Below are 72089 nucleotides of genomic sequence, written 5' to 3'. Positions count from 1 at the left end.
TTTGGTCGCGGATCGTAATGCGCATGCGCAATGGAAACAAAACCGCGCAGTGAAGGAGGAAGGCCGATTTGCGCATGCGCAATGCATTCCTGCGCGTGACGTCATGACGTCTGAGCATCCCGACCACGCCCACTTAAAAGGGAAATGCCCGAAAATTGAAAACAAGACACTTAAAGTGGTAAACACAAATTTTCTTGCCTCAGAACACAGAAAAACGCCTGAACTTAAACCAACAGTTAAAAACAACTTGCACAACACCCTGAAAAAAGCAGTCTGCACCACCCAAAGTGAAGAGAACAAAAAGAATTCCGAAACAACAAAAGATGATTTGTTTTTCGAAGATTACCTCTCAGACATGGCTGAGTCAGTCGGATATGCTTATCACAGCATCAGCGACACGGTCGCAAAGTTCAACACGAATCAACTCGTGGTAGAAGAATCCAACCAGGATGATTTGGTTTTTGAAGAATACTACTCAGACACAGCTGAGTCAGTCGGATATGCTTATCACAGCATCAGCGACACGGTCGCAAAGTTCAACACGAATCAACTCGTGGTAGAAGAAGCCAACGAAGATGAAATGGGTTTCAAAGAATACTACTCAGACATGGAGGAGTTATTTGGACATGCTGATCACAGCATCAGCGACACCGTTGCAAAGCTCAACACGACTCTACTCATGGTAGATGAATCCAACACCATGATGCCATGGCAGCTCGTCGATACATTGGATGACAGCAATACCCTAGACGAAGACGACGCCACACAGAGAGCACAGGAAGACTCCACAGAGCGAGCGATGACAGGCTCCACAGTGCGAGTGATGAAAGACTCCAAAAGGGATGCAAGCAAACACTCCCTGGCGAACACCATGCATGAACAAGACCATGCAGGTAAACCCGCTGTATCTGAGCAACCGCAAGCAGACTATGAAAGTCTACCAAGCTCACAGGAACAAGAAGAAGACAACGTACATCTAACCACTGACACCATGCATGCACAAGACCATGAAGGTCAACCTGCCGTATCTGAGCAACCACAAGCAGACTATGAAAGTCTAACAAGCTCACATGAACAAGAAGAAGACAATGCACCTCTACCCACTGCATGCGAAGACAGTGACAAGGTGATCACACTCGACGTACAGGATCACAGCGAGACTGACAGTTCTCAGCTTGTCTGTACCGAAGCACAGAGCGAAAACAGTAACAAGGTGATCGCACTCGACGTACAGGATCACAGCGAGACTGACAGTTCTCAGCTTGTCTGTACAGAAGCACAGAGTCGGGCCACCCAACAGTCCAGAGAGACGATGCCGAAAGAAAACATGCAGATTTTGACTCCAGAAGAGGAGCACCTGGAGTCCAGAGAGACAACGCCAAAAGAAACCATGCAGATTTTGACTCCAGAAGAGGAGTACCTGGAGTCCAGTGAGACAACATCAACAGAAATCATGAAGATTTCAACTCCAGAAGAGGAGCACCAAGAGTCTAGAGAGACCACGTCAACTGAAATCATGCAGATTTGGACTCCAGAAGAGGAGCGCCAGAAGTCCACAGACACCACGTCAATTGTAATCATGGAGGTTTTGACTCCAGAAGAGGAGCGCCAAGAATCCAGAGACGCCGCGTCAAATGAAATCGAGAAGAATTTAACTACGGAAGAGGAGCACCAAGAAAGCAAAGATGAGGAATCCAATTCTCCACAAATGATTGATGTCACCTGCACCGATGCAACATCAGATCATTCGCACCACTCTCGAGACGAAATGCTCAATTACTCAAATTATCCACTCGGGACACGAATAGAGTATAACAAGAAAAACAAAAGTCAAAAGAAGCACAGCAGAAACGGGACAAACAACAGCAAGAACAAAAGCAACATGAAGCGCGACAAGACCAACAACAATAGCAAGAAGCACAGCAGAAACGAGAACGACAACAGAAAGAACAAAAGCAACATGAAGCGCGACAAGACAACAACAAAGTCAGGCACAAAGATAGCGACAACGACAGAGACAGAAACAACAAGAACGGCAACGAAAACAACAAAGTCAGGAACAAAGATAGCGACAACACCAAAGACAGAAATGACAAAAACAGCAACAAGAACGGCAACGAAAACAACAAAGTCAGGAACAACGACAGTGCCAACACCAAAGACAGAAACGACAAAAACAGCAACAAGTACGGCAACGAAAACAACAAAAACAGGAACGACAGAAACGACAGCAATGAAACAACGCCTTGTACACAATGGTACTACTCGGCACATGAAGGACAATGCCACAGCACACTGCAAAACGATGACAAGACTACAAACATGTCATGGGAGGACAACGAATCGCACAAACTCACGTCTGCTCCAGAACGAGCAAGCACACCAGCATCCAAGGCGGATGAGACAATAAACCAATACCACAAGCACAGAAAAAAGTCCATGCCAGTCAACATCAGTGAGCTGACCATGCAAACACCTCGGGATGATGCATTGGGTACTTAAAATAACAAGGAACACCAACAACATTCACAGCGGACTTGCAATATCAATATCACCACGTCATCAACAACAAAAAAAAAGAAAAAAAGCTCTGAACAAATTCATCAAGTTTGGACTCATAAATGTTTTTATTAAGATTGGACATATAAATACATTGGCTTTGTAAAATATGCAATAGCTCCATCACCTGTATAGATACGCATATCATAAGTAACTGTTTTCTATAATTTTCTTTAACCATGTACAGCAAATATGTAAAGAGAAAAAGGGGGATGTGGTGATCGTAGATTGACTAGATACAAAACAACTGAGCAAACACCAGAGGGAGAGCTATAAATACACCGGGACAGGATGTACAATTTTCTTTAACGATGTACAGAAAATATGTAAAGAGAAAAAGGGGGATGTGGTGATCACAAGTTAACTAGATGCAATACAACTGAGCAAACACTAGAGGGGGCACGGGAGAGCCATATAAATAGACGGGGACAGGAAGTGAGGACACACTTCACAGAGGGCAGAACTCATAGTAGGGACACAGACACACCACCTAGAGCACTTGAGGTAGCCATAGGTAACGCTCTGAAGAGAGAACGAATTCACAATAAAGCATCTTCTCCACATTTGAGACTACGAGCTTCATTAAGTCACGAGGAACAACACACGCAGCATGTCCAAAAAACTCTCCATTCCCCCCCCCACCACCACCGGCGGCTCCGACCGGTACAGTTCCCTGTAGAAGTCCCTAAAGACCCCATTGACCTCTGCCCCCTGCCACACCACATTCCCACCCCTATCCTTCACTCCACCAATCTCCCTAGCCGCGTCCCGCTTGCGAAGCTGATGCGTCAGCATCCTGCTCGCCTTCTCTCCACACTCATAGACCACTCCCTGCGCCTTCCTCCACTGTGTCTCCACCTTTCTGGTGGTCAATAAATCAAACTTGGCCTGCAGGCTACGCCGCTCCCCCAGCAATCACTCCTCCGGGGCCACCGCATACCTCCTATCTACACTCAACAGCTCCCCCACCAGTCTCTCCCTCTCCCTCCTCTCCCCCCTCTCCCTATGGGCTCGGATGGAGATCAGCTCCTCCCTAATCACTGCCTTCAGAGCCTCCCACACCATCCCCACCCGGACCTCCTCAGTTTCATTGACCTCGAGGTACCTCTCGATACATCCCTGGACCCTCCTGCACACCTCCTCATCAGCCAACATCCCCACGTCCAGACGCCAAAGCGGGCGTTGGTCCCGCACCTCCCCCATCTCCAGATCCACCCAATGCGGAGCATGGTCTGAAATCGCTATAGCCGAATATTCGGCATCCTCCACCCTCAGGACCAGCCCCCTACTCAGGACAAAGAAATCAATACGGGAGTAAACCCTGTGCACGTGGGAGAAAAAGAGTACTCCCGAGCCCTCGGCCTCCCAAACCTCCAGTCATCCACCCCTCCCATCTGGTCCATAAACCCCCTCAACACCTTGGCCGCCGCCGGCCTCCTGCCTGTCCTTGAACTAGACCGATCCAGTAGGGGATCCAGCACCGTATTGAAGTCCCCCCCCCATGATCAGGCCCCCCACCTCCAGGTCAGGAATGCGGCCCAACATACACCTCATGAAATGAGCATCATCCCAATTTGGAGCATACACATTCACCAACACCACCCTCTCCCCCTGCAGCTTACCGCTCACCATCACATATCTGCCGCCACTATCAGCCACCACCTCAAATGCCTCAAGCACCACCCTCTTCCCCACCAGGATCGCCACCCCCCGGTTCATTTCAAATTAACTGATACGTGTCCAGACTTGGTATGGCCGCCAACATTCTCTTCATAAACCCTACATCATCCCACGTTTAGGGCCACCAACCATCAACCTCTGGTCCTTCAACCCCTCAGGCAGTCCCACAATCTAAAGATTCTGCCGCCGCACCCTTCCAGGTCCTCTGCTTTGACTCTTAGCCCATTATTGCTCTCCTCCACCTTCCACAGCTCCTCTCACATTGATGCGAGCTGGTCACTGTGCCACAACAATGCCACCTCCACCCCCTTCAACATCTCCCGCACCTCCCGCACCGCCGCTGACTTCTTTCCCAGAGCCTCCTTTATCGGGGACAACAAATTGTCCACCGACTATTTGAGTGTACCCCGAATCTTATTCCCATGGCGCTCAAAGGTTTTAGCGAACTGCCACTAAAACTCCACTGCCATCACCGGGGCCAGTGCGTCCACCGTAATGGGTGTAGCCCCGCCCAGCGAACTTGCTCCCACCATCTGTCCTACCACAGGACCCCGCACCGAACGTAAGCTCTCAAGCGATTCACGCTCCTTCCTTTTCATCCTGTATTCTTCCTTTGGGTTTTCGACATCCTCTAATTATCACAACTTTACTGAAGACCGTTCAGGTAAATTTTCTCCCAAATCTGGGTGAAAAGAGCCATGTGATGATATGATCTGCATACTCGTCTGCCATTGGGCCAGAACGTCGGCTTACCATTGGCCCTGGTCGGTCATGTGCCTCTCGACCGATTGGCCGAGAGGCTGAGTTAACCACGCCTCTATTAACGAGGTATAAATGCTCAAACGCCTGACGATCGTCCCTTTTCACTGTAGACGATCGCAGAGCTCTGTTCTAGTTAATTAAAGCTAGACTTTGGTAAATCACTCGCCTCGCGTGCAATCGATGGTACATCAATTTAATTAACTACGACTTGAAGATGGAACTCCCTCTCCCCAATACCCCCAAATCCCTCAAACGCTGCCTGGGGTTTTTCGCATACTATGCCCAATGGGTTCCCAACTACGCGGACAAGGCCCGTCCCCTCATGCAAACCACGACCTTCCCGCTGTCGACGGAGGCCTGCCAGGCCTTTAGCCGCATCAAAGCGGACATTGCAAAGGCCACGATGCGTGCCATCGACGAGGCCCTCCCGTTCCAGGTCGAGAGCGACGCTTCAGAAGTAGCTCTGGCGGCCACCCTGAACCAAGCGGGCAGACCCGTGGCCTTCTTCTCCAGAACTCTCCAGGCTTCCGAACTCCGCCACCCATCTGTGGAAAAGGAAGCCCAGGCCATAGTCGAAGCGTTGCGACATTGGAGGCACTATTTGGCCGAGAGGAGGTTTACCCTCCTCACAGACCAACGGTCAGTAGCCTTCATGTTTGATAATGCACAAAGGGGCAAGATCAAAAATGACAAGATTTTACGGTGGCGGATCGAGTTGTCCACGTACAACTATGATATCTTGTATCGTCCTGGGAAGCACAATGAGCCTCCTGAAGCCCTGTCCCGCGGTACCTGCGCCAGCGCACAGATAGACCGCCTCCGCTCCCTCCACGCAGACCTCTGCCATCCAGGGTGACCCGCCTACACCACTTCAATAAGTCCCGCAACCTGCCCTACTCCATCGAGGAAGTCAGGTCAGTAACCCATGACTGCCACATCTGCGCCGAGTGCAAACCGCACTTCTACCGCCCCGAGCGCGCACACCTGATCAAAGCATCCCGCCCCTTCGAACGTCTTAGCATTGACTTCAAGGGGCCCCTTCCCTCTAACAACCGCAACATTTACTTCCTGGCGGTTATCGACGAACACTCCCGCTTCCCCTTCGCCATTCCCTGTCCCGACATGACCACATCGACCGTCATTAAGGCCCTACTCTCCATCTTCTCACTGTTCGGCTACCCCACGTACATTCACAGCGATCGGGGGGTCCTCATTTATGAGCGACGAGCTGCGTCAATTCCTGCTCGACAGGGGCATCGCCTCTAGCAGGATGACCAGCTATAACCCCCGGGGTAACGGACAGGTCGAGCGGGAGAATGGTACCATCTGGAAGACCATACTACTGGCCCTCCGGTCTAGAAATCTCCCTATTTCCCGATGGCAAGAGGTGCTCCCCGATGCACTGCACTCTATCCGCTCACTCCTCTGTACTGCAACTAATCAGACACCTCATGAGCATCTTCTTGTTTTCCCCAGGAAGTCGTCCTCCGGATCCCCTCTCCCGACGTGGCTGGTCACCCCCGGACCCATCTTGCTCCGGAAGCATGTGCGGGTGCACAAGTCCGACCCGTTGGTGGAGCATGTCCAGTTACTCCACGCTAACCCGCAGTATGCGTATGTGGAGTACCCCGACGGTCGGCAGGACACGGTCTCCCTCCGGGACCTGGCACCCGCCAGCGTGCGGCCCCCCCCCACCACAGACCCCCCCTCCCCTTTTTCACCCCAGCACCCCACTCAGCTTCCCCATCCCTCATCCATGGCGTCTCCGCGGCCAGCTCAGGTGACGGAGGCCATTCAAGGTCCATCGCTCCCGGACTCCAGGATGTCAGCAGGACCATCAGCCGATCCGACGACAACTCCTCCACTACGGCGCTCGGCCAGGACGTCAAGGACCAACAAAAGACTGATCGAATCCCTCTAGAGTTCTACAGCCCCATGGACTTTCTTTTGTAAATATTGTTATGCCTGGGCCAGTGGCAAGCCCCCAAATTCGATAAGGGTACGGAGAGAAATGTATTCTCCCGACGGCTACTCATATCATCAGTTCTCCCCCCCCCCCCCCCCCCGGGTCTCGTTCACACCCCCCCCCCGCCTTCCTTCTCCGTAAGGGGTGAATGTGTTTGATATGATCTGCACACTCGTCTGCCATTGGGCCAGAACGTCGGCTTACCATTGGCCCTGGTCGGTCATGTGCCTCTCGACCGATTGGCCGAGAGGCTGAGTTAACCACGCCTCTATTAACGAGGTATAAATGCTCAAACGCCTGACGATCGTCCCTTTCCACTGTAGACGATCGCAGAGCTGTGTTCTAGTTAATTAAAGCCAGACTTTGGTAAATCACTCGCCTCACGTGCAATCGATGGTACATCAAGCCATAAAACGAAAGCTCCAGTAGGAGCTGCCCAATGTATGACCTAACCCTACACGTCGCCACCGGAAGACCCCAATTTACTGACGTAAAGTGATAGCTCATGTTCAAAAATCAAATTCTACTTTACAATAAGCCCAAAATCAACCAACAAAATATTTGGCTGTAATGTGGTTCAGTTTGGCCATGGTAGCTGTGGAAGGGTTGGTTTATGGAACCGATCAAAATCCAATTTCCGGGAACATAAATTGATCGAAATGAGTGAGGTTTTCGGAAAACTATTGAAAACTCGAATTGTAAACTCAGAATGTGAGAATCACTCAACAGGCTGGTCAGCATCTGTGGGGAGAGAACGAGGGTCAATATTTCAGGTAACCTTCATCAAAAGGAAAATCCGGGGGGGGGGGGGGGACCAGGTCAAGGTCGCACCTACTTTGTGTATTCAGCTATTCATATTTTAACAACAAACAAAGGGAAGGTTTCTGTATTTCACACAGCTCCAGATTCTGGGAAACATAAATTTATAACCCTCTGGAGTAAATATAGCATTGGCGCTAATTCAACATGCCAGGTGTGTCATGAATACATATTTGAAAACTGTTGTGAGACATGTGTGTGGGGCTATTACTGATTGTGCAACAATTTCCGACTTAGAGCCAAGTGTTTTCCATGTAATTTCTCTTTAACTTTGATTTGAATATCTGCAGAGTAATCGTTTAAAGTGTTTACATCAGCAACCTTTCTGGTCACCAAGGAGCTCCGACCCCTTCCTGCTGAGAGCTGCATCGAAAGAGGAAAATGCAGCAAAAGATCAGAAACTCTTCTTTTGAGCGTGGCCAAGTTTATTTGTTTGTCACAGAAGTGTTTGATTTGAAATAGTTTTGTTTTAAGACATTAATTTGCTGCATTACTAAGTGAGACTAAAGTACACAAATTACCATCAATCGTATCTCAGAATTGTTTTGGTTCACCAGAATTGTGCACACTATTAAAAAACTCTCAAGGAGATAGAGGTCTGTGCGAGGGTAGAGGGCAACAAACCCTGGGATAAGGAGTCATTAAACATGTCCAGAATTAACGGCATCAACTGCTCCGTGAATCTCTTCTAGAATTCAATGGAAAAGCCATCCGGGCCAGGGGCTTTGTCAGTCTGCATCAAATCAATGTATTTTATAATTTCCTCTGGGTTCAGAGGGATTCCAACTCATCGCTCGTCTCCACCTTTATCACTGGGATGGAAAAGCTGTCTAAAAGGTCAGTCATGACCGAACACTCCGCCGGAGACTCCGATCTATAAAGATCCCGAGAGAACGATTCAAAAGCCGCATTAACCTGAGGAGGGGCGGAAACCAGGCTACCACTCGGGTTCCATAGCTGTATGATTTCCCAGGATGCCACCTGCCTCTTAAGCTGGTGAGCCAAACGGTGGCTGGCCTTCTCCCCATATTTCGCAAAACATGCCCACAATGCTGCAGCTGGCCCACTGCTCTATCTGTCCATAATAGCTCGAATTGTGTTGCCAGCTTTTACCTTCTAGCCAACAAATCCATGGTAGGGGCAAATGGGTACTGGTGACCCACATCAAGAATGAAGTCCACCAGCCTCTGCTGCTCCTCACTCACTGTCTTCATCAAATATGTTTTAAAGGAGATAATTTCCCCCCCTAAGGACCATCCTAAGAGCCACCCGCTGCATGGAAGGTGAGATTGACTCACTTTCATTAAATTTTATATACTCGCGATGGCGTTGGACATGTGTTCAGCAAGTTTCTTGTCCGCTTGTAATGTTGTGTCCAACCTCCATGGCCAAGGTTGGGAGGGACCTGACTCTAGCACCAAATCAACAAACTCTGGGGCATGGTCCGAAATCACAATCCCTGAGTACTCAGCCCCCACCACTGAAGGGAGGAAAATAATGTACCAGAAAATAATCAATCCACGAGTATACCTGATGAACATGTGAGGAAAACAAAAAATCTTTGACATCCGTGTGCAAAAAGCACCAAGGATCTATCCTCCCCCCCGCCCCCCCCCCCCCCCCAACAGTACCATGAAACACAACAAAGCTCTGGCCACCCCTGGTCACCCAAGTCAGAGATCTGGACTTGGACCAATCCAGACTTGGGACCAGAATATAGTTTAGGGCCCCACTCAAATTAACCTGATGGGAATCTAAATCGGGGAGGGAGCAAACAGATTATTAATAAAATTTGTATCGTCCCAGTTCGGGGCGGATGTATTAACCATATCCACCGGGGTGCCAACCAGAGAGCCACAGACAATAACATATCTGCCGTTGAAGTTGGCCAAAACCTTAGAGGTTGAAAACTGAATGCTTTTATTAATCAATATTGCCGTACCCCTCGCCCTAACAAAAGACTTATCCCACCCACACCTTCCACAGCCCTGTCTCGTCCCTGACCCGCAAATGAGTCTCTTAGAAAAACACCACATCGGAGTTTAAACTCTTCAGGTGAGCAAATACTCTCGACCTTTTCACTGGGCCATTCAGACACCTAATCTTCCAGGTGCCCAAATAATTGGGGGTCTCCCACCCCTCCTCACTCCGGAGTCAGCCGTTTCCACCAAGAGAGACTCCCTAAAAGATACGGAAAAGGTACAGCAACCAGGCCCAACCAAGAGGCTACTAAGCCAAATCAAAAGACTGAACAAAGAAAAATCTGCAGGCACCGTCATCAAACTACCCCAATCAGCACAGTAGCATAGTGGTTAGCACAATTGCTTCACAGCTCCAAGGTCCGAGGTTTAATTCCGAGCTTGGATCACTGTCTGTGCGGAGTCTGCACGTTCTCCCCATGTGTGTGTGGGTTTCCTCCGGGTGCCGGTCCGGTTTCCCCCCACGGTCCAAAGATGTGCAGGTTAGGTGGATTGGCCATGCTAACTTGCCTTTAGTGTCCAAAATTGCCCTTAGTGTTGGGGTTACTGGGTTATGGTGATAGGCTGGAGATGTGGGCCTGGGTAGGATGCTCTTTCCAAGAGCCGGTGCAGACTCGATGGGCCGAATGGCCTCCTTCGGTACTGTAAATTCTATGATTCTATGACGACTACCACACCCAAATACAGATACAATTAGAGACAAGGCAAACCCTAACAACTAAAATCAACTTCTAACAAACTTAAACAGAACAAGAGCTTCAAGCTCATTTTCTAAATAACTATTATAATGAGCTGCAGCCAATCCTTCAACACCACTTCCATTAGAAACTCTTCGGTTAGCTCGGTTAGGGAGGCTTTCAACTAGAGTTAAGGAAAATCATTGCAAAGAACAAAATACTAAAACACTTTTGTGAGGGCCACGAAGAATCTAGCACGAGTTTAGAGGATACAAAGAAATAACATTTATTTACAAATTAACATATATATATAATATATATATATATATATATTATATACACAACAGCAGCAACAACTTCTCTTGCTACCAAACTCCTCTCTTCCTGGTTCCAAACTGGCCAGCTCTATTTATGCAGGGAGTCTGCTAATGATTTCTCCCCCCCCCCTCATTGGGGAAGCTCATACTCCCACAGGATTGTGGGATTGTCATTAGTCCCCAGCCAATGGTAAGCAGGCAGGTTATAACATCCCCCAAAGTCCAAGGAATCCACCGAAGACCCTGGCGAAGGAGGGCGTTGGACTCGTTTTGCCGCAGGACGGACACCATTTGCACAAGGCGCTGGATCAGGCGGCTTGTAACGAGATGGAGACCGGCGCTTCCGTGATGAACGACGTAACGGTTGTACATCCAGGGGCCGTCGGCCCGAGCATTCCCCCTCTGAGTTGTCTTGTGTCTCCATCTCGGAGTCAGAGTCTGCTGCCTCCGTCATCTCAGTGTCTTTATCTCCACGCGGTTCTGTCATCACCTGCGCAGGCTTTGAGTGAGGCCCAAGAGGAAGATTGTGAGGAATACTTTCCATTGTCTCTGGTCTCTGCAGCTGTAGGAATGAGTTCCTGGGGTGGGCAATCTTTGGCAGGGATAGTCTTCTGGACCGAACATGGTCTACATGTTTGCGCTGGAGACGACCCTGGGCTTGCACCTGGTAAGAAATAGGGCCCGTTTGGTGAAAGATTACGCCAGGGACCCACTGGGCGCCACCAGCAAAATTCCGAACGAACACTGGGTCACCGGGCGTAAACTGCCGAATCGGCCGATGCCGAGAAAAACCATGTCCCTGCCGTTCTTGTGTGCGGTGTACTTCTGCGCCAATGTCCGGGAAAACTATGCTAAGGCGGGTGCGAAGTCTCCGGCCCATTAGGAGTTCTGTGGGAGCTACCCCAGTCACCGCATGGGGGGTGGTCTTATATGCAAACAAAAACCGAGCCAGTCTCGTGTCCATCGACCCGGAAGACTGCTTCTTTAGGCCTCGTTTGAATGTCTGCACTGCGCGCTCCGCCAACCCATTTGAAGCCTGGGTGGTAAGGGGCAGTGCGGATATGGTGCATGCCGTTCATCTTCATGAACCTTGCAAACTCCTCACTTGTGAACAGAGTGTCATTGTCCATGACCAGCACCTCGGGGAAGCCATGCGTACTGAAAGACAAACGCATCTTCTCGATTGTTGCGCAGGACGTGTTGCCTCCCATCTTATGCACCTCTAACCATTTAGACTGGGCGTCGATTAATAGTAGGAACATGGATCCTTGAAAAGGGCTGGCGAAATCCACCTGCAAGTGCGCCCAAGGCCGCCCTGGCCATTCCCAGTGATGTAGGGGCGTGGCCGGCGGAAGCTTCTGATGCTCCTGGCAAATGGAGCAGTTTTGGGCCACCTTCTCAAAGTCGGTGTCGAGGCCTGGCCACCAGACATAACTCCGGGCCAACATTTTCATTTTGGTCACACCTGGATGCCCTTTGTGCAAGTCTCTCAGTATCAGCTCCTGTGTTTTTTCCGGGACAATCACACGCGTCCCCCACAAAAGGATACCGTCTTCCACGCTAAATTCTGACAGCTTGGAGGAAAATGCCCGCAACTCGCCTGGGAGCTGTCTATGCAGCCCTCCATACAGGACTATGTGCCGAACCTTTGACAGGACTGGCTCCGTCTGGGTCCACTCACGGATCTGTGATGCCATGACAGGCAAGGTGTCCATAAAATTTAGGGTTGCAACCACCTCACCAGTCGTGGGGGTCGACATGGGGCCGGTCGATAAAGGCAATCGGCTCAGTGCGTCGGCATTCCCTATCTGGGTTCCTGGTTTGTGTTCCAAAGAATACTCGGAGGCAGCGAGCAACAAAGCCCAGCACTGGATCCATGCGGAAGCAATGGGCGGTATTGGTTTATCCTCTCTGAAAAGTCCCAGAAGAGGCTTATGATCAGTCACGATAGTGAAGTGGCGGCCATACACGTACTGGTGGAAGCGTTTCACCACAAAGACTACTGCCAGGCCCTCCTTCACGATCTGCGCGTACATTTTTTCCGCTGCAGTCAATGTGCGGGAGGCAAAAGCTATCGGCCGCTTGGCCCCGTTCTCCATCGTGTGGGACAGGACGGCCCCAAAACCATACGGGAATGCATCACATGTGACGAGCAAAGGCTTTCCAGGATCATAGTGGGTTAGTAACCCAGAAGACGACAATTGTTGTTTTACCCTCCTGAATGCGGTTTCTTGCTGCTGATCCCAAACCCAGGTGTGATTCTTCTTTAGCAGAAGGTGCAACGGGGCCAGCGTAGTTGCCAGATTTGGGAGGAACTTTCCGTAATAGTTTACGAGGCCGAGAAACGAACGAAGATGTGAAGTGTCAGTCGGGGAGGGGGCCTGTTGAATCGCGCGCACCTTCTCTGCGACGGGGTGCAAACCTTCGCGGTCCACCCGATAACCCAGGTAGACTACTTCTTTCGCCTGAAAAATGCACTTTGTGCGACGTAAACCCACTCCAGCCTCCGAAAAGCGTCTAAGGACAGCCTCAAAATGTTCTAAATGTTCCTGCTCCGACGTCCCTGTGATCAAAACATCATCTAAGTAAACAGCAACACGCGGTAAACCTCTCAAAATGCCCTCCATAACGCATCAAAAAATAGCGCAGGCAGAGGATACTCCAAAGGGCAAACGTGTATATTCATACAGGCCCCGGTGTGTATTAATTGTTACATATGGCCGGGAGGCAGGGTCCAGCTCCAACTGTAGGTAGGCGTGACTCATATCCAATTTTGTGAACGAGAGTCCGCCTGCAAGCTTCGTGTAGAGATCTTCTATGCGAGGCATTGGGAATCGGTCGAGTCGGGAAGCCGTATTCACTGTAAGTTTATAGTCGGCGCACAAGCGAACTGTGGCATCTGGCTTCATTACAGGTACAATTGGTGCTGCCCAGTCAGCGAAACGGATGGGCCTGATAATACCCAAAGTCTCCAAACGAGTGAGCTCCCCTTCTACCTTCTCGAGCAAGGCGTAAGGCATCGGGCTCGCTCGGAAATAGCGCGGCGTGGCTCCTGGTTCGACTTGCATACGGGCTACAGCCCCTTTTATTTTCCCCAAACCGGGCTGGAATACATCTGGGTATCGTCCTAGCACCTCAGTCATCCCTCCAGAAACAGTTTGGAGGATGTGCTGCCATTGCAACTGCAAATAGCACAACCAGTCCCGACCCAACACTCTGGGCCCATGGCCGCGCACCACTATAAGTGGGAAACACCCCTCCTGGCATCCATAAACAACAGGGGTCATCGTAGTTCCTGCAATGTCCAATGGTTTCGCCGTGTAGGTGGCCAACCTAACCGATGTGTCAGTTAATGTAAGGGTCTGTATACCCTACTTGATGCGGTCGAATGTCCTCTGGGCGATCACGGAGACCGCTGCGCCAGTGTCCAACTCCATCTCAAGCGGGTGACCATTGACCCGTATTGTCACTTTAATGGGGGCCACACGGGGAGCTGCCACACAATGCAGCTGCAGGCAGTTATCCTCCGTCTCCACGTCCTCGGGAGTAGTCGCCGCAGGTTCATCCAAATGAAAGGTACGGCCCCTCGGCTGGCCCCAGTTTCGGTCGGAATGATGGCACCTCTGGCGCCCACAGGACACGGACCCGGGGGGGGGGGGGGGGGGGGGGGCGGAATCGCGACACGCCGGTCGGTGGGCCCACCACGGCGATTCTCCGGCCCATGATGGGCCGAGGTCCCGCCGCTGACAGGCCTTTCCCGCCGGCGTGGTTTAAACCACGTCTGGTACCGGCGGGATTGGCGCTGCGGGCTGGCTCCGGGGTCCTGGGGGGATGGGGACGCAGGGCGATCTGACCCCAGGGGGTGTCCACACGGTGGCCTGGCCTGCGAGCGGGGCCCACTGATTGGCGGGCGGGCCTGTGCCGTGGGGTCATTCCTTTTCTTCTGCCCCCGCCATGGCCTTCACCATGGCAGGGGCGGAAGAGACCTCCTCCCATGCGCATGCGCCGGTATGACGTCAGCAGCCGCTGGCACAAGAGCGAAAGTCTTTCGGCCCCGGCTGGAGGGGCGCGGGCCTAGTACCTTTGGGGAGGTCCGATGCCGGAGTGTTCACGCCACTCCGTCCCACCGGGACCCCCGCCCCGCCCGGTAGGGGAGAATCCCGGCCCAGATCTTGGTTTAACATCTCATTCAAAAGAGGGTGCCCCTGACAGTGTAGCAGTCCCTCAGCTCTTCACTGAAGTGGCACCTTAGACCTAGTGTTCGAATTGCTGAAGCTCCGACTCTGTGGTAATGTAAAACTTGCAGCTCATTCAATACTCAGAAACAACTGAGAACAGTGACCTGAACAGAATTAATTCTCAACATGAAGAAAATCGGCGTGTTGGTTCTCGTAGGATTTCCAGAGAATCAAGACTGGTTGGAACGTGAGAAAACAAGCATCCTTCACAACCCAAAAGACCGGTTAGTCTACATGAGTGATCTGTCTGGTCCACATGCCTTCTGCCTTCTTTCTTTTCATAACCATGAGCCAAAATCAGTGACTTAATTCCAAGGAAACTTTAGAGAATCAGTGGAACAAGAAGTTTGAGAACTCAGTGAATGATTTGAGTTTTCTAGTTACATTGGGGAAGGAAGAAGTTTAATTCTTGTTAATAGTTCCACGATACAAACATATGAAATAGGAGCATAAATAGGCCATTCGGCCCCTCAGGCCTGCTGCACCATTTAATAAGTTCAGAACTGATCTGTTTGTGTTGAGTTCCACATTCCCACTTACTTGCCCCCCGCCCCCGATAACCCATCATTTCCTTGTCTGACTAGGATCTATCTACCTCTGCCTGAAAAATATTCTGCGATCCCGATTCCATCTCCGTCTGAGGCAGAGAGTTCCAAAGTCGCACAACCCTCTTAGAGAAAACATTTCTCCTCATCTCTGCCCTAAAAGGGTAACTAGAGGCAACATCAGGAATAACAAAAAATGAAGTTTCAACCTGGTGAAGCTTTAACGCAGGACTACTTGTGAGCCAAACAGCATAAAGCAAATAATAGACAGAGCTAAGCAATTCCACAACAAACGCATCAGATCTAAGCTCTGCAGTCCTGTCACATCCAGCCAGGAATGGCGGTGAACAATTAAACAACTCTCTGGAGTAGGAGACTGCATAAATATCGCCAGCCTCAATGATGGAGGAGTCCATCATGTATGTGCAAAAGACAGAGCTGAGGCAGATGTCAGTCTTCAGCCAATACGATTCATTCCATGTGATATCAAGAAACGGCTGAAGGACTGGATACTGCACAAGCTAATCAATATCCGACAAAAGCATTGAAGACTTGTGCTCCATAACTTGCTGCATCCCCAGCCAAGCTGTTCCAGTACAGCTCCAACCCGGGATTTTACCTGGAAATGTGAAAAATTGCCCAGGTGTGTCCTGTATACAAGAAACGGGACAAATCCAACCCAGCCAATTATCACTTTATCAGTCTACTCTCCATCATCAGCAAAGTGATGGAAGTCATCATCAACAGCCCTGTCAAGCGGCACTTACTCAGCATTAACCTGCTCACGGACACTCAGTTTGGGTTCCGCCAGGGTCACTCAGCTCCGTGACCTCATTACAGCCTTGGTTCAAACATGGACAAAAAAGCAGAACTCGAGAGGCGAGGTGAGAATGACTGCCCTTGACTTCAAGGCAGCATTTGACTGAGTATGGCATCAAGGAGCCATCGCTAAACTGGAGTCAATGGGAATGAGGGGGAAACTCTCCGCTGCTTGGAGTCATACCCGGCACAAAGGAAGATGGTTGTGGTGGCTGGAGGTCAGCTCAGCTCCATGACATCACTGCAGGAGTTCCTCAGGGTAGTGTCCGAATCAAACATCTTCAGCTGCTTCATCAATGACCTCCCTTCCACCATAAGGTCAGAAGTGGGTATGTTTGCAGATGACTGCACAATATTCAGCACCATTCATGACCCCTCAGATCATAAAGTAGTCCATGTCCAAATGCAGCAAGACCTGGACACACGCTAGCAAGAGACAGTAGTGGCTCACACGGCTGCAGCACCTTATACTTCTGGTAGGAGGAGGGGCCATGGGTGGAGCCGTGGGCGGATTCTAGGGTGGAGCACTGTACAACCTACTCATCTCCCCCTGTGGGCAGAGCCACGCAATGACTCACAGACAGAGCCCACAAGGACACAATATCGTACAATACAATACAATACAGTGTGAGCTACATTCACCACAAAGATTACAATGAATAATGGCAATGTAGCCACTCAGGAAGCTGTACTAGTGGAAGCATTGCTCAGTACAGAGTCGGCACTTAGAAGAATAGAATTTTACAGCATATAAGGAGGCCATTCAGCCCATCATGTCTTCACCGGTTCCTGAATGAGCTACTGAGTTAGCCCCATTCCCCAGCCCTATCTCCATAGCCTGCTAAATTCATCACTTTCAAATTTATATCCAGCTCTCTTTTGAAACCTCCTATGGCATCCGCCTCTACCACTCTCCCAGGGAGCGCATTCCAAATCCCAACAACACTCTGAGTAAAGAAGTCTCTCCTCATCTATCTACTAGTTCCCTTGCTGACCATCTTCAAATTGTGACCCCCTAGTCACTGATGTACCAACTAATGGAAACAGAATATCCTTCTTTACCTTGTCAAAATTGTTCATAATTTTGAACAACTTCAATAATATCACCTCTTAATCTTCTCTGCTTTAAGGAGAACAAGCTCAATTTCTCTAATCTTTCCTGGTGTCTAAAATTCCTCATTCCTGGTATCATTCTCCTCCGCACTCATATGGTGCCCAGAACTGAACACAGTATTCCAAATGTATTCCAATTTCAGGTGAGCGGGTCAAAAAAAGTGGCAAGAGTGAAAGTGGCTTCAGCATTTCGGAGGCAAACATGACATGATCAAATTTCATCCAGTTCCCAACACTATGATTTAAGATGTGAAATGTGTGAGTCTTAATGGACAGGAAAAGAGCCTCTGTTGGATCCAGCCTGTCCCATACAATTGTCAGAATTTGGGTGGAGGCAACAGGAGTCTCGCCCTCTGACCGGCTGTGCCGCCTCCTTTCAGTAAGACCCACTGCATCTTGTGGCATCAGGCACTTAGCAGGCCAGTGGTGGGCCTTCTCACATGAGAAAGGATCCTAGGGTTAGAAGGTTCCTACCTGTCACGTGCTGCAGCCAATCAGAGGCAGGCAGCCATTCTGTGCTCAGCAGCGCTACCAGGGAGGCAATGGCTGCTGCCGGTATGACACCCTCCCGAGGCATCAGATCGATGCGGGACGCTGCACTGGAGACAGGTGATTCATGGTGGGAGGATGGGCTGGGGTGGGGAAGGGTCACGGGGAAAGGGAACGGAAGTCGGCAGCAAGAGCAGGGGGTTGGCTCTCAGTGAGCCCCAGCCCCACCTCCCAATGAGCCGGGTCCCTTGATTAGACACTAAGTGCTGTTGAACAAGGGATGCCTGTGGGAGCCTGCGAACAAACACACCAGGGTTTACTTGTTGTGCTCTCCACATGGCGAGCTGGTGGAACAAGGTCTTTAATTTATTGCGGCAGGTCAGGAAGGCCATACACGGGCCTTTGGACACTCAATTTAATTCAGGTGGAAGCATGAAACTGGTGGGAGCTCCAGCTACCACCCTCCTTCCTGATTAAATGATCACTGCCTTGAAACCTGTCATGGGAGAGGGCACAAGGTTCTGTCTGTTGTCTATCACAATATATATACTCTTCACCTCACCCAAAAATCACATGGTGTCCAGGGAGAGTGGGGAAAGAGATTTTAAAATCAAGACCAACAGGGGAGGAATAATCTGAGAAATGCCACTCTATTCATTGCTTGCAATTAAAACTAGTCCACCAGATCATTGTGGGCCTGACCTTTATAACTGAGCTTGTCTTGTTTAGGTCTCAAACTGAAATCTCTTTATTTTGCTCCATCAGCTGGAACAGGCACTTACATTAGAAAAGCTACAAGAATGGGTACTTCCGAACCTCATGGAAAAGCTGGAAGGTGATGTGGGTCTTCCCAAATTTAAACTGGGAGAAGAGCACGAGCTCCAGTTGCCTCTGTCCAATTTAGCCATGCAGGATCTATGTGATTGTTCAAGGGCCGATCTATCTGGAATGGCTGGAGCTCATGACCTATCCGTGTCCAAGGTTGTGCACAAATCTTTTGTGGAGGTGAATGAGGAAGGAACTGAAGCAGCAGCTGCTACAGGGGTATCTGTGTGACTCTATCCTACACCCCACCAGAGAGCTTCACTGCCGACCATCTCTTCCTCTTTTTCAGCAGGCACAACAAAATAAATACCATCAGTTCTTTGGTCGATACACATCTCCCTGAACAGCAAACTAAATAATGCAGCATGTAAGATCTTTAAAATAAAATGTTGAAACATTTGACCATTAAATGCAAAGGAATAATCTTGAAGCGATTAAGGACATGTCAAATGAATGTACTTGCCTTGCTAAAACTTCTGATTCACAAAAAGCAATTTACAAAGGAACATTAATTAATATTTCATAGGATTCAGTGATTATCGTCTTGGAATTTGTGAGGATAAATGAATTCAAAGATTTGATTTGTTTTGTCTTGAGCTTCATTTGCAATCTACCAAAACCCCCTTGCCTGGGTTTTAAATTTCAAAAGGAATCTTTTTGGAATAACCAGAGCTAGTTACAGCTGTAACATAACTCCCACTGCCTTGTAATCCAGTCCTCTTTAGACAAAGCCCACATCCCATTTGTCTTTTAAATTATTGTTGTACCTGTCCATTAGAGGGCGCTGTTTTAGACTATTGGTAAAAGAACAAAAGACAAAAGTAACTTTTTCCTGCAGCGAGAGGTTATGTTCTGGGCTGAATGACCCACTCCTGCTCCTATTTCCTATGTTTCTATGTTCTGGAATGCACCGTACGAAAGGGTGGTGGTTACAGATTTGATCATGGCTTTGAAAAGGTAAACAGAAAAGCAGCTGAAGGAAAAGCAAATTCCAGAGCCAGGTGGAAGGAATTGGGATGTGGGAGGAGCTAGATTGCTCCTGCAGAGGGTCAGCATGGATATGACAGTTGAAAGGCCTCCACCTTCAGTGCATTTAGACACTCGAGTCGCTTCTGGGAAATTCTTTACGTGGATTTCTCAATCTCTCTGTGTCCATCTTCTTGTAATTTAAACATTTCTCTGATCTATGTTCGGACTTAAGTGAAAGGCTTCACATTGAAACTCCACCAGGCAGTTGTTCCCACTCACTTGATCTAATGTCGCATGGCAACTTTCTGCTCTCGTCTATGCTGCTTAGTGAGTCCCCTAACTTTGTGCCATCAGAAAGCTCAGGTAAATGACTCTAATGCCCCACCAGGCCCAATCCTTGGCACTGCCACCCAGGCACCCTGGCAGTGCCAGTCCGCCACCACCAGGGTGCCCAGGTGGCACTGCCAGGGTGACAGACTAGTAGTGTCAAGGTGAGTGGATGCCAGAGTGATTGCCAGGATGCTAGGGTGCCATCCTGTCTGGTCGCCGACCACAAGGGGTCTCTCATGACTTGGGAGACCCCACAGGTGCCATTACAACTGGCCCTGTTTGTAGAAGCCAGTACCAAATGGCGCCTTGGCGAGGATTCCCAAACGGCTGTTAGGACCCGGGAGCAGGGAGAATACCACAAATGTATATTTAAATTAGCCTAATGACTCATTTAAATATACTGATTTGGATCATACCCAGCGAGGGCGCGATCCAGATGGTGACATCTCGCGAATCTCCGTTAAGTCTGGTGATGCATTTTGACCGTCGCAAATCTCACCAGAGACTTCTTGCGGGATTCAATGGCCTCTATCTTCCCGCCGATTGTCAATGCGATTTCCCGTTGTAACCACCCCATTCCGCCGGAATACCCGCTGGCGGGGCTGCGCTGTCGCTGGGAAAAGTGAATGGGAACGAGCGGAGAATTGTAGCCCATTTCTCCTGAACAAACTGATGTGGCGCTGTCTGATCAGTCCCTATCTGACAGCTTCTAAGAACTTGTGCACACATCACTTTAGTTTAATAGGACTATAATTTCCCAATTTATCTCCCACCCTTCTTAAGAATGTTCCCTCCCTTCCTGCATCACCCTGTGTTCTGCCTCCTCCTCCCTGTCTTCTCATCTTACCATCCCGCCCCTTCCCGGGTGGGGCGGTGACTCCGTGTTAAAATCCATCCCTGAGAGGTGCACACACACACACACGCACAGAATTGAACACAGTGACACCAAGTGTTGCAGCTGAAAGGTAGCAGAGCACAAGGTAAGTGTCTTTCTATCTCACCCAGGGCTTTTGCTCTCCCTGCACTATCTCCCCGCCCAGCGCTGCAAACCTTCGCTAACTTCTTCACCAATTCCCCTCTCAGCCACTCCGAGAAACAGCAGCCCCGTCATTCCTTCATGGACAAAGTCTCCTTTCTCCCAGTGGACTGTCAGTTAACAGCTGCGGCCGCAGGCACATCCACCGGCCTCCGCTTCATCAATTCCCACCCAGATGCCCACTTGCGATGTCAAACCATCAAATCTGCCAGCAAAAGTCAAACTGAGGCGTGGCCATGTTATTGGGAGGTAATGTCTGCAGTGTGGCTGCATCTGGCCAAACTTGTCCACTGCAAAGAGAGACAAGCACACAGCAAAAAGGTCACCATTTATCAAATCCTACCCCAGCTGCAAAGGTTGCCAATGAATAAATTGCTGGGAAAGTTTGCTATTCCCTCCCCCCCCCCCCCAACCCCCCCAAATGCTGCAATAGTTCCGAGAGGGTAGTTGTGACGAGGTTCTCGCTGTGTTGTGAGGGAGTGGGTGAAGGGTCAGTGGTTGTTGTCCATGTTCAGGAAAAAGCAATTTAATTTGTCTGACTATTATGTTGATTTAAAAGCTGTTTTTTCCCTCTTTATTCGTTCATGGGATGTGGGACAGCATTTATTTGCTGAGGGCATTTAAGAGTCAGCCACTTTGCTGTGAACCAGATGGGTTTTTACAACAACGGTTTCACTGAAATTTTAATTTCAGATTTTTATCAAATTCATATTTCACCAACTGTCCTGGTGGGACTTGAACCCAGGTCCCCAGAGCATTACCCTGGGTTGCTGGATTGCTAGTCCAGTGCCAATACCACTACGCCACAGCCTCCCCTGCAAAATGTGCTTCGTGACAAGAAGACTTTGCCTCAAGTATTCAGCATTTGACCAAGGTTACTTCAGCAACCTCATCTTCGGCATGTAAAGAATAAGCTCATTTCTATCTTCAGTTGCAAATCCTGGTGATTCATTAACTTTGTTGAGAAACTTATTGTACTAAAATTCCTTTGGACATCTGTTTTTTATATTTATTTTCCTTGCAGTTTGGAACAATGGAGAACCTGAGCAAAGCAAATTGCCGTTTCACTCTTGACCTGTTCAGAAAGCTGATTGAGAAAAACGAAGCCGGCAACATCTTTTTTTCTCCATTCAGTATCTCCACCGCATTGGCCATGGTTTACCTTGGCGCAGGAAATAACACTGCATCTGAAATGGCAAAGGTATGCGTATAATTACCCTGAATAAGAGATGTGGCTGAAATATTCTTTTAAGCGTTTTATCCATGCATTTTTTTTATCCGCCCTTCCTTTCGCCAAGTTGAGTAGCTGAAGCCAGAAACGAGGAGCAAACCTTCACACAATTAGAATATCCTCAGTTCAATGCTTCGTCTGCAGATAGGTAACTGACCCAAATTAAATTCGTAATGTTCTGGAGGTGACAATCCACCAGGGTCCCTGCCCTGTAATCCCTGTTCAGTGACCCTCTACTATGAGTGTGCGGATGTGGCCGAGAGCAGTGTTGATATTAACTGATGCGCCCAAGTGGTTCAATAAACTATTGACACTCAACCTCCAGGATTAGACCTACGGTTTCTTAGGTGTGATTCTGGAAGGTGACCAGCGTGTGCAGAATGATATCCGAGCGCAGAATATATGCCCGGGGGGTGGGGGCAAAGAAAGCTAGTGGAAAACAAAATGCCGGAAAAAAGCGAAGCTGATTATAACATTTTTGCTCCTTTTTCAATTCACTGCCTGATGTTTGTTTTCCGCATTTATTCTATATACAGGCACTCCATTTTGATCAAGTTGGAGATGTCAATTCTGGATTTGAGAAAATGCTACGAGCGATTAATCGAGCTGGTGTCTCGTATCTGCTGAAAGTGGCCAATCGACTATATGGGGAGAAGAGCTTCAACTTCCTAGAAGTAAGTGGTGGGTGGGTTTCTGTTCCCAGCTTCTTCCAGTGCCCAGGAGCCAAGCTGGATGACACATCTCAATTATATTGTTCTTGACTCCTCCCACTAATCCCCTCAAAGGACAGAGCTGACCCCTTGACCCTATTGTCAATGTTTGGACATTGCTGATTTGGACGATACTACAATTCTGGTGATCCACGAATCATTTTTAAAGCAGATCTTCAAAGGTTTCCCAACTGGACAGTATAACTAATTTTCCCTATGCTCACTGTTTAGGAATTCTGCAAATCCACTAGGAAATTCTATGGAGCAGAGATGTTACCAGTTGATTTCCAAACTGCTGCAGATAAAACAAGAAAGGAGATCAACAAATGGGTGGCGGATCAGACTGAGGGTATGTTGTCCTCCAGATTTAATCATTTTCAAGCTGAGGGTGAAGCAAGAATCATTATTTTTAATTTCAAAGGAAGTATAAAACTTTGTACCAATAACTTGATCGGTATATTTTTAAAAATCTAATAAAGAAGGTTGAGAAGGTTTTATTAATTCACTACTCCCAGCCACAGCAGTGGGAATATTTGAATGTATTATATAGAATGAAACTTTCCCAAAACTTATCAACAGTCAGATTAGCAGTGTTTCAATGTGCTATTCGGTGTATTATTGTAACTTACCCAATGAGAAATTGAATTCAGTTGAACAATGAGACCTCCATTGTGCAGGTCAAGTACACAGTTGAGTGTACACTGATTTCACCCAAACATTGGAACGTTGTGCATGTACAGTAACACACGTGTGTATATACTGTGGTGCCTAAATGTTGGCCTTCTTGTGCACGCTGCACTCATTGTTACAGAAAGTGAATGTAATTGAATTCTGAAGACATTGACCTAATTGCCCCAAACTCGTGCAGAGACAACAGTCTAACTATGGGACAGGGCTGAATTTCAGTGAAACAAATTGCAGACATTTTACTCCACACTCAAATTTAATTTGTTATCACTGCTTGTAAATATTCTCCACTTCAATCGATTTTTTGTAACTATTGAAAGATCAACAATAAATGGTATTGTAAGAACTATAGGGATATGGAACACAGGAAAATACCCCGACAGACCATCTGGTTAGTGCTGTCATTTGGTACTTGTTGGTAACTTGGGGATTTCCGAGGTTTTTTATGATAGCGCTTTAAAAAATAGTTCAGAATAATTGGTTAATGATTAGTAACACAAACTATCCCCTAACTGTGTTATGGCAAATGAAGATTAATGTACCTATTCATTTTCTTTATTTATCGAAAGCCAAGTCCCGAAGCCAAGCAGTTTCTTCTGGTTCTGTTGTCTTGAGTGTGGATAGGCCTCCGCTGAGTCTGTGGATTGCACATTCTTCTCTGATGTGGTGCATAGTTTGTTCTCTCCCACAGGCACATCGGGCACTGGCACCAATGCCCCATGTGTAAAGGTTGGCCAAGCAGGGGTGGTGGCCGGTCCTGAACCTGTTAAGTGTGGGTCACTCGTTCCTGGGAAGGTTGAAACCAGGCAGCAGTTGGGTTGGGCTTGAGACCAGGGACTTGTTTGGCCTGTCCTCCGAACCTCAGCACTCGCACTCTCATACTCGTTTGGTCAAGATCATCACAAACACTTGCCACACATCACACAACACACACACACACCACACACACTGTCCTGGAAAACATCAATCCTCCACGTATCCGACGACTTACAACAACCCAAAAATGATAGAAAAAGTTTGCAATGCCTCCAACCTGCCATTTCATGCTGATCTATTCAACCCACCCAAGGTACGAGTCCTATCAAGAAGGCCAATTTGGAATATACATAAATGTGAATTAATGCTCTTTGGTAGGATGAATAGAAGAGTCACCGAGATCATAGAAAATAACGAATTAAATGAATGAGGGGAAAGAGGGAATAGATCTAGGGATACAGGTGAACACATCACTAAAGTCAGGCTAGCAAAACAACTCAAAACACCAACTGTGCATTGGGATTAATTCTGTGATATGGAATTCACAAGTCAAGTTATGTTCAGGATCCTATCAGGCCCCACAAGATGACTGTGCACAGTTCTGCTCTCCATATTCTCGAACCAATGTAGGAGCACTGGAGAAATGCAAAGAGAAGGCTGACAAGGATGGGACCTGAACTGAGAGATTAGGGTTATAGGGAAAGGTTAAACAGGTTGACACTTTCTTTGCCACACAGTTCCCTTTCTCCGAGAGGGGGTAGCATGTGGAATCCGGAAGTGGTGGAGACGAATAGCTTAGATGCTGTAAAAATGAAGCTCAATGAGTACATGGGGGAGAACGGAATATAAAGATATGCAGAAAGGCTGAGTTAAGGAGCTGAATAATATTGGTTGTTGGGGGGGGGGGTGTGGCTCGCCCCTCCCTCCAAAGCAAGGACCCAACGCACTGTGGATGGGCTGAACAAAGGCCAAATGGGCGTTCCGCTCCTCACTGGGGAGGTGGGCCTGCCCTCTGGAGCTGCTGGCCAATGGGATCGGCCTGCAGCTCCATCAGAGCCAAGAGCATGTTTGTGGCTGCTGCCGATACCAGAAGAAGTGGAGTAAGAAGACCCATAGATCCCTGAAGCCAGCCGGTCTGGGGACTTGTCGCAGAGTGTTTTGGCATGCCAGGGAAGGGGGCGGGGTAGGGTGGGCTGTGTTTATGGCTTTGGTGGAGGGGGCGTGAATGTTGGTTAGGAGAGAAGGGTGGGTCAATATTGAGTGGATTGCAACAGGTGGCTCCTGAAGATTGACCCTCTCTCTTTTCCTTCTTGCCCTTTGAGGAATGTAGTTAAGAAATCAGGCTTCCCGATCCCACCTTAGTTTACGCTAAATATTTTATGGTGTGGACAGCATATTATCAGGTTCAATTGGCCTGGTAACAAGCCTAATTGGCATTTGATTACCTATTTAAAAATAGCTGCACGTGCGATGAGCCTAGGGGTGGGTGGAGAGTTTTGAGGTTGCCACCTAACCTATTTTATGTGCCCCCCATCTCCATTGGATACATGCCCGGAAGGGGCCTGTAGATGCAGCTCAAGAGGGATGAAATTGGAAGAGAGAATCTTGTGGATTATAAACTCCAGCACAGTCCATTTAGGGTGAATGTCTATTTCTGTGCTGCATGTCTATGGAAGTCAATAGACTAATTTAACTTGGTTATTAATCTGTTAGAAAAATTCATAGATTTGTAGACATTTAATGCACATATGCAGGTCATTGAAATGAGTGTGTTTAATTGATGCCCTGCAGGAAAACCTCCTTTTTTAGTCATCTTTTTATTTAAAGACACACATCAAAATATTTGGGAACTGTTAATTTTGATATTTTTTCTCTCTCTCTCCTTTTGACATTTTAAATTTACAAAAATAAATGAAGGGAGGTTGAACCTTTCCTCATTCTTTGTGCTGTTAATGTGGATTATGTCAATGTGCTGAATCTATTTCTATTCAGGTAAGATCCAAGACTTGCTGGCTCAAGGCTCACTGGGCAGAGATACCAGACTCGTGGTGGTGAATGCCATCTATTTCAAAGGAAGCTGGGATTTAAAGTTTGATGTGAAATGTACAACGCAGATGCCGTTCAGACTGAATAAGGTATCCTAAACAAAGTACCAGCACTGAATCATTTATTTTCTAATGGGGGGTGGAGGGGGGGGGGGGGGGGCGGGGGTGGGAGCAGGGGAGTGGTAGGAGGGTGGAGACTTAAAGGATTAGAATTGTGGGGTGTTGGGAAAACAGTAAACTGGTAAAAGTGGTGGGACAAACCCAGACGTGGAGGTCCAGCGCTCCCCCATTTGAAAAATGAAAAAATGAAAAGCGCTTACTGTCACGAGTAGGCTTCGATGAAGTTACTGTGAAAAGCCCCTAGTCGCCACATTCCAGCGCCTGTCCGGGGAGGCTGGTACGGGAATCGAACCGTGCTGCTGGCCTGCTTGGTCTGCTTTAAAAGCCAGCGATTTAGCGGAGTGAGCTAAACCAGCCCCATTTCCATCCGATCCTATTTTCACTGGCAAGGGGAAGGAGTATAAAGAATGATTCTGCTCAACCATTTGGACATCTTGCTGAATAAAAACAGATCTCATTATTTCTGTTCCCAGCGCCTTCACCCATGGTGTGGGAGTCACATATTTCTGGTGGAAACATAAACGCGATTGCAGGATGGATAAGGTCTGCTTCAGTGTCATGATCTGAATTAATTCAAATCCCAAAGCATTAAAAATGAAAAAGAACTAAGCTGCCACTGTCAGTTCGAGTTAAAAAAAACACAAACTGCTGGAGTGCACTGATTGGCAGGCCATCTGGTGTAGCTTAGGAAAAACATTACCATTTGTTCCTGCAGTTGTAATAGACTTAATTGTTGTTACTTTCCAAGGACTGCTATTACAGATGACCCCATTATGGATGTTTAGCTGTGTTTCAAAATGTCCAACACCACTTAAATAAGCGGCTAGGTTATTCACATTTTAGTTGACATTTTGAGAGGCTATTAAAAGATTAGCTGTTATTGTTTATCTTTATAACGGTTGATCACTTTAGGGGAATTACAATCTTTGAATGGATTACATAAATGAGTGCTCTCTTAGAATGTCACCCCCACAACCCAAAAGATGTGCAGGTTAGGTGGATTGACCACTCTAAATTGCCCCTTAATTGGAAAAATATATATAATTGGGTACTCTAAATTATAAAAAAATAATAACACTGCGCCAAAGTCTCGGAAAGCTGAGGTGGGCCTTTTGGCCAGCCCGCCAGGGTACTAGCCCGCCTCCATGGCCCCTTCCAAACTGCTTCCAGACATGGCAGACCTGACCCCATGTGTGTAACAGGACCTTTTTATATAGAGGCATGACTGCCCAGTCGGGAAATTTCCCAACTTAGGCTCCCCAGCTCAATAGCAAACATCCAGCCCAGCGAGACAATTATGGTATGTTCTATCCACACTACTAATGTTGCTACTTATATTTAGCAGTGAATCCGGACAATTATCATAGTTTCTTTAGAAAGAGTTTTATGCACATTTACAACAAAGTGCTTCTTTCGCAGATTACTGACTGACCTGTGCTGGTTCTGATATTTTGATCTTGTGACTAATTTTGTTTTTTTTTGAGTAATTGAGTTGTATCCTTCAATGCATTATTTCAAATAAACTAAATAACAAAACACCTTAAATGTTGCTGTTCACAGATTGAAAGCAAGCCAGTGATGATGATGCAGCAAGAGAAAAAATTATTTTTCTGTTCCGTTCCTGAAATTAAAATTCAGGTTCTTGAGCTTCCCTATGTTGATAATGAATTAAGCATGATTATCTTATTACCAGATGACATCATGGATGATTCCACTGGTCTCAAGCAGGTACCGTGTCTTTTCATCATTTAAACTGTTGACATGCTTTACATGGAGTCTGAGATCTCGCACACAGATGTAGGACCTCTTACTCTGCGGGCTGTATGAAGCTTCACTACCCTTTGAATTTACAACAGTTCGAAGATTTTCTGAGCAATGCAAAGTATTTATAGAGCAGCTGAATAATTTATCTTGAAGACCCACTGCTTAAAGAGATGTGTTTCACAGCTCGATGCTGGAAGGGTGTTTAGGAAATTGCCTTTAGCTTCAGGGCCGGCTCAAGGCACCGGCAACTCGGGCAGTCGCCCGGGGCGCCATGTGCTAGGGGGCGCCAGACTCGGGTCCCGCGCATGCGCAGTTGGGCCGGTGCCAACCAGCGCATGCGCGGTGGCCGCCCTCCCCCGCTGTGGCCGCCCTCCCCCGCTGTGGCCGCCCTTCCCCGCTGTGGCCGCCCTCCCCCAGGGGAATGGGACAGTTCAGCGCCGACAGTTCAGCGCCGACGTTTCAGCGCTGCCGTTTCAGCGCCTGGACTTTTCAGCGTCAAAAATTTCAGCGCTGCCGTTTCAGCGCCAAAAATTTCAGCTGGCCAGCACTCATTCATTCACAGGTCACTTTACAAGCGCAACGAGATTAACAGGGGAGCCAAAAAGCTGCAGTGCAAAGGTGGTGACACAGGTATACTTAGTTATAACACTTAGTTATTTGGCCTTTTTTTGGAGTTTTATTACTGTGTGCAGAACCCAGATACAGAAGCCTCACCCCCAAGGTCTGCTTAAATGTCATGTCTGAAGCTTTTAAAATTTGCTTATCTTTAAACATGGGGATAAAAATCCCATGCTCTTTAAACATGGGGGAGAAAAAGCTGAAACTGTCAGTGAGAGTTTTGAAAAACCCTCCGTTGAACTACATGTCATCTGGTGTAGGTTAGAAAACAATTTACCATCTGCTCATGCGGTTTCAATAATCAATAATCAACTATCACTCCCCCCAAGGACTATTATTATGACTGCATCCCGCTCCTTTCATTCTTTTCGTCTCTCTTGAGGGTGTTATTTCTAATCATGGTGCACTCTGTTGGGCGGGTTAGTTTCCCGGGGTCCCCCTGGCTGGGGCTGGAGTGATTATCCTTTTCCTCTTAATATGAATGGGGACAGTACATTTTCCCTGCTGGGACGGGAGAGGTTTGGATTTGGATGGGGTGCAGGTCCAATGATATGGCCAGTATCCTGTTGTCCCTGGGTACTTGGAATGTTCCTTCTGGAGGATGCTTATGAGGGGCAGTTCCCCAAGGTCTTGTTTTTCCTGCTGTATGATTTTTTTTTCTGGTGCTGAAATGTCCTGTCGCTGAAACGGCAGCGCTGAAACGTACCGCACCCCTCCCCCAGGCCCCCCCCGGTCCGCTCCTCCCCCCCCCCCCCCCTGTCCGCTCCTCCCCCCCCCCCGGCCGCTCCTCCCCCCCCCGCGGGTCTCTTCCCCCCCCCCCCCGGCGGGTCTCTTCCCCCCCCCGCGGGTCTCTTCCCCCCCCCCCCCGTGGGTCTCTTCCCCCCCCCCCCCCCCCCGCGGGTCTCTTCCCCCCCCCCCCCCGCGGGTCCCTCCTCTCCCCCCCCCCCCCGCGGGTACCTCCTCTCCCCCCCCCCCCCCGCGGGTCCCTCCTCACCCCCCCCCCCCCGCGGGTCTCTCCCCCCCCCCCCCGCGGGTCCGCCGCCCCCCCTCCCAGGCCCCGCCCCCCTCCCCAAGGGCGCCGAAGTTCAGCTTGCCCGGGGCGCCAGCAATCCAAGGGCCGGCGCTGTTTAGCTTCCCACCACAAACTGCATTCCCTAGATACTGGCCGGGATCGTCTGGCCCTTCCCAACAGAGGCATCCCCTGGGGGGCTGGAAAACCCCAGCTACCAACTCCATCCCTCTCTCTGGCAATTGTCTCAGGCTGAACCAGACTACTGGCATGAACCAGACTCTTGGCATGAACCAGGCTCCTGTCGTGCCCTGGCATCAAAAGATGACCTTCCAACCACAATTCTGTGTCATTACTAAGTTTTTCCCACCTCTGTAACATTGCCCAAGCCTCCCCACCAAAGCTCATCTTCTGCTGAAACCCTTATTTATTCCTTTACTACCTCTGGACTTGCCTATTCCAATGAACTCTTGGCTGGTCATCCACATTCTACCAACGTTAAGTCTGTTCAAGGCTGACGTAGACAGATGTTTAATCAATAAGGGAATCAAGGGTTATGGGGATAAGGTGGGAAAGTAGAGTAGAGGATTATATCAGATCGGCCACGATCTCATTGAATGGTGGAGCAGACAGGATGGGCCGAATGGCCTACTTCAGCTCCTGCGTCTTATGGACCCCGCTAACTTCAGGTGATCTAAAATTCTGGTGCCTGCATCATAACTCACACCAAATCCCAGCCCCATGCCCGTTCTGGCTGACCTATCGGCTTTGTGCTCAATGACCGTCACCCCGAGCTCACTGACCTGTCGACCCTGAGCTCACTGACCTGTCACCCCCGTGCTCACTGACCTGTCACCCAGAGCTCACTGAAATGTCACCCCAAGCTCACTGACCTATCATCCAGAGCTCACTGACCTGTCACCCCCGAGCTCACTGACCTGTCACCCGGTGCTCACTGACCTGTCACCCCCGAGCTCACTGACCTGTCACCCGGTGCTCACTGACCTGTCACCCCGAGCGCACTGACCTGTCGACCCCCGAGCTCACTGACCTGTCACCCCGAGCTCACTGACCTGTCACCCCCAAGTTCACTGACCTGTCACCCAGAGCTCACTGACCAGTCACCCCGAGCTCACTGACTTGTCGACCCTGAGCTCACTGACCTCTCACCCTAGCTCACTGACCTGTCACCCCGAGCTCACTGACCTGTCACCCGAAGCTCACTCACCTGTCACCCCCGTGCTCACTGACCTGTCACCCAGAGCTCACTGACCTGTCACCCAGAGCTCACTGACCTGTAACCCCAAGCTCGCTGACCTGTCACCCCCGTGCTCACTGACCTGTCACCCAAAGCTCACTGACCTGTCACCCCGAGCTCACTGACCTGTCACCCCAAGCTCACTCACCTGTCACCCCCGTGCTCACTGACCTGTCACCCAGAGCTCACTGACCTGTCACCCAGAGCTCACTGACCTGTCACCCCAAGCTCACTGACCTATCATCCAGAGCTCACTGACCTGTCACCCCCGTGCTCACTGACCTGTCACCCCGTGCTCACTGACCAGTCACCCCGAGCGCACTGACCTGTCGACCCCCAAGCTCACTGACCTGTCGGCCCAAGCTCACTGACCTGTCACCCCCAAGCTCACTGACCTGTCACCCAGAGCTCACTGACCTGTCACCCCCGTGCTCACTGACCTGTCACCCCAAGCTCACTGACCAGTCACCCCGAGCTCACTGACTTGTCGACCCTGAGCTCACTGACCTCTCACCCTAGCTCACTGACCTTGCGTCCCCGAGCTCACTGACATGTCACCCCGAGCTCACTGACCTGTCACCCCGAGCTCACTGACCTGTCACCCCAAGCTCACTGACCTGTTGACCCCGAGCTCACTGACCTGTCACCCCGAGCTCACTGACCTGTTGACCCCGTGCTCACTGACCTGTCAACCCGAGCTCACTGACCTGTCGACCCCGAGCTCACTGACCTGTCGACCCCGAGCTCACTGACCTCTCGACCCCGAGCTCACTGACCTGTCACCCCGTGCTCACTGACCTATCGACCCCGAACTCACTGACCTGTCACCCCGAGCTCACTGACCTGTCGACCCCATGCTCACTGACCTGTCACCCCGGGCTCACTGACCTGTAACCCCAAGCTCGCTGACCTGTCACCCCCGTGCTCACTGACCTGTCACCCAAAGCTCACTGACCTGTCACCCCCGTGCTCACTGACCTGTCACCCCGAGCTCACTGACCTGTCGACCCCAATCTCACTGACCTGTCATCCCGAGATCACTGACCTCTCGCCCCGAGCTCACTGACCTGTCGAGCCCGAGCTCACTGACCTGTCACCCCGAGCTCACTGACCTGTCGGCCCCGAACTCAGTGCCCTGTCGACCCCCGTGCTCACTGACCTGTCACCCCGAGCTCACTGACCTGTCGGCCCCAAGCTCACTGACCTGTCACCCTGAGCTCACTGACCTGTCGACCCCGAGCTCACTGACCTGTCACCCCGAGCTCACTGACCTGTCGACCCCCGTGCTCACTGACCTGTCACCCTGAGCTCACTGACCTGTCAACCCCGAGCTCACTGACCTGTCACCCCGAGCTCACTGACCTGTCGACCCCGTGCTCACTGACCTGTCACCCCGAGCTCACTGACCTGTCACCCCGAGCTCACTGACCTGTCACCCTGAGCTCACTGACCTCTCGGCCCCAAGCTCACCGACCTGTCGACCCCGTGCTCACTGACCTGTCACCCCAAGCTCACTGACCTGTCACCCGAACTCGCTGACCTGTCACCCCGCGCTCACTGACCTGTCGGCCCCGAGCTCACTGACCTGTCGACCCCGAGCACACTGACCTGTCACCCCGAGCTCACTGACCTGTCACCCCAAGCTCACTGACCTGTTGACCCCGAGCTCACTGACCTGTCACCCCAAGCTCACTGACCTGTTGACCCCGTGCTCACTGACCTGTCAACCCGAGCTCACTGACCTGTCGACCCCGAGCTCACTGACCTGTCGACCCCGAGCTCACTGACCTCTCGACCCCGAGCTCACTGACCTGTCACCCCGTGCTCACTGACCTATTGACCCCGAACTCACTGACCTGTCACCCCGAGCTCACTGACCTGTCGACCCCATGCTCACTGACCTGTCACCCCGGGCTCACTGACCTGTAACCCCAAGCTCGCTGACCTGTCACCCCCGTGCTCACTGACATGTCACCCAAAGCTCACTGACCTGTCACCCCCGTGCTCACTGACCTGTCACCCCGAGCTCACTGACCTGTCGACCCCGATCTCACTGACCTGTCATCCCGAGATCACTGACCTCTCGCCCCGAGCTCACTGACCTGTCGAGCCCGAGCTCACTGACCTGTCATCCCGAGATCACTGACCTCTCGCCCCGAGCTCACTGACCTGTCGAGCCCGAGCTCACTGACCTGTCACCCCGAGCTCACTGACCTGTCACCCCGTGCTCACTGACCTGTCGGCCCCAAGCTCACTGACCTGTCACCCTGAGCTCACTGACCTGTCGACCCCGAGCTCACTGACCTGTCACCCCGAGCTCACTGACCTGTCGACCCCCGTGCTCACTGACCTGTCACCCTGAGCTCAATGACCTGTCAACCCCGAGCTCACTGACCTGTCACCCCGAGCTCACTGACCTGTCGACCCCGTGCTCACTGACCTGTCACCCCGAGCTCACTGACCTGTCACTCTGAGCTCACTGACCTGTCACCCCAAACTCGGTGACCTGTCGACCCCGATCTCACTGACCTCTCACCCCGCGCTCACTGACCTGTCGACCCCGAGCTCACTGACATCTCGCCCCGAGCTTACTGACCTGTCGACCCGAGCTCACTGACCTGTCGACCCCGAGCTCACTGACCTGTTGACCCCCGAGCTCACTGACCTGTCGACCCGAGCTTACTGACCTGTCGACCCCGAGCTCACTGACCTGTCGACCCCGAGCTCACTGACCTGTCACCCCGAGCTCAGTGCCCTGTCGACCCCCGAGCTCACTGACCTGTCACCCCGAGCTCACTGACCTGTTGAACCCGAGCTCACTGACCTGTCACCCCGAGCTCACTGACCTGTCACCCCGAGCTCACTGACCTGTCGAGCCCGAGCTCACTGACCTGTCACCCCGAGCTCACTGACCTGTCGAACCCGGGCTCACTGACCTGTCACCTCGAGCTCACTGAATTGTTGACCCCCAAGCTCACTGACCTGTCAGCCTCAAAGCTCACTAACCCATTTCTTTTTTCCAAATTAAGGGGCAATTTACCATGGCCAATCCACCCAGGCTGCACGTCTTTGAGTTGTGGGGGTGCGACCCATGCAGACACGGGAGAATGTGCAAACTCCACATGGACAGTGACCCGGAATTGGGATCAACCTGGATCCTCACGCTGTGAGGCAGCAGTGCTAATCATTGCGCCACCGTACCACCCTGTCTCACTGGCGTCACCTCTCCCGAACTCTGCAATCTCCTCCAGCCCAACAACACTCCACACTATCTGCTCCCATCTAATTCTGGCCTTCTAACCATCCTGATTTGAATTGCTGAGCTATTTGATAGCTGTGCCTGCAGCTGCCCAGGCCCTAAGCTCTGAAATTCCTCCCTAAACCTATCTGCCTCTCCACCTCTTTTACTTCCTTCATAGTACGTAGAACAGTACAGCGCAGAACAGGCCTCTCGGCCCTCGATGTTGTGCCGAGCCTTGTCCAAAACCAAGATCAAGCTATCCCACTCCCTGGCATTCTGGTGTGCTCCATGTGCCTCTCCAAGAACCGCTTGAAAGTTTCTAAAGTGTTCCTAAATTCCACACTCTAACCACTCTCTGAGTAAAGAACCTACCTCGGAAATCCCCCCGATATCTCCCACCCTGAATCTTATAGTTATGCCCCCTTGTAACAGCTACATCCGCCCGAAGAAATAGTCTCTGAACGTCCACTCTATCTATCCCCCTCATCATCTTATAAACCTCTATTAAGTCGCCTCTCATCCTCCTCCGCTCCAAAGAGAAAAGCCCTAGCTCCCTCAATCTTTCCTCATCAGACCTACCCTCCAAACCAGGCAGCATCCTGGTAAATCTCTTCTGCACTCTTTCCAATGCTTCCACATCCTTTAGGCACTCCTTAAAATCTATCTCTTTGACCAAGCTTTTGCTCATGTTTCCTAATATTGCCTTATGTCGTTATCAGTCACATTTTGATTGGTAACGTTTCTGTGGTGGGTTGAAAGGTGCTACATAAATACAAGATGCTGTTGTTACCCATAAATCACAGGTGTCCTCCGCCATTTACTGGGAAATCCCTACTGATGTGTTGGCCTATTTTGTGAAAATAAAACACCACTAATGACTCCAATTTGGTGGAGCTGTGAACCAGAGAAATTTGGATTTGTTTTAATCCACAGGCCTATATTCCAGGCCCAGGCGTCTTCAGTGGCTTCATCCATGGACTTCCTCCCAGCCTTAATGTTAGGCATGTGGATGTCACTGATGACTCCACCGGAAAGTGGAGCTGAGTCCACAAAAGATCAGCCATGATCTAATTGAATGGCGGAGCAGGCTCGAGGGGCCAGATGGCCTACTCCTGCTCCTAGTTCTTATGTTCTTATGTTCTTATTTCCGACACCTCAAATACTGAAGCAGTCCATCTCCAAATGCAGCAAGACCTGGACAATATTCAGGCTTTTGTTGAAAGTGGCAGGTAACATTTACAGCACACAGGAGCCAGGCAATGACTGTCCCCAACAAACAAAATTCTAGCCATCGCTCCTTGATATTCAGGGGCATTACCAAGCTGAGTGAGTGGACAAATGCACGGCAAATGCTGTATACTATGGATAAATGTGAGGTTATCCACTTGGTCATAAAAAGAGGAAGGCAGATTATTATCTAATTGCTCTAAATTAAGAGAGGGAAATGTGCAACGAGACCTGGGTGTCCTCGTCCACCAGTCGCTGAAGGCAAGTGTGCAGGTGGTAAAGAAGGCAAATTGTCTGTTGGTCTTCATAGCGAGAGGATTTGAATAGAGGAACAGGAATGTCTTGCTGCAATTATCCAGGGACTTGGCGAGGCCACACCTGCAATATTCGCCAGAATTCTCCGGTCGTTCCAATTCACTTTTCCCGCCGGAAACACATCCCCGCCACTGGGTTTTGCGGACACGCGGGTCAGTTCCCATGGGAAATCCCATCAACAAGCGGCGGGAAGATAGAATCCCACATGCAGCCGACAAACATGCGGCTGGCGGACTGGAAGAATCCCACTTGTTTTGGTCTCCTTATTTGAGGAAGGATGTTCTTTCTATACAGGGAGTGCAGACTAATTACCAGACTAATTCCAGAGATGGCGGGACTGACATTTTAAAAAATTTAATTTAGATTACCCAATTATTTTTTCCAATTAAGGGGCAATTTAGTGTGGCCAATCCACCTACTCTGCACATTTCTGGGTCGTGGGGGCGAAACCCACGCAGACACGGGGAGAATGTGCAAACTCCACACGGACAGTGACCCAGAGCCGGGATCGAACCTGGGACCTCAGCGCCGTGAGGCAGCTGTGCTAACCACTAGGCCACCGTGCTGCCCTAGACTGACATTTGAGGAGAGATTGAGTTTGTTAGGATTCTATTCGCTGAAGTCCAGAAGAATGGGTGGGGTGGGGTGAGATACCTTTAAAGTTCTAACAGCACTAGACAGGATAGATGCAGGAAGGATGTTCCCGATGGCGGAGGAATCCAGAACCAGAGGTCACAGACTGACTATACAGTCAGTATTCTCAGTGAGATGAGAAGAAATGTATTTACCCAGAGAGGGGTGAGCCTGTGGAGTTGTCCACCACAGAGAGTAGTTAGACCATAAGACATAGCAGCAGAATTAGGCCACTTGGCCCATCGAGTCTGCTCCACCATTCAATCATGGCTGATATTTTCTCATCCCCATTCTCCTGCCTTCTCTCCATAACCCCTGATCCCCTTCAGTTAAGGGCAAAATGTTTTCAAGGAGTTGGATATAGCTCTTGGGGCTAAAGGGATGAAAGTATATTGGGGGGAAGGATAGAACAGCTATTGAGTTGGATGAGCAGCCAGGATCATAACGAATGGCGGAGCAGGCTCAAAGGACCGAATGGCCTCCTCCTGCTCCAATTTTCTATGTTTTCATTAACAGTCACTCTCTCCACTAGCGACGCACAGTAACAGCCATGTGTACCATCTACAAGATGCATTACAGGAACTCACCAAGCTCCTTAGGCAGCACCTTCCAAACACACAGCCCTACCATCCAGAAGGATATGGGCAGCAGACACATGGAAACCCCACCACCTGGAGGTTCCCCTCCAAGCCACTCACCATCCTGACTTGGAAATATATCCACGTTCCTTCAGTATGGTTGTTTCAAAATCCTGGAACTCTCCCTAACAGCACTGTGGGTGTACCTACAGTTCAAGAAGGCAGATCACCACCACCTTCTCAAGGGTAATAAATGCTGGCCTTTCCAGCGACACTTGCATTGTGTGAATGAATGAAAAAAAATTTAAGCTCACCCATTGCACAATTTATTGGAACAATGATGGGCCAGATATGCTCTGCTTTCTAAAACTCTGCGGGCGAGATTCTCCGCAAATGCAGAGAGTCGTAAAGGCTGCCGTGAAACTGGACGTGTTTCACGGCAGCCTTCGCGCCCGTTCCCGGGACCCGATTCTCCCCCCCCCATCGGGGCTAGGAGCGGGACCCCGGGAATCACGGCGTCGCGGCCTTAACGACCGTCGTTAAGGCCGCGTGCCAAGGTGACGCGCGGCTGGCGTCTGTATGACGTCAGCCGCGCATGCGCAGGTTGAAGCCGACTCCAACCCGCGCATGCGCGGGTGACATCATCACGCCATTGACGGAACCCGCGATTCTGCATTTCTCCACCGCCGCCCGACAAGATGTGGCGGCTTGATCTTGTCGGGCGGCGGAGGGGAAATAGTGTGTCCCTTTTGGACGCAGGCCCGACGATCGGTGGGCACCGATCGGTGGTGCTCCCGCCCCAAATGGGCCTCTGGATGCCCCAAACGGGCATCCAACGCCCGTTTTTACGATGGCAGCAAGCAGGTGTGTTTGCTGCTGTGAAAAAACGGGCGTAAAGGCCCGGCCGCTCGGCCCATCGGCCGCGGAGAATCGCGGCTCGCCGTACAAAACGGCGAGCGGCGATTCATGACGTGGGCTGGGCAAGGGGGGGGGGGGGGGGGAGAATAGCGGGAGGGCGCAAAAAGTGTCGGGAGGCCCTCCCGCTATTCTCCCAACCGGCGTGGGCAGCGGAGAATTGCGCCCTGCAACTTTGGCAGAAAAGCAGAAACATGAAATACCAACATAATTTGGTATTCAAACTGCATTTTATTTAGCGAGTAGAAATTCACAGGTAAATTCTCTGTACTCCAGTGTAAAGTTTGCACTGTATTTATTCTCTCTATCTGCAAAATATACCCTTGTATTTAGGACAAAAGTATTTGTGTCTTTGAGGTTCACCACAGTGAATGGTTCAATCCTCAGGTTCCCCATGATGTAGTGCCACCACTCAAACCGCACACTGTCCATGCTGCGGGAGTTCAGTGCAGCCAATGTCCAATAAAGGCACCAGAATTTTCACCATACCCTTTCCATCTAATGCAGCAGTCATTTTAAAAAGCCTCTTTGTGTCAACTGTGGCCGAGGAGAGAGAAATCAGGCAGGAATTGTACCTGTGATTGCTGTCTATCACAGCCTCCTCAAATCACACGTCTGGGTTTCCACTTAGTTTGCCTACACTTGAAGGTCAGGCTCACATGTGAATGCCATCAATGTGGCCAGTGGGCATAAAAAGTGAACGGGTGGGGAGGGAGTTTTCGGTGGTTCTCGTCAGCGGAACCTTCCAGACCCGCCGATGGCGCCCCCACCCACACCCCCGCCACGAGTTTTCCAGCGGCAGGGAGAGGGGTGGATTCAGTGGGTAATTCCATTGACAGTGCTGGGACCAGAAGATCCTGCCACCAACAAGCATGGCGTTGGGGTGGGGGTGGGGCTGGGGGGGGGGGGGCTAAAAGTTATGGTTTTTCACATCTGCCAACACTATTGTGGTTTAATATTATTCGGATGCAGGAACAATGACCGGCAGGAAGAGATACTTTGGTCCATCCAGCCTGTATCTCACAATGGTGAGTGACAACTTGTGTATCACACAATATATACTCTGAACTCCTGGAAGAGGCGATAAACCAAATTAAACACCCAGGCCAATTTTGGGAGGCGGAGAAAAACAAAGCAATGTCTAACCTCTCCTCATGCAATCAAAACCAGTCCAGCAGATCATTGTGGTCCTGACCTTTATAACTGAGCTTGTCTTGTTTCGGTCTCTAAATGTAATCTCTTTATTTTGCTCTATCAGCTGGAGCAGACACTTACATTAAAGAAACTGCAAGAGTGGACACTTCCCAACCAGATGCGGGAGCAGGAAGTTGATGTTCGTCTTCCCAAATTTAAACTGGAAGAAGAGTATGAGCTCATCCCTCCCCTGTCCAGTTTAGGCATGTGGGATCTTTTTGATTATTCGAGGGCTGATCTATCCGGAATGTCTGGAGCCCCTGACCTATTTGTGTCCAAAGTTGTGCACAAGTCTTTTGTGGAGGTGAATGAGGAAGGAACTGAAGCAGCAGCTGCTACAGGGGTGGTCTGCATGACTCTATCCTACACCCGACCAGAGAGCTTCACTGCCGACCATCCCTTCCTCTTTTTCATCAGGCACAACAAAACAAATACCATTCTGTTCTTTGGTCGATACACATCTCCCTGAACTCTGCCCTTATTAATGCTGCATGAGAAAACCGGAAAGCAAAATGTGGAGATACTTCATGAGTAAATGCAAAAGAATAATCTAACAGGTGATTTAAGTTAAATTAAATGAATGTATTCCCATTGATAATCTTCTGAATCACAAATAAAACTTTAAAAATGAAACCTACCAGTTCATCAAATACAAAACATGGTTCAGTAAAGCAAAAGAAAATTGCTTAAAATCTAAAATATGCACGGAATCTTCTGAAAATACTCTGGCTGCATCTATGGAGAGAGCAGCAGAGTTAACGGGAGCGAGTTCATGGCCACACTGTACCCGAATGGCAGTTCTCCGCGGCCCAGCGTAGCCAATAGAAGCCGGGAGACCCCGCTCCTGGGATCTACCCGGCTCGCAACGCTTTACGGGATCTAACGCAATCCCATTTTGGACAAGATTTATGGGGGGGGGATTTGAGGAATAACTTAATTACGCAGTGGGTGGCAATGGCCTGGAACTCACTGGCGATGAGGAAGACGGAAGTGGAAATGATCAATGATTTCAAACTGAAATTGAATTGGAACTTGAGGGAAATCAACCTCCAGGAAATAAATCCACAGGAAATAAATCTTTCAAAAATATTTTTTCCAATTAAGGGGCAATTTAACGTGGCCAATGCAGGTACCCTGCACATCTTTGTGTTGTGGGGGTGAGACCCACACAGACACATGGGTAAATCTACAGGGAATTAATCTACAGGGAGATAAATTCAGGGTTATGGAAGGGAGTGAGGGAATAGAACTGATCGGATTGGTCTATGAAGAACCAGCAAAAATGTGATTGGCTGAATGGCCTCTTGCTGTGCCATAAATGATTTATCAAATCAGGCTGTCGGGTGAACAGTGCGAACAGCTCTGCACATGGTTCCTGATTCCACTCCACGTCCACAACGCCAGCTTGTGCACAGTGAGAGCCATTCTACCACAAACAGTGAAATTGAGCAGACCACGGGGATGCTGAAACAATGGTGTCGCTGCCTCCATCTCTCTGGAGGAGCTCTCCAGTAGTTGCCAGGGCAGTTCCCCAAATGTGTGGTGGTCAGGTCTACCCGCCACAACCTGGTTAGTGCGAGGGAACAAGCCTGGCTACTGGAGATTTAGTGAGCACCTCCGGTGGAGGGGAGGATGAAGCGGGAGGGGAGCAGTTGGCATATGCCCATTCTGGCTGGGCTGTGGGTGAGTGCCTCGTTTAACACTGGCTGATTACAACCCCAGATCCCCATAAAATGTCTGTCTCACACCCTAGTACCCTCCTGTTACAGACCAACTGTGGTGATATGATCTGCATACTCGTCTGCCATTGGGCCAGAACGTCGGCTTACCATTGGCCCTGGTCGGTCATGTGCCTCTCGACCGATTGGCCGAGAGGCTGAGTTAACCACGCCTCTATTAACGAGGTATAAATGGTCAGACGCCTGACGATCGGCCCTTTCCATTGTAGACGATCGCAGAGCTGTGTTCTAGTCAATTAAAGCCTGACTTTGGTAAATCACTCGCCTCGCGTACAATTGATGGTACATCACCGACGTAGTGTTCTCTTGGCCAGCAAGCTGAAATAAATGACACCGCAATGCAAACATTCCATTCCAACTTTATCCAACAAAACGTTAGATATTCTATACAATGAGTAATAGTAAAGTCATCATCGTCTCAGATGACCATAGGCTGCTTTCCCCTGTGATGGGGAGAGCTGACTGGGGCTGATTTAACCTTCATGAAGGCAGGGCCTTCATGAATAACCTCAGCCAGCACGGGATTTGAATGCGCGCTGTTGGCCTTGCTCTCTATCACAAACCAGCTGCCCAGCCAACTGAGCTAAACCTGCGCCCATTCCATATAATACTCAACTGATCACTGTGCCTGTATTGCTGTTGCCTTAACTTGTTCCCATGTTCCTACATGCGACTACCACAGTGGCTGCACTGGAGATGGTGGGAAGCTGCTGATGTCCAGTGAGGGAATACTGCAGGTGCCTTTGGCCAATGACCTTGATTAGCTCTGGGCCCAGCAGGCCAGACCTCAATCTGCACCATCTTGACTTGGGGGACAGTAGTCTGGGCCAGCTGGCTGACAGGTAACAACAAGGGCCCTGACAAGGGAAAGGAGCTTGTCACCCCCACCCCTTCCCACCCCCCTACACCCATACACAATCCACATAGTCTGCTGAAGTCCAGATTTCTGGACAACTGTGAGGCCCCTCCAAGCTCTTTTTGAATACTGGTATCTGCAGCTATGATTCCAGTCGTCTGAGCCTCCCTATAGCAACACACTCAGACCACATAATCTCCATCTGAGTTTTCATTGCAGCTCTCAGGTGATGGTTGGTTTGCTTGTGCTGCAATGGAAGCTGTGACATTGGTCCAGGCGATGCAGCATCTTTGGGTTTGCAACGGTGTTCTGATGGAGTTGGGCTCCAAGCTCTGCAGTAAGGCTGGTGTCGAATTAGAGGCCGACCTCTCCATGCTCCGTGACAGTGACAGCAGTCTTCCTGGCAGCCCGATTAATGTCCATCAGCCTTTTCCTGAATGCCATCCCAAATCAGTCCTCATCTGAGTGGTCTGCAGCAGAGCTGATGTGCGGCCTCACCCTCTGGGGAGCTGGTACCCATGCTACCGTTAGCCCCTGCCCTGGCTGTAGTACCTGTATGTCCAGTGAATCACAACTTTCAGATCCTCCCTCCACATTACCCTTTGAAAGCAAGAGTTCTCAATCTTTTTTCTCCTCGTGCTACTTTCCCGTGTTATGAAAATTCCATGGAACGCCCGATAACACAATTATCTTTTCTGTATAAGGATTAATTATGCACTTGAAAGAAAAGAGACCGCAAGGGCATCAATAAACCAATTGGTTCCATGATTCTATAAATGAGGATTCATCACAGAATCACAGAAAAATACAGTGCAGCAAAGGCCCTTCGGCCCATCAAGTCTGCACCACTTCATGAAAAGCACCTTATCTGCCAATCCTAATAACATTTGTCAGCACTTGGCTCATATTCTTGAAACTTAAGACGTGCCAAGTGCTCAGCCAGGTTCTTATGAAAGGATGTGAGGCAACCCGCCTCTACCACCTTCCCAGGCAGTGCGTCCCAGACCATCACCACCTTCTGGGTAAAAAGGCTTTCCTCAAATCGTCCCTGAACCCCCTGCCCCTCATCTTGAACTTGTGTCCCCTCATAACCGACCCTTCAACTAAGCTGTTCCCTATCCACCCTGCCCATGCCCCTCATAATCTTGTACACCTCGATCGGGTTGCCCCTCAGTCTTTTCTGCTGCATGAAAAACAACCCAAGCCCATCCAACCTTTCATAGAACATAGAACAGTACAGCACAGAACAGGCCCTTCGGCCCTCGATGTTGTGCCGAGCAATGATCACCCTACTCAAACCCACGTATCCACCCTATACCCGTGACCCAACACACTCTTAACCTTACTTTTAAGGACACTACGGGCAATTTATCATGGCCAATCCACCTAACCCGCACATCTTTGGACTGTGGGAGGAAACCGGAGCACCCGGGGGAAATCCACGCACACACAGGGAGGACGTGCAGACTCCACACAGGAGTCTCGTCATAACTTAAATGTTCCATCAACCTGAGTACAAATTGTACCATCTTTCAAACAGTTCACCTTGAAGAAAGATTCCCTCGATATTTCATGCACAATGGGTGGCACGATAACAGAGTGATTAGCACGGTTGCTTTACAGTGCCAGGGACCTGGGTTCGATTCCCGGCTTGGGTCACTGTCTGTGTGAAGTTTGCATGTTCTCCCCGTGTCTGCGTGGGTTTCCACCGGGCGTTCCAGTTTCCTCCAACAAGTCCCGAAAGACGTGCTTGATAGGTGAATTGGACATTTTGAATTCTCCCTCAGTGTATTCGAATGAGGGCTGGATTGTGGAGACTGGGGGATTTTCACAGTAATTTCATTGCAGTGTTAATGTAAGACTTATGACACTAATAAAGATTATTATTATTATGCAACAATATCAAGAATCCATCTATAAAGAGCAGGTAAAAGGCTTTGGAATAAATACATAGAATCTCAACAAAGTAGATACGAGTGCCCTCGACACACTGCCAGAATATTGGTATTAGTTACTATTTTTGAAAAATATTTTATTGAGGCATGTATATATTTACACACCAAACACAACCATAAAACAAAACAAGCCAGCAGGGCTGCAAATAATCAAACCAACTAAATACCAATTGGCATTATTCACTGATAGTTCTGGGGCAGTCCCCATGACCAGTAATACTAGATCCGAACAAGGAGTTTAATTCTTAAAATTATTTTTTATGACTTTATTTTGAAATAATTCACAATGCATGTGGAGATTTGGTGAACTCTGGCCTATTAAATTTGGGATATACACATTGAAAGGATTAATTGATCCGCAGAAATCTCTTGTGGAAACCCTCAATCACCCAACTCAAAGCAAACTTAATCTTCTCAAAATATAGGGGGCAGGATTCTCCATCCCGCCACCCCTGTTTTCTGGTGCAACGCGCCCCCACTGGCAGCGGGATTCACCGTTCCCGCAGCCGGCCAATGGGGTTTCCTATTGTGAGCCACATCCCGCGGAGGAACTCCATCAGGACCCCGAGCCACACTGAAGCACAGGGTGGAGAGGCTAACCACCACCCAAACAGGACCCCGCTGTGAGCAAACAGCGAGGCAAAGGCAAATCCGACACCCCAAGTATGGTTCCAGGGGGCTGGGCTCCAAATCCACATGCAACATTGCCAACACGGTGCTGAAAAGCAACCTCCAAAATTTCTCCAACTTTGGGCAGGACCAGAACATATGCAAATGATTAGGCGGATCTCTCTCGCGCCGCTCGCCAGCAACCCCCACCTCCTCAGGCAGCCCGCTCACCTTTGACATTGTCAGGTGCATCCTGTGCACCACCTTTAATTGTATTAACTGTAGTCTCACACACAAGGTTGAGGCGTTCACCCTCTGCAACATCTCACTCCACAACGCTCCTCAAGAGCGTGCTACCAAGTTACCACCAACACGTCACCTGTTCCATCGGAGGCCCAAACATCCTGGACCACTGCTACACAAATATCAAGCATGCCTACCGCTCTATCGCCCGCCCACTCTTTGGCAAATCTGACCACAAGGCTGTGCTCCTGTTCCCGGCTTATAAGCAAAAACTGAAGTGGGAGAATCCGTCAAAGAAAGTCGTGCATTGTTGGTCTGAGGAATCGGATAATCTCCTACGGGACTGCTTAGAGTCAGTGGACAGGTCAGTATTTAAAAACTCTGACCAGCCTGAATGAGTACGCCACTACAGTAACTGACTTCATTAGTAAGTGTGTAGAAGACTGTGTGCCAAAGAAGCAAATCCACGTGTTTCCCAACTGGAAACCCTGGATGAACAGGGATATCCACTGCTTGCTGGAGTCTAGGTCTGAGACGTTGAAGTCAGGCAACCCTAACCTATACAAGAAAGCCAGATATGATCTAAGGAAATCCATCAAAGATGCCGAAGACAGTACCGGACCAAGCTCGAGTCCCAGGCTAGCCACACGGATCCCCGCCATCTATGGCAAGGTGTGCAAGACATAACGGCTACAAGATGAAGGCATGTAAAATTGCCAGCTCCAATGCACCCCTGATGAGCTCAACGCATTCTATGCCAGCTTTGAGCAAGAGGCCAGTGAGAGGGAGCCTTTCACCCCCGAAGTCTCGGAACTTGTATCTGAGATCACCATTGCAGATGTCAGAGCAGCCTTTTCGAAGGTCAACCCACGGAAAGCCACTGGCCCGATTGGGTACCCGTACAGGCACTCAGGTGTTGCGTGGATCAGCTGGTGGGGGTATTCGCAGACATCTTCAACCTCTCTTTACACCAATCTGAGGTCCCTATCTGCTTCAAGAAGACGACCATCATTCCTGACCAAATAAAAAGCCAAGCAGCATGCCTTAATGACTATTGTCCAGTGGCTCTGTCATCCATCATCATGAAGTGCTTCAAAATGTTAGTCACGGCACGAATCAACTCCAGCCTCCCAGATTGCCTTGATCCACTACAGTTCGCCTACCACTGCAACAGGTCCACAGTAGATGCCATCTCAAATGCCCTGCACTCTACCCTGGAACACTTAGATAACAAAGACACCTATATATTGACTACAGTTCAGCCTTCAACACCATCATTCCTATGAAACTCATCTCTAAACTCCGTAGCCTTGGCCTCGGCTCCTCCCTCTGCGACTGGATCCTGAACTTTCTAACACAGGCCACAATCAGTAAGGATAGGTAACAACACCTCCTCCATGATCATCCTCAAAACCGGTGCCCCACAAAGCTGTGTCTTCAACCCCCTACTATACTCCTTATATACCTATGAGTGTGTGGCCAAATTCCCTTCCAACTCGATTTTCAAATTTGCTGATGACACCACCGTAGTGGGTCGGATCTCAAAAAAGATGTCATGTGGGAGTACCTTTAAGAAATGGCTGTTTAGAAATGGGTATGTATATAAATATCTGTAGTGAGAGTACCATTAAGAAATTAAGACATTTACTGCAGTGATGTCAGAGAGTGGGTGGAGCTGGGCTGTCTGTCAGCCTTTTACTTTCGTTTTAGGCTGTTTGCTGCAGGGTGTGTTTTAGTTTCGTTTTCAGAGCTGGATAGCTGTAGTCACAGCCAGAAGGGGCATTAGTCTCTCTCTCTGTAATCTAAAAACTGTAAATCGATCCTTTGGTGATTTAAAATTAATAACTGCTCTCAGTAGTGACTTTAATCTGTTGTGTTTCTGTTAAAAGTTCTTTTTTTAAGTCATATGGATGTTAAAAGGACAGCTGAAGGATTACTTAGTGTTGTATTTTTTGGGGGTTGTATTTGAATTAATGGTGGCTAAGATGTTCACTGTATATTTTAAAAAGGTTAACTTGAGTTCATGGAATAAAAATTGTTTTGCTTCAAAAAAATACTTTTCCATTTCAGCTGCACCACACCTGTAGAGTGGGCCATATGCTCCCCATACCACAATCTATTAAAAGTTGTGGGTCAGGTGAACTCCATGATACACTTTGGGGTTCTCTAACCCTGGCCCATAACACATTGGGGCTCGAGGGGGCTAAAAGTCTATCTATTGGATTGGCTTAGTGAACTTAAAGACAGTGAGGGGTGAGGATATTGTGGTTGCTTTTCCGGTGTGGTATTCCAGTTTAAGTAGGGAGTGTGTTGTGGACAATGGCTTTGTCAGAGGCTCAGAAGTTTTTGGGGGTGGAGATGGTCACATGCAGTACCTTACGGACAGAGACTAAAAGAAAACAAAAAGGGACAGTCAATAGGGAATTAAAGGTGCTATATTTAAATGCCCGCAGTGTACGGAACAAGGTAGATGAGCTTGTGGCCCAGATTGTGACTGACAGGTATGATGTGGTAGGCATCACAGAGACATGGTTGCAGGGGGTTCAGGACTGGCAGTTAAACATCCAGGGATTTACAACCTATCGAAAAGACAGAGAGGTGGGTAGAGGGGGCGGGGTTGCCTTGTTAATTAGAAATGAAATTAAATCAATAGCACTAAACGACATAGGGTCAGACGATGTGGAGTCTGTGTGGGTAGAGTTGAGGAACCACAAAGGCAAAAAAACCATAATGGGAGTTATGTACAGGCCTCCTGACAGTGGTCAGGACCAGGGGCACAAAATGCACCACGAAATAGAAAGGGCATGTCAGAAAGGCAAGGTCACAGTGATCATGGGGGACTTCAATATGCAGGTGAACTGGGTAAATAATGTTGCCAGTGGACCCAAAGAAAGGGAATTCATTGAATGTTTACAGGATGGCTTTTTGGAACATCTTGTGATGGAGCCCACGAGGGAACAGGCTATTCTGGACTTAGTGTTATGTAATGAGCCAGAATTGATAAAAGATCTTAAAGTAAGGGAACACTTAGGAAGCAGTGATCATAATATGGTAGAATTCAGTCTGCAATTTGAAAGAAGGAAGGTAGAATCAGATGTAAAGGTTTTACAGTTAAATAAAGGTAATTACAGGCGCATGAGGGAGGAACTGACAAAAATCGACTGGAAGCAGAGCCTAGTGGGAAAGACAGTAGAACAGCAATGGCAGGAGTTTCTGGGAGTAATTGAGGACACAGTGCAGAGGTTCATCCCAAAGAAAAGAAAGGTTATCAGAGGGAGGATTAGGCAGCCATGGCTGACAAAGGAAGTCAGGGAATGCATCAAGGCAAAAGAGAGAGCCTATAATGTGGCAAAGAGTAGTGGGAAGTCAGAAGATTGGGAAGGCTACAAAAACAAACAGAGGATAACAAAGAGAGAAATAAGGAAGGAGAGGATCAAATATGAAGGTAGGCTAGCCAGTAACATTAGGAATGATAGTAAAAGTTTCTTTAAATACATTAAAAACAAACGGGAGGCAAAAGTAGACATTGGGCCGCTCCAAAATGACGCTGGTAATCTAGTGATGGGAGACAAGGAAATAGCTGAGGAACTTAATAAGTACTTTGCGTCAGTCTTCACAGTAGAAGACATGAGTAATATCCCAACAATTCAGGAAAGTCAGGGGGCAGAGTTGAATATGGTTGCCATCACAAAGGAGAAAGTGCTAGAGAAACTAAAAGGTCTGAAAATTGATAAATCTCCGGGCCCAGATGGGCTACATCCTAGAGTTTTAAAGGAGATAGCTGAAGAAATAGTGGAGGCGTTAGTTATGATCTTTCAAAAGTCACTGGGATCAGGGAAAGTCCCAGAGGATTGGAAAATCGCTGTTGTAACCCCCCTGTTCAAGAAGGGAACAAGAAAAAAGATGGAAAATTATAGGCCAATTAGCCTAACCTCGGTTGTTGGCAAAATTCTAGAATCCATCGTTAAGGATGAGATTTCTAAATTCTTGGAAGTGCAGGGTCGGATTAGGACAAGTCAGCATGGATTTAGTAAGGGGAGGTCGTGCCTGACAAACCTGTTAGAGTTCTTTGAAGAGATAACAAATAGGTTAGACCAAGGAGAGCCAATGGATGTTATCTATCTTGACTTCCAAAAGGCCTTTGACAAGGTGCCTCACGGGAGGCTGCTGAGTAAAATAAGGGCCCATGGTATTCGAGGCAAGGTACTAACATGGATTAACGATTGGCTGTCAGACAGAAGGCAGAGAGTTGGGATAAAAGGTTCTTTTTCGGAATGGCAACTGGTGACAAGTGGTGTCCCGCAGGGTTCAGTGTTGGGGCCACAGCTGTTCTCTTTATATATTAACGATCTAGATGACGGGTCTGGGGGCATTCTGGCCAAGTTTGCCGATTATACAAAGATAGGTGGAGGGGCAGGTAGTATTGAGGAGGTGGGGAGGCTGCAGAAAGATTTAGACAGTTTAGGAGAATGGTCCAAGAAGTGGCTGATGAAATTCAACGTGGGCAAGTGCGAGGTCTTGCACTTTGGAAAAAAGAATAGAGGCATGGACTATTTTCTAAACGGTGACAAAATTCATAATGCTAAAGTGCAAAGGGACTTGGGAGTCCTAGTCCAGGATTCTCTAAAGGTAAACTTGCAGGTTGAGTCCGTAATTAAGAAAGCAAATGTAATGTTGTCATTTATCTCAAGAGGCTTGGAATATAAAAGCAGGGATGTACTTCTGAGGCTTTATAAAGCACTAGTTAGGCCCCATTTAGAATATTGTGAGCAATTTTGGGCCCCACACCTCAGGAAGGACATACTGGCACTGGAGCGGGTCCAGCGGAGATTCACACGGATGATCCCAGGAATGGTAGGCCTAACATACGATGAACGTCTGAGGATCGTGGGATTATATTCATTGGAGTTTAGGAGGTTGAGGGGAGATCTAATAGAAACTTACAAGATAATGAATGGCTTGGATAGGATGGACGTAGGGAAGTTGTTTCCATTAGCAGGGGAGACTAGGACGCGGGGGCACAGCCTTAGAATAAAAGGGAGTCACTTTAGAACAGAGATGAGGAGAAATTTCTTCAGCCAGAGAATGGTAGGTCTGTGGAATTCATTGCCACAGAGGGCGGTGGAGGCCGGGACGTTGAGTGTCTTTAAGACAGAAATTGATAAATTCTTGATTTCTCGAGGAATTAAGGGCTATGGGGAGAGAGCGGGTAAATGGAGTTGAAATCAACCATGATTGAATGGTGGAGTGGACTCGATGGGCCGAATGGCCTTACTTCCGCTCCTATGTCTTATGGTCTTATGGTCTTAAAAACAGACTGTTCGATTTGACAAAAACATTGCAGTTAAACATTACCTGACAAAATGGAAAAAGATGAGGTAATTATGGTGGTGGCTAAGCATATAAAGTTTCCTGAGATACAGTTTGCCTCATTGGAAATGGCAAAAATTCAATTACAAATTAAACAAATGGAACATGGGAAAGAATTAAAGCAGCTTGAATACGAAAGAGGGGAAAAAGAAAGAGAGAGAGCGGAAAAAGAAAGAGAAAGAGATAGAGAGGAAAAAGAAAAGGAGAGAGAAGAAAGGAGAAAAGCAAGAATAGCCCTAGCAGAACAAAAAGAAAGAGAAAGGGAGATAGATATCAGGGAAAAAGATAAAGAGAGAGAGTTTGAACTTCGGAAAATGGCCATGAAACATGACAGTCAGTTAAAATTGGCAGACGTAAAGGGAAAAGTGCAGTTGGATGATAGAGATGAGGATAGTGAGAAAGAGTGTCAAAGTCGAAGGCTTGGTGGGTATCTATATGTCCAAGCAATGCCAAAGTTTGACGAGAAGGAGGTTGAAGCCTTTTTCATTTCATTTGAGAAGGTAGGTAAACAAATGAAATGGCCACGGGACATGTGGGAATTACTGATTCAAACAAAGCTGATAGGTAAGGCTCGAGAAGTGTTTGCATCACTACCGAAGGAGGTGCCTGGGACGTATGAGGAGGTGAAAAAATCCATCTTAGGTGCATATGAACTAGTGCCTGAAGCCTACAGACAAAGGTTTAGAAATTTAAGGAAAGAATTTGGTCAAACATACATGGAGTTTGAAAGTATCAAACAGAGTAATTTTGATAGGTGGATAAGGGCTTTGAAAATAGACCAAACGTATGAAGCTCTCAGAGAAATTATACTTTTGGAGAAGTTTAAAAATTCATTTCCTAATGTAGTGAGAACTCATGTGGAAGAGCAGAGGGTTAAAACTGTGAGGTTGGCAGCAGAAATGGCAGATGATTATGAATTAGTTCATCAATCAAAGTTTGTATTCTGACATCAGTTTTAGCCTGTGAGGGATAGAAACTGGGGACATGAGAAATACTAAAGTGGTAAAGGTAAAGGTGACCTGATGGGAGATAATAAGGAGACTGTACCTCAGACTAAAAACGAAATCCAGGACGATGGAAAAGAAATGAAAAATGTCAAATATTTTCACTGTAATAAACTAGGCCATGTAAAGTCACAGTGTTGGATGAAGAAAAGCACTGGGAAGGCTGATGTGGTAAAACAGGATAAGACAGTGGGGTTTGTTAAAGTGGTAAATGAAAGCCCAAGTGAAGCAAAGAGGTGCAAAAGATTGTACAGCCTGATCAAGAGGTCATTGATAAGAAGGTGCCAGATTACTTGTTTGGGTAAAGTTTACTCATGTGTGTCAGGAGGAGCAGGTAAAGAAGTCACAATTTTAAGAGATACGGGAGCTAGTCGATCATTAATGGTAAGAGATGAGGAGTTATGTAGTTTGGGAAGAATGTTGCCAGAAAAGGTGGCAATATGTGGAATTAAGGGTGAGAGGCGTAGTGTTCCATTTTATAAGGTAAGGTTGGAAAGTCCAGTGAAGAGTGGTGAAGTGGTAGTAGGAGTAATAGAGAAATGATCTTGTCCAGGAATACAGTTTATCTTGGGTAATGATATAGCTGGATCGCAGGTGGGAGTGATGCCTACTGTGGTTGATAAGCCAGTGGAAAATCAGACAACTGAAGTGTTGAAGGATGAATATCTTGGGATTTTTCCGGATTGTGCAGTAACAAGGTCGCAAAGTCATAGGTTACGACAAGAGGAGAAATCAAAGAGTGAAGATAAAGTTGAAGTGCAATTATCAGAAACAATTTTTGATCAAACTACAAAAGGTTGTGAATCAAGCTCAATCCATCACACAAACCAGCCTCCCAACAATTGACTCTGTCTACAATTCCCTCTGCCACGGAAAGGCAGCCAGCATAATTAAGGACCCCACGCACCCCGGACATACCCTCTTCCACCTTCTTCCGTCAGGGAAAAGATACCAAAGTTTGAGGTCACGTACCAACCGACTCAAGAACAGCTCCTTCCCTGCTGCCATCAGACTTTTGAATGGACCTACCTCGTATTAAGTTGATCTTTTTGCTACACTAATCTATAACAGTAACATTATATTGTGCTGTCGCTCCTTCCTTCCCTCTGTACGGTATGCACTGTTTGTACAGCATGCAAGAAACAATACTTTTCACTATATACTAATATATGTAACAATAATAAATCAAATCAACCCTACTCCAGTACCACTCTCAGCTCCTCCTCCCACTTGGCCTTAACCCCCTCCAGCAACGCCATATCCTCCTCCAAAATCTTTCCATAAATGGCTGAGATGACCGCCCCCGAATCCCATCACCGGCAACACCCCTCCAGCATTGAATAGTATGTGTCACCGGAAATGTGGGGAAAACCTTCTTTGCAAAGTCCCATATCTGCATATACCTAAAGACATTCCCCCAACAGAGTCCCAAACTTCTCCGTCAACTCCTCCAAACTCTCAAACCGCACTTCCAAAGATATCCTTCATTTCCATCACCTCCCACTCCTCCCATCCCCAGAACCAACATCTGGCCTCGCTGGCTCAAGCACATGATTCTCTCGGATCGACATCAACTTCGACCCTGCCCCAACTTCAAGTGCTGCCGAAATTGCCTCCATATCCTCAACGTGGCCACCACCACCGGACTACCCGAGTGTTTCCCTGGGGCAAATGAGAGCTTCACAGTTGCCAACGACCGCAACCCCGACCCCCTACACAAGCCTGCCTCCATCGTCATCCACATTGCCACTGGCTCCCTGCCCCAGCCCCGCGCCTTTGCGCCATTCACCACCCGATAGTAATACAACATATTTGGAAGAGCCAAGCCCCCTTTCTGTCGCCCTCTCTGAAGCACCAAAGTACCCACCACCGAACTGCTCAGACAAACACCAAAATCAACCGTTGCACCCCCATAAAAAACGCCTTCAGCAAAAAGACAGATAAACACTAGTATAAAAATAAAAACCGCAGCAAGATATTCATCTTTACCTGCACCTGGCCTGCCAATGACAGGGGGAGGCAGTCCCATGCCAACAAATCTGCCTTGAACCATCCCACCAGGCTCATAAAATAAAATTTCCGAATCTGGGCCCAGTCTCGAGCCACCTGCACCCCAAGTACCTAAAGTGAGCAGTTGACACTGGAAACAGAAATCCTCCCAAACCAGTTCCCGCTCCCGGAGAAGAAACCAAAAATCACTCACTCTTTTCCAAATTCAGTTTATATCCTGAAAAAGCCCTAAACCCTTGAGCAGCCTAATTTTCTCCCTCACCATGGGACCCGGGTGAGAAATATACAACAAAAGGTCATCGGCATACAGGGTCATCTTATGCTCCAGTCCCCCTCACTATCCCCCTCCACTTATCCGAACACCTCAGCGCAATGGCCAAGGGCTCTATTGCCAACGCATACAAGAGGGGGAACACGGGACACCCCTATGCAAATGAAAAAATCCCGAGTTCACCTCATTTATATGCGCACTCATCTTTGGTTCCTTATACAACAATTTAACACATGCCACAAACGTAGTGCCAATCCCAAACCGCTCCAACACCGCAAACAAATGTCCACTCGATTCCATCAAACATCTTCTCTGAATCCAGCGCCACCACCATATCCATGGGCAGAGCACCATATTTAACAACCCCAGACATTCGGGGACAACTGCCTACTCTTTACAAATCCCACCTGATCCTCTCCAATCACTTGCAGAAGGCACTCTTCCAACCTAAGCGGCAAAACCTGGCAAGAACCTTGGCATCCACATTTAGCAGGGATATTGGCCGATACGACCCACATTCCACCAGGTCCTTCTCTTTTTCTTTTTAAAAATATTTTATTGAGGCATTTATATACTTACACATCAACCACAAGCATAAAACAAAACAAGTCAATAGGGCAGCAAAGAATCAAACCAACTACATACCACCATCCCGCCTCCCGCTATGTATAAACATAGCTATGTGTTGCCTACAATATGAGGGGCATGGATAGAGTAGACAGGAAGAAACCGTTCCCCTTGGTGAAAGTATCAATAACCAGGGGGCATAGGTTTAAGGTAAGGGGCAGGAGGTTTAGAGGGGATGTGAGGAAACACTTTGTCATCCAGAGGGTGGTAGGAACCTGGGACTCACTGCCTGAAAGGATGGTGAAGGCAGATATCCTCATAACATTTAAGAAGTGTTTAGGTGTGCACCTGTTATGTCAAGGCATACAATACTATGGGCCATGTGCTGGAAAATGGGATTAGAATAGTTAGGTGGTTGTTTTTGACTGGCACGGACCCGATGGGCTAAATGGCCTTTTCTGTGCTGCAAACATCAATGACTCTATGATTCTACGTATTTAGAACATTGAATCTTGACCATGGTGTTCCACTTGAGGTTTTGGGAATGTGTTTTCGGTTTCCTGGTGGTCATTCCTGTCTTGCACACATCTATGGAAGAACTTCTGATTGAACAATTTGAGGGTGGCTCGAATTAATTACGATCTCTGGTATTGTAGCCATCTGGGATGGCCACTTCCTGAATACAAAATGGACGCTCGCAAAGAATATAGGGAACTGTGGACAATGCTAGAAAGCAAGCAGGCACAGAGCCTGAATGTATACTTGGGAAACAGCTCCCAGACGGAATTGAAACTATGGGTTGATTAGCATATTGATGGCCCATCTCCGGGAAACAAAGGAATGACACGCAGGTAACCGATACAGTTCCAGACATCCCGGCGCTAGTTCCCCAGCCAAAAAGCACAAACAAAACAAGGCCAACAGCCACCTAAGACATGCCCAGCCATCAGGGCATCCACCCCTTTATTGGGCAAGATCGATAACAGTGATCGAGAAGCGGCCCAATTAATTGGGACCAAGTTTAAGGTCGGCTAAAAGCGCGCAAAGCCGCTCCAAGTAAAAGAAGGATCCCCCATGAGAGATTCGCTCTCTTGGACTTGGCTTGCAAAGCGGAGAGACCCGTCCACCAGCATCACCAGAAGCAAGTAAGTTCAAGGTCAACGCTCGCTATCAGACGTGCGACCTTAGCTGTTCTCCTGTATACCTTCGAACCCAACAGCCTCAGATCCAAACAACGCTCATTGTTCCTCTGACTAAGTGGGCACCCGAAGTTAAGTATAGGCATTAGCGTTAGAGATAGTTTAGTTTGCAGTACTGTTGTGCATGAGTAGATCTTACTGTGTGTGTAAATAAATAGTATTGACTTTGAACTAATCAACTGGTGTATTGGCTCTTTGATCGGATTTCAGGTTTTCATAGAATTTACAGTGCAGAAGGAGGCTATTCAGCCCATCGAGTCTGCACCGGCTCTTGGAAAGAGCACTCTACCCAAGCCCACACCTCCACCCTATCCCCATAACCCAGTAACCCCACCCAACACTAAGTGCAATTTTGGACACTAAGGGTAATTTAGCATGGCCAATCCACCTAACCTGCACATCTTTGGACAGTGGGAGGAAACCGGAGCACCCGGAGGAAACCCACGCACACACAGGGAGAATGTGCAGACTGCGCACAGACAGTGACCGAAGCCGGGAATCGAACCTGGGACCTGGAGCTGTGAAGCAATTGTGCTAACCACAATGCTACCGTGCGGCCTTGTGAACCTTGTGGTGGTATCGAGAGATACCTGGCGACTCTAAAGCATAAACATCAATAGGACTGAGAAAGGTGACCATATTGACCGCCATATTTATAACCAGATAAACAGAGCAACATTACTGCCGACTCCGCTGGGACTCGACCTAGAAGTGACTTTGTCACTCTGAGAGAACCCAAATTTGAATTAGAATCCAATTGGAAAAAGAAAAAAACCACAAGCGTAAGACAAATACTGATCAAATCACCAAGATTCGGAAGTGTGTTATTTGTATGCGTACTAACAGGGATATAAGGTAAACCTGAGAGATTTTGTAAAACTGTCGTGAGTTTTGTCGGCTGGAAAATAGCGTAAGCCGTTGTGGTATTGTGTGAAGCAAATAATGGCATGATGGGAACAGTAGTCAAGTTTTCTTGGTACAAGTGAATTTAAACTGATTTTCATATAACCTAAGGCACAGAATACACAGAGACAGCATGTCCTGAGAACTGGGTGACTCTGAGAGTCTAGATAAGGCTTGTTCGTCATGAACCTAGAAGCAGTCTCAATACATAACAAGCTGAACAACTGTCTCTTCCTGTTCGTAAATAAATTTGTCCCTTTCTTAAAACAAAGACAAGATAATGATATGAGACTCCAGTCCCCTAAAGGTCAGCAAGGTGACGCCATTGTAACGATTATTACTTATGTTTTACTTTCGATCAAATTCCTGACCAAGTTGTATTCATGTTATCTTGATCCTATAATGTATAAAAATCATCTTATTCGTCTGTGAGATCGCAGACTTGGGACGGACTCAGCAGTTTGTAATTGACTGCCTTCCGACTTCAAGTTTCTGCCATTTCTGCTAGCAGTTCTAATTAGTGAATAAAGTTCAGTTTTGCTTACCTAATGAATGCTGTTTGAATTTCTCTATCACAGTCAAGAAGCGGGGAAAATATTGAATACGACACCGTACCCGTGTTTACATCACCGCTTTATCACCTCCTGTTCCAAATTCGGTAGAAACCCCCGAGATAGCGATAGAAATGGCAATGAAGGCAATGGAACGCCTTATTAACCCCCAGGAATTCGAGGTTGCAGCAACCACAAGAGTAGGACAGTGTCCCGTATAGGAAGAGGAAATCAGAAAATATCTCCAAGGAGAAAGGTTGGCCCCTTATGGAGTGACTTTTGTGCGATCGATGAAATAGGTCCCGGAAGTATAGGGCATACATGTGGAAGAACCTGACAGAGATCCATAAGAAGAGCTTAGGGAAAGCTCATAAGCCGATGGCAATCGTGTCCTGCTTGGCACAATTGCGAGGCACAGACGAGGTCATGAGGACGATCCGCAGAGTTTGAAGAGAGAGAAAAGAATAGTGAGGGAGACGTGAATGAATACGAAAAAGAAAACACAGAACTGAGAGAGCAGTTAGCGGCGAAGGACAAGGAGATGGCGGATGTCAAACGGGCACACCAATTTTGTCTCGCCCATTTAAGCAGCTTTCAGTCGCAAAATGACAAGACCTACCAAGACACGCAACGCGTGGTGTTAGTAAGAGAGGAAACAGAACATCAAGTTCAGCAGTTACAGAAACAATGTAACGATTTAAAAGCAGCCCTACGAGCACTCCACAGTACTACAACGGAACAAAGGCAGAGCTCGGTAGATGACGCCAAATGCCGAAAACAAACTGCAGACCTGCAACCTCTGCTTTCCATCCAAAATGGATTCCAGAACACGTTTGGATCCCAATTAGACCAAGAAAATGGCCTCGATTGGCAGGAGTTAAATGAGACTGCACATAGATATGTACATGGCACATGTACACAGGACAAACCACAGAAAGGAAAGGCACCCCAACCCCCGACTGCACAGGCAGAGCACAACCCTATGAACCCTGTCACCACATAGCGCAGGGCCACAACAGAAGGAGACCCCGATTTTCTGTACACCACCCCATTAACCGTCACTCAATTAAGGGACGCGTGCGATAAGATAACACCTATCCTACCCACAGCGGACCCACACCATTATTTTGCAAGAGTAAAACAACAGGCGACCATGTACGGCCTGGATGAAAAGGAGCAAGTGAAGCTCACAGTTTTGAGCCTCGACCCCTCAGTCATGGCAGCCCTTCCCGACCCACAGAATGTAGGAGGAGACACCCTCCAAGAAATGCATACAGCGATCCTAGATGCAATCGGCTACAGTGAAGGAGCCTAAATAAATATAGGCAGAAAAAGACAGAGCACCCCACAGCGTTTGCTGGACGCCTGTGGATTCATTTCACAGTGGTATTTGGAGAGTTAGCCCGCGCCCATTTGACCCCAGACAATATGGCCAAATGGACTCGAATCCTAGTCTCTCACGCGACAGAAGCAGGACAGAGAGCGTGCGCAAATTACGACCCCTCAGACGAGGCCCACAATGAGAAATGGTTACGAAAGAGATTATCTTGAGCTTTGGAACAGTCCGTTCAGGGAAAATCAGCTTATGGTAAAGCAGAAGAAGAGCAGTCGGATGCTGACGTGCATCCAGTTAGGACAAATCAGAACCCTGCATGGGTAAATGAGGGAAGAAACAGCCCACAGCAGCCCAAATATATTGTGGACAATTAGGACACTACGCACGAGAGTGCAATGCGCCTCAGAAACAGCAACGAAACTAGCAGACAGGCACCCTGAACAAGAATAGAGCCAAGTCAATCCACAGTATTGGCGCCCGTTCCGAGAACGCAGATATGAACGTCACCGATTGACGGTGTTCGGACTCCCCAACTTGGGTCTGTGACACCCTTTGGGATAAATCCGGTAGACCGGTAGTGGCAGGCGCAGTCCGGGACACCCCGTAGAATTTCTTTGGGACACAGGAGGGTCCCGCACCATGCTCAACTCCTCCACAATGTTTCAGCGAGACACATGGCCCACCACCGACACCATTACTCTCAGCGGTTTTACAGGGCATTTAAGCAGGGACACATCACAGCCCCTGTCTTGATTCAAATAGGGAACATTAAAACAAAACACCCCGTAGTTCTAGTCGATCTACCCCAGACAGCCGAACACATTTTAGATATCAATTTTATGAGCACCCAAAGTCTATCGTTCGACCCTGTAAACAAATGTGTGTGGAGAATGGTAATGGCAGCAGAAGCCTCTGTCACGCTCACAGTTGGAGACTATAAAAACAGAATTACCACCATTAGTCAGGATAGAGAAGTTAGGGAAGTTTTGCAACGATACAAAGCAGCTTTTGCCCAGCACAAACATGACTGTGGCAAGATCGCTGGCTTAGTGAACATTACAGGTCCTGACCCCAGAGCCCAAAAGCAGTACAGTTTTCCCCAACAAGCAGAGGGAGAAATCACAAAGGTTATCCAGAGTTTGCTTGACCAAGGTGAACCCCGTTCAGTAGCCTCAACAAACAATGTACCAATTTGGCTCATCAGGAAACCCGATGGATCATGGCGACTGACCATCGATTATCGGGGACTAAACAAAGTAACCCCAGTAGCAGCCCCCACCATAGCCACGAGTTCCGAGACAATGCGAAAACAGGGACTCCAGTCATTCCATTGGATAAAGCGTGCCGATACAAATTTACTTTCATCTTCCAGGGACAGCATTGCATGTGGATGTGCCTTCCACGAGGCTTCCACAACTCCCCCTCCATTTTCCACCGACAGCTGGCGAATGGTTTAGCCAAATTTTCCCGACCCGATTGCCTAGTCCAGTATGTAGATGATCTGCTACGACAGACGGACCATAAGGGAGAGCACATTTCGCTTCTCGCCAAACTATTAGGACTCCTTCAACACATTTGATGTAAAGTGAACCCCAAAAGGGCCCAAATTCTACAAGAGAAAGTAATTTATTTAGGAACAGTGATCACACATGGTAAACGCGAGATCGAGCAAAAACAAATCGACTCGATCGTCAAATTACCCCTGCCCCATAACGTCATAGCCTTCCGGTCATTTCTAGGACTGGTTGGCTACTGTAGGAATCACATCAACAGTTTCGCCACAAAGGCAGCGCCCCTTTCTGAACTCCTAAAGAGCCCCATGGGAATGGCTTCCACAGCACACGGATGCCGTGGATGCATTAAAAAGAGCCCTCAGCACAGCTCCAGCATTACAGGTCCCAGATCCACTCTCCCCATACGCAATTGAAGTTGCAACCACCGACTGAACCCTTTCGGCCGTGCTCCTCCAAGAAATACATGATCGTTTAGGCCCCGTAACATACGCCTCGCGAGTACTTGATCCAGTTGAGCAAGGGTTTCTGCCTGCGAAAGGCACCTGCTTGCAATTTTTTGGGCAGTTCAATACTTTCCCTACATAACAGGACTCAATCCCATCACCATTTTAACTGAGCAAACCCCAACACAACTTCTACTAGATGGTCGATTAAAGGACGGCACAGTCAGCCATATTCGCGCAGCCCGATAGACCCTTCTCTTACAGGAACGGGACATTACAGTAAAGAGAACAAAAACACACTTTCCTCGCAAACAATTTACACTATGCCGGAACCCCACATGAGTGTGAAATAATAACCACTAGGCACAATGCAATGTACCAAAGTCAGCTCCCCCGAAACCAGGTACTACACCTCAGAGACCCTGGCCCACAGACATAGGCACACCCCTTTGGATTTACGTGGATGGCTCCTCCACAGTTTTGAATGGAAAAAGGATTACTGGTTGCGGTATATATGTAGAGGACACGTCGGGTCCGCGCTAGAATAAATATCTTTGAAATTGCCCGGACACTTAGGCTCACAAGCAGCAGAACAAGCAGCCGTAGTGTATATTGTGGAGCACCCCGACTCGTTCCCAACCAGATGACATATATTCCGACAGTTTATATGTCTGTAAGAGTTTGAAAGAATTCCTACCCCTGTGGGAATCTAGAGGTTTCGTCTCCGCAGATGGAAACATCCGACCCTCTGCCTTATTACTCCAGCATATCCTAAAGACAGCAAAAGATTGGAAATATGGCATTATTAAAGTCCCATCGTTCTTCCCCCTCTGGTAACGTTAAGGCAGATACCCTAGCAAAGGCAGGTTCCAGACACGGTCACTTTTGGAACCCTCCCGAGAGTGCCCCAGTACATTTCGCTAAACCATTTGCCAGCTGTCGGTGGAAAATGGAGGGGGAGTTGTGGAAGCCTTGTGGAAGGCACGTCCACGTATATTTCTGTCCCTGGAATGTGAAAGCAAATTTGTATTGGCATGCTGTATCCAATGGAATGGACCAAAAGCCATTGCTAATGTCCAAAACCGAAAAGAACTTTGACTGTAGTCCCTGTTTGAGCATGGTCCCGGGACTCATGGCTACGGTGGGGGCTGCTGCTGGGGTTATTTTGTTTAGTGCCCGATAATCAATGGTCAGTCGCCATGATCCATCGGGTTTCCTGACAGACCAAATTGGGGCATTCTTCGTGGAGGCTACTGATAGGAGTGCGCCTTGATCAAACAGACTCTGTATAACTTTTGCGATTTCTCCCTCTGCTTTTTGGGGAAAACCATACTGCTTTTGGGGTCTGGGGTCGGGACCTGTAATATTCACTAAGCCAGCGATCTTGCCACAGCCGTGCTTGTGCTGTGCAAATGCTGCTTTGTGTTGCTGCAGGACTTCCCTAACCTGTTTGTCCTGACTAATGGCTCGAGGGTCGAACCAGAAGTCTCCTACTGCGCTGATCCTGTTTTCATAATCTCCAACTGTGAGCGTGGCGGGGACTCGTGCTGCCTTTGCCATCTTCCACACACATCGATTTACGGGGTCGAATGATAGATTGTGGAAGCTCATAAAGTCAATTCCCAAAAAGAGCTCGGCTCTCTGAGGTAGGTCAACCAGAACTACAGGGTGTTTTGCATTAATGTGCCCTATCTGTAGCGCTACAGGGGCTGTGATGTGTCCCTGCTGTAAAACCGCTGAAAGTAATGGTGTCCGTGGTGAGCCATGTCTCTCTCAGAAACATTGTGGAGGAATTTATCGTGGTACGGGACCCTCTTGTGTCCCAGAGAAATTCCACGGGATGTCCCCGGACTGTGCCTGCCACTACCGGTCTACCGGACCTATCCCAAAGGGTGTCGCAGATCCAAGTTGGGGAGTCCGAACACCATCAATCGGTGCCGTTCATATTTGGGGTGTCTGAACTGGCGCTAACACTGTGAATTGGCTTTGCCCTATTCCTATTTAGGGTGTCTGTCTGCTGGTTTTTCTGCTGTTTCTGGGGTGCATTGCACTCTCGTGCGAAGTGTCCTAATTGGTCGCAATTATAACACTCCTGGGATTTGGTCTGTTGTGGGCCGTTCCTGCCCTCATTGACCCATGCGGGGTTCTGGTGCATCCTAACTGGATGCATGTCTGCCTGCTCTTCATCTGCTCTACCGAACGCTGTTTTTTTCCTGCATGGACTGTTCCCAAGCACGGGATAATCTCTTTAGTGCCAATTTCTCGTTGTGGGCCTCATCTGAGGGGTCGTAATTTGCGCAAGCTCTCTGTCCTGCCTCTGTCGCATGAGAGACCCGGACTCGAGTCCATTTGGCCATATTATCTTGGGACAAATGGGCGCGTGCTAACTCTCTGAACACCGCTGTAAAATGTATCCACAAGCGTCCAGCAAACTCTGTGGGGTGCTCTGTCTTCTTTTGCCCACACTTGTTTAGGCCTTCTACGGGGTCTCCTTTGTTATAGCCGATCGCGTCCAGGATCGCAATGTGCATTTCTTGGAGTGTGTCTCCTCCTACATTCTGTGGGTCGGGAAGGGCTGCCACGACTGAAGGCTTAACACTGTGAGCTTCACTTGCTCCTTTTCATCCAGGCCGTACATGGTCGCCTGCTACTTCACTCTTGCAAAAAACTGGTGGGGGTCCGATGTGGGTAGGAACAGTGTAATTTTCTCACACGCGTCCCTTAATTGAGTGACGGTTAATGGGTTGGTGTATAGGAAATCTGGGTTTCCATCTGTTGTGGCCCTGTGCTCTGTGGTTACAGGGTTCAGAGGGCTGTGTTCTGTCTGTGCAGTCGGGGGTTGGGGCGCTTTTCGTTTCTGGGGTTTTTCCTGTGTACATGTGCCATGTACATATCTATGGGCAGTCTCACTTAACTCCTGCCAGTCGGGACCATTTTCGTGGTCTAACTGGGGTCCAAACATGCTCTAGAACCCATTCTGAACAGAAAGCAGGGATTGCAGTTCTGCAATTTGCTTCCGGCACTTTGCATGGTCGACCGAGCTCTGCCTTTGTTCCGTCGTGGAAGTGTGGAGTGCTCGTAGGGCTGCTTTTAAATCGTTGCACTGTTTCTGCAACTGCTCAACCTGTTGTTCGGTTTCCTGTCTTACCAGGACCGCACGTTGCGTGTCTTGGTAGGCCTTATCATATTGGGTCTGAAAACTACTCAGATGGGCGAGACAAGATTGGTGTGCCCGCTTGGCATCTGCCACCTCTTTGTCCCTCGCCGCTAACTGCTCTCTCAGTTCCCTGTTCTCTCTCTCAAATTCGCTCACATCTCCTTCACTATTCCTGTGTCTCTCCTCAGTCTCTCTACGGAGCGTCCTAACGACCTCCTCTGTGCCTCGCAATTATGCCAAGCAGGACACGATTGCCATCGGCTTGCGAGCTTTCCCTAAGCTCTTCTTATGGATCTCAGTCAGGTTCTCCCACCAAGTATGCCCTATACTTCCGGGACCTGTTTCGTCATTCACGCAAAATTCGCTCCAAAGGGGCCATCCTTTCCCTTTGAGGTACTTTCTGATTTCCTCTTCCCATACGAGACACTGTCCTACTCTACTGGTCGCTGCGACCTCGAATTCTTGGGGGTTCATAAGGCGTTCCATTGCCTTCATTGCCATTTCTCTCTCGCTATCTCTGGGTCTCTACTGAATTTGGAACAGGGGGTGATAAAGTGGTGATGTAGACATGGGTACGGCTTACGCTAATTTTCGGCCTCCAAACGCAATAAAATCTCTCAGGTTTACCTTATATCCCTGTCAGTATGCATGCATTAACACACTTATGAATCTTGATGGTTTGATCAGTACTTGTCTTACACTTGTGGTTTTCTGTTTCCAATTGGATATCTAATTCAAAGTTTGGGTTCTCTCGGAGTGACTAGGTCACTTCTAGGTCGAGTCCCGGCAGAGTCGCCAGTAAATGTTGCTCTGTTCATCTGGCTCTAAATATGGTCACCTTCCTTAATCCTAATTATGTTTTGCACTAGAGTCTCCAGGTATCTTTCAATACCACCACAAGGTTCAAACCCGAATACTGATCAAAGAACCAATGCATCAGTTAGTTAGTTCAAAGTCAATACTATTTATTTACACACACAATAATCTCTACTCATGCACAAATACCATAAACTAAACTATCTCGCACGTTAACACCTATACTTAACTTCGGGTGCCCACACAGTCAGAGGAACAATGGCCGTTGTTCAGATCTGAGGCTGTTGTGTGCGAAGGTGTAACAGGAGAACAGGTAAGGTCGTCGGTCTGATGGCGAGTGTTGACCTTGGACTTACTTGCTTCTGGTGCAGCTGGTGGGCAGGTCTCTCCGCTTCGAGAGCCAAGTCCAAGAGAGCGATTCTCTCTCGGGGGCTTCTTCTTATACCCAAAGGGGGCTTCGCGCGCTTTTGTGGGGGCCTTGAACTTCGCCCCAATTAATTGGATCGCATCTTGATCATCGGTATTGATCTCGAACAATAAAGGGGTGGGTGCCCTGATGGCTGGGCGTGTCTTAGGTGGCCGTTGGCCTGGCTTTGTTTGTGTCTTTCTGGCGCCGGGGTGTCAGTTACTTGCATGTTATTCCTTTGTTCCCAGAGATGGGCCATCAATATGCTAATTGACCTACAGTTTCAGTCTCGTCTGGGAGTTGCCTTCTCAATACGCATCCAGGCTCTGTGCCTGCCTGCTTTCTTCACACTGTCCATGTTTCCCTATATTCTTTGCAAAAATCCATTTTGTAAACTGGAAATGGCCATCCCAGATAGCTACACCCTCCCGAGAGTACCAGTACACGCGGTTCAGGCCTCACAGACCAACATTCAGGATTTAGCACAGGCCCAAAAAGAAGATGCACAGCTCAGGGAAGTTTTAAAAGGCAACTTCCCCGCCCCCTACGATAAATACAAAAACACGCTGACAACACATGACGGTGTAATTTTAAAAGAAGGTATTTATGTAGTCCCCACTCAGGACAGAAACCAGATTATTTGTCAATTCCATGACAACCATGGACATCAAGGCATAGAAGCAACTGTCGCCCACCTCAGAGCTCTCTGCTGGTGGCCCGATTTAAAAGCCAATGTAACGTACTACATTGAAAACTGTTTAATGTGCACCAGAACAATCTGGAAAGATATGCAAGAAAAGGTCAGCTTAGTCACATCCGCCCTGTTAATGGCCCCTGGACGAATTTGCAGATTGATTATATAGGACCCTTAACCCCCTGCAGGAATGGTTTTAAGTATGCGTTGGTGGTCATCGACACCTTCACAAAATGGGTGGAAGCTTTTCCATCCAGAATGAACACAGCTAAGGCAAAAGCCAAAATCCTCACACAGCACATTTTTACAAGATGGGGTCTTCCACGCAGCATAGAGTCCGACCAATGGCTCACATTTTACAGGACGAGTGATGAAAAACGTCCTTACCATTTTCGGATTCAAACAAAAATTCCACATTGCATACCACCCCCAGTCAAGCGGAATAGTAGAGAGAATGAATAGGACTCTCAAGACAACCCTCAGGAAAATGGTGCCAGAGCACAATAGCACCTGGTACACAGTTCTCCCCTTTGCACTAATGTTCATAAGAAACACGATATCCACGTCGACAGGATACACACCCCACACCCTCATGACCGGACGATCCATGAAAGGGACAAAATATTTGTTAGGACTCGATTTGGCCTGCCTCACAGTCACCGCCCTCACCTATGAGAAAGCAATTCAGCAGATTGTAGAGAATGTAAAAGCAGCCCAGCTCGCCGCAGCTGTTAGGCTTGGGACACGCAAGAAGCAACGCAAGGTTTGCTTTGACAAGACAGTAGAACATAGAACATAGAACAGTACAGCACAGAACAGGCCCTTCGACCCTCAATGTTGTGCCGAGCCATGATCACCCTACTCAAACCCACGTATCCACCCTATACCCGTAACCCTACAACCCCCCCCTTAACCTTACTTTTTTATTAGGACACTACGGGCAATTTAGCATGGCCAATCCACCTAACCCGCACATCTTTGGACTGTGGGAGGAAACCGGAGCACCCGGAGGAAACCCACGCACACAGGGGGAGGACGTGCAGACTCCACACAGACAGTGACCCAGCCGGGAATCGAACCTGGGACCCTGGAGCTGTGAAGCATTTATGCTAACCACCATGCTACCCTGCTGCCCCTACAGTACACGCCTCAGAATTTGTAGTAGGGCAGCAGGTCATGCTATCCCCATACAACTCCAGCTCATTCCTTTCCCCCACATTTGCAGGACCGTACTTCATTTCCGATAAAGTCAGCCCCTCCGTATATAAAATAATCGATCCCAATGGCATGGTTCCACATAAAGCAGGTTTAGGCTTATGGCTCGCAGAACAACCATTCACGTCACATCTCACTTGCAGCAGCAGATAAACACGCCCCGCCCACGGATGACCTATTCTTACCCTCCCCCAACCAGTCCAGCCCATCTTCAGACACTACTTTGACTCCCTCCCAGAGGCACGACTCCACCTCTCCCTTCCTCCAACCAGCAGCGACAGCGACAGCGATGGCGACAGCCCCATGACACCACGCCACAATTACACTCCCGCACCAGGCCCCAATCCCAGCTACTCTGAACAAGATTCCAGCGACCCCTTTGAGACCACGTACATTAAAGCCCCTGATCCAGACCACCACGCGACGATTATGGATTGCACTCTCCCACCTCCAACCTCGACACGAAACACTGGCACTGAGACAATTCGTTCAGACTCATCCGGAATGATGAGATGGACCCCAATTTTCCCCAGGCAGCTTTGGCACAGTTACTCCAGTCACAAGTATGGCAACTGGGAGAAGATGATGACTTAGAGTCTGACTCCCACCAGACGAACCCCTTTGTGACTCTAGATTCGCTATAGAGCAATGAGGAAAAGGAACCGATGGAGATTTACGGTGTCCTTTCTGATGGAACCTGCACGAATTTTGTTATGTTTGTGTGTTACGTTAAATGTTTGTTACTGTAAATGTTAAATGTTGTTTGTTTACTGAAAGTTTTTCATGGCCACCGCTCTTTTAACGCCCACTGGCAGTTAAAGGAACAAGTTTGTCCGCAGACAACTGATCATAGGTACTCTCCTGATTTGAAGGTAATCACGGGAGACAATATCCACGACGAACACAAATTCTTACCGTTCTTGTCCGGTTGCTCAGGCAGTGGAGAAACGGCACTGGTCCCCGCCCTGCCCGAGGACCCCAATCTGGGCAACTAAGCTCGGGTAGTGCACATACGGCACTGGTCACCGTCCCACCCGGGAATTCCACCCATTCTTACCCGCCGTGGCCCATGCGCACCACAATCGGAACTTTTGGTTCAAAACTCTTTTGTTTGTTTTCCGGCGACCCTTAGCTTGCTCTCCATATGCTATCTACATCCTCAAACACGGGGATGGTACACTCACCGCATCGATCGCACAGGCTGCGAGACTGCCCGCACTGTGACAGTATTTTTTCTCGGATGTCTGGTCCCAAAATATTTGTTTTTTGAAAAAATGAGGGAGTCACATATAGTGACCAATTATAATGGGTAATTGGTAATAAAAGGACAGACAGACAGACATACGTGATCTTAAGCAAGATAATAACAGATATATGCTGTGTCCACAGAAATCCAGAACCACAGAAGCCACAGGAAGACCACGGAAGAAAAAGAGAACATGAAGACAGACATCATGGTCTACATTTGGATCTTCGTGGGATCCCTACAGTTGTGCGCGGACGCGACCCCCCTGGCTCCAATCCACAGGCCGTGAATGTTTCCCATCCCTGCCACACACTGTACCCAGAGACAGCAACTGATACACCAACCTGGTGTGACAAGTTTATCTCCTGGTATTCCCTGTCCTACGTTGTAGAGGCACTGTTAGTCATTGCAATACTCTGCAGTGCCATTCAGACACTGAGACTTAGGAAATGGCGAAGGTATACCACACTCCGGTTTACACATTCCGACCCCCTATCTTCGGACGTCAGCAAATTCACTCTCTTTAAGTGAATTAAAGTGCATCAACTTTTTGTTTGTTTGTTGACTCTAATGAAAAAAAGAGATATAAAACTCTGTGCTTGACTGCCAAGCCACAGAAACATGTATTGCTGCTACTGTATAGTTTATAATGTTGTACATGCTTTTCATTGATTAAGGATAGTTTAGATAAAAATAGTTAGAGGTTCCCGTGTTTTAATAGTAATGCATGTCTGAATGTTATAGCGCCCCGTAAAATTTTGTAATAATGTATGTATATAAAGCAATTTAGGTAAAGTTCCAATCCATAGGACAAAGTAGAGTAGAGCCTGTCCTTGCTTATGGGTGCTCGACTTAGGCAGAGAACAAAGAAGACTCAGTAATATGGTCCTTCACGCTTCGCGTTGTGGATCACAAGGAGGGAGTGTAGCCATCTGGCATGGCCACTTCCAGAATATAAAATGGATGCTCGCAAAGAATATAGGGAACTGTGGACAATGCTAGAAAACAAGCAGGCACAGAGCCTGAATGTATACTTGGGAAACAGCTCTCAGACTTAATTGAAACTATGGGTCGATTAGCATATTGATGGCCCATCTCCGGGAAACAAAGGAATGACACTCAGGTAACTGATACTATTGCAGACATCCCAGCGCCAGTTCCCCAACCGAAAAGCACAAAAAAAGCCAGGCCAATGGCCACCTAAGACACGCCCAGCCATCAGGGCATCCACCCTTTTATTGGGCAAGATCGATAACAGTGATCGAGAAGCGGCCCAATTAATTGGGACCAAGTTTAAGGCCCGCCTAAAAGTGCTGTATTTATCCTTCTTCCTCACAGGAACATGCCGGTCCTGAATTCCTTTCAACTGACACTTGAAAGCCTCCCACATGTCAGATGTTGATTTACCCTCAAACATTCGCCCCCAATCTAGGTTCTTCAGTTCCAGCCTAATATTGTTATAATTAGCCTTCCCCCAATTTAGCACATTCACCCCAGGACCACTCTTATCCTTGTCCACCAGCACTTTAAAAATTACTGAATTGTGGTCACTGTTCCCGAAATGCTCCCCTACTGAAACTTCTAACTATATTTATCACCAGAGAAACAGAGAAACAGTATTTGTTTTAATTCCGCCTTAATCGTTCAACCATTGGGAATGAATCTTGATGTTTAGTCCAACATTGACCAGTAACTGGAATTCTCAACTTGATTTGTGTGGTTGGCAGGATTCACACGTTCCCGTCCTTTGCATTACTTACCCCGCCATGAGGCTGAATTACTGCACCAGATAAACTCACAGCTCATGACATGTTTCGAATGGAGTAACATGGTGCAGGTGGCATGAAGATGGAGCTGGAGTAGATGATCAACATCATTGGTTGTCATCATTGTGTCTCAAAGCATCCAGCTCATATTGGTCTTGCAGTAGACTGGCCAGCAGTGGGCCTTTCCACTGGATCAGGGTCCTGGAGCTGAAATCATGCCTGCCAAAAGTTACCAGCCAGCCTATCAGAGAATGGCAGTTCATCTGAATGGCAGTGCCACCGGGAGGGTGGTGGCTGCTGCTGGAATGACACCAAGCTAAGTCCCAGAACCCAGGCCATAGCTGAGTGATTGTGGGTGGGAGGGAGGGGGGACTGGGGGACGTGATCACAGTGGAGGGTGCCTAGGAAAGTCGCCAGCCAGGGAAGCGTGTGGCTGTCAGCGAGCTGTCAATTCCTGATGCTGGGCCCATTGATCAGGCACCGAGTGGCCTTTGAATGAGTGGCTCCTCACCACCAGGACCCAGAAAGCAAGGATTAACAACACAGGCAGGGTGAGGCCTTTAAGTGGGCATCAATTGGCAGCTGGGCAGGGAGGCAGTGCATGGGTCTTCCTATCGAGCTGGAGCCAGAAAGGTGGCTGGGTCCCTGCCTTCCACCCTCCCATTTGATTAAATGACCCCCAGCCTCCAAACTCAGCTCAGGGGAGGCCACAGGATTCCACCCAATGTTTTAATTAATTGCAACTTTCACATTGTGTTGCAATAAAATAAAAATGGAGAGTTAAATTGAAAGATGAGTCAATGTGGGATGCTGTTTCTGATTGATCACTAACAATTAGGATCCACACATATGGTTATATTTAGCTTTGATAATACTTTACTTGAAAATACCACAATTGCAGGGTCGAATCTTAATGAATGCACGTGCACACATGATTGTACAGTGCCTTAGAACAATAATGATGACATTGGGTTTGTCCACCCATAAATCTGGATGTGGAAGTGTAATGATGTTACAATGGAACCCTTGTCGATGACATTGAGTATTCGGTCTTTTAAAATATATTTATGAGAAGGGTTGAGATAGTTTCTGAAAATATTTTGTTCCCAAAAGGTGTCAATAAAATAAGAACTCGGAAACACTTTAAATATCCTTTTAGGATTTATTTATCCTGGGACAATGCAGGATTTGAGCTATTTGTTTAACTTGTTCCGCTGTAATTTAGTTTCTGAGATCTTGGGTGGAATTTCCCGAACAAATGGCAAGCGGTGTGATTCCCATCAGCGTGATCCACGCCACAATTTTTAGGCACTTGGAATTTTTCTTTCCCCACCTGACAAATGTCGCACCTGAGGCAAGAGGCATTTGATTCGCCTGCCCCGAGGGGCATCTCAACACTTCAATGAAGTGGGCGCTGCATTTAAATGGCAGTGAGGAAACCAGCTCCTCGATTCCTGGAGGGGTCCCTCACCCATTTGCTGGATGCCCTGGGAAGAGGCGGGCAACAATCTACCCTCGAGCTGGCAGGAGACCCTCTAGCAAGGTGACAAAATCCTGCCTGGGATTAGTGATTAGTGCCAGCAGTCTGCACAAGAGGACGGGTGTGCAATGCCACCAGAAGATGAATGACCTATTCCGTTCTGCCAGGATAAATGCCCCTGGTCCCCTCCACCTTTTCTTCGACCCTTGGAATGTCACCTCGATCCCACATGCCACCTCCTCACAGATCCCCAGCACCAGACCTCCCACAAAGCTTCCTCACACCCCTGCCACTCTTCATCACAACCCCTCATAGCTTGTGTGCAGTGCCAACACATGGCAAGTATCATCGACATCTGACCCACCAGGGGGCCAGCTCACACCGTCCCCATTTGTGCTCCTGCAGGAGAAGCTCACCCACGACTGCTTCAAGTGAGAGAAGATCTGCGGTGAGATGCCCGAGCTGTGGTTCCCGACTCCTGAGAGAGCCCTGGAGCTCCCCGAGGGGGAGCAGGAGCGGCCCTGTGCTCAGAGCGAGAGTAAAGTGAGGAGCCACTGCACCTTCATCCAGGTGACCAGTCTCAAGTGAGTTCTGTGTACTCCCTTGGTCAGGCCATGGTCAGGCCAAGTATCAATTCCATCTTCCTTTCCTTGCAGGAACATCCCCCAAAGAGCCAGGCCCATCCACCAGCAGTGTCCCATCTCCACGACACAACCTTGGAGGAGATGTCAGAAGAAGACACCAAAGATGCTTCATGTCTATCACTTGCACCATCGCAGACACACACACCTCAGTGGACAATCTCAGCAGGCAGGCTTCTGGGTAACTATCTGGTGAGCAGTCAGTGTGCTGGCAGCAGGCAGGAGTCAGACATAACCAGTAGCTGAGGAGCATCACAGTACATCCCTCACTGCGAGGCATCATCACCCTCCTACATCAACCAGGCAGCAGGTTCTTTGAAGGAGCAATTTAGATTTTCCACCAACCCCCGCCCTTTCACAGTAACTCTGCAATTTTTTCCCCCTTTAAGTACTTATCCAGTTCCCTTTTGAAATTTTAGATTTCACTTCAGATTTCATGCACTCAACACAACACATTCTCTGTTTTGCCTCCAACTTTACACTAACTCAAGTATCTCATTGACATTGGAGCAAATAATGGTTACTCTGATGCTCCCAATTAAATTAAAGAATGGCTGGACCCATGCAGTCAATTAAGTCATACAATTGTATAGGAGGATTTACAAAGAGAGAATTCTCAGGACATGGACATCGCTGGAAAGACCACCGATTATTATCCATCCCTAGTGCCATTG

General features: G+C 48.5%; 1 protein-coding gene across 1 annotated transcript; it reads left to right on the top strand.

The window, feature by feature from the left end:
- Window positions 1-20999: 20999 nt before the first annotated feature.
- LOC119965856 (leukocyte elastase inhibitor-like) lies at window positions 21000-40057 on the top strand. Its single transcript, XM_038796780.1, has 7 exons — window positions 21000-21067; window positions 22148-22324; window positions 22891-23028; window positions 23296-23413; window positions 26500-26642; window positions 28233-28400; window positions 39489-40057. The coding sequence occupies exons 2-7, from the start codon at window positions 22157-22159 to the stop codon at window positions 39891-39893; spliced, it is 1140 nt and encodes a 379-aa protein (XP_038652708.1). The 5' UTR covers window positions 21000-21067; window positions 22148-22156; the 3' UTR covers window positions 39894-40057.
- The last annotated feature ends 32032 nt before the right edge of the window (window positions 40058-72089 follow it).

Source organism: Scyliorhinus canicula, chromosome 5 (genome assembly GCF_902713615.1).
Source record: "Scyliorhinus canicula chromosome 5, sScyCan1.1, whole genome shotgun sequence".
NCBI classification, from domain to species: Eukaryota; Metazoa; Chordata; class Chondrichthyes; order Carcharhiniformes; family Scyliorhinidae; genus Scyliorhinus; species Scyliorhinus canicula.
Note: the sequence above shows the minus strand (reverse complement) of the source record. Positions and strands in the feature narration are given on the sequence as shown.

Excerpts from the sequence above, each read along its gene's own strand:
- LOC119965856 (XM_038796780.1), top strand. The coding sequence starts at position 22,157 with ATGGAGAACCTGAGCAAAGCAAATTGCCGTTTCACTCTTGACCTGTTC. Across the intron at positions 22,325-22,890 it reads CTGCATCTGAAATGGCAAAG|GCACTCCATTTTGATCAAGT; the intron begins GTATGCGTATAA and ends TTCTATATACAG. Across the intron at positions 23,029-23,295 it reads AGAGCTTCAACTTCCTAGAA|GAATTCTGCAAATCCACTAG; the intron begins GTAAGTGGTGGG and ends CTCACTGTTTAG.